Raw genomic sequence first — 69,870 nt, 5'->3', positions numbered from 1 at the left:
TGAACGTCAAGGCAGTGCAGGGAAAACAGGTTCCTCTGGAATGGACTGACACATCTGGGGGACTCTTGGAATGGTGGTACGACCCTGGAGTTCCTCTCGCCTTTCCTGTGGAGAGCGCCTCCTCTTGAGATGCGACGGGAACGCCGGGAATTCTTTCCCTACGAAACAGGGAAAGGATCCCTCATCTCGAGCTAGGAGGCGGAAACGGGGCTCCCCTGGATGTGTGCGGGACCCCACGTGCTTCCTCTCGAGTGGAGACGGGTATGTCGGGGAACTTCTTGAGTTGCAGCAAGGGTGTGAAGGACCCTTTGGAAGTTCCAGTGGTTAGACGTGATTGGGCTCGAGAAGCCTCAGCGGAAATGGGCCTCATCTCGCCTGGAGGGCAAAACATCCTGGATTTTCTCGAGTTGCGGCAGGTGCTCTCGACTTACGACGGGGACCTCAGGGACCCGCTCTGGTGGCCTCAGGAAAGGCCAGTCCCCATGCGAGTTCCTCGCGGGCCTCTCGGGATTCATCTCCCGTCGATGCCAGGGCCTAAGACCTTGTGTGGAGTCGGGGCCGGAAACTGAGGATTCCTCTCCAGTGCTGACATGGATCTTGGGGTACTTCTGGAGTCTCCGCCGGGGAGTCAGTCCTCGTCTCGAATGCGGGCATGCACTTGCCCTTTCCTCCAGAGCGGTAGCAGCAGTTTCACGCAGTTCGCCGCGTGGATCAAAGGATCTATGGTTTTCCCTCGAGTCTTTCCCACGAGACTTTCCCACGAGGCTTTCCCACAGGGCTGTCCCACGTGCACACGTGGTGGGAGTCGATCCTCGGCTTGAACGTCAAGGCAGTGCAGGGAAAACAGGTTCCTCTGGAATGGACTGACACATCTGGGGGACTCTTGGAATGGTGGCATGACCCTGGAGTTCCTCTCGCCTTTCCTGTGGAGAGCGCCTCCTCTTGAGATGCGACGGGAACGCCGGGAATTCTTTCCCTACGAAACAGGGAAAGGATCCCTCATCTCGAGCTAGGAGGCGGAAACGGGGCTCCCCTGGATGTGTGCGGCACACCACGTGCTTCCTCTCGAGTGCAGACGGGTATGTCGGGGAACTTCTTGAGTTGCAGCAAGGGTGTGAAGGACCCTTTGGAAGTTCCAGTGGTTAGATGTGATTAGCCTGGAGAAGCCTCAGCGGAAATGGGCCTCATCTCGCCTGGAGGGCAAAACCTCCTGGATTTTCTCGAGTTGCGGCAGGTGCTCTCGACTTACAATGGGGACCTTAGGGACCCGCTCTGGTGGCCTCAGGAAAGGCCAGTCCCCATGCGAGTTCCTCGGGGGCGTCTCGGGATTCCTCTCCCGTCGATGCCGGGGCCTAAGACCTTGTGTGGAGTCGGGGCCGGAACCTGAGGATTCCTCTCCAGTGCTGACATGGATCTTGGGGTACTTCTGGAGTCTCCCCAGGGGAGTCAGTCCTCGTCTCGAATGCGGGCATGCACTTGCGCTTTCCTCCAGAGCGGTAGCAGCAGTGTCACGCAGTCCGCCGCGTGGATCAAAGGATCTATGGTTTTCCCTCGAGTCTTTCCCACGAGGCTTTCCCACGAGGCTTTCCCACAGGGATGTCCCACGTGCACACGTGGTGGGAGTCGATCCTCGGCTTGAACGTCAAGGCAGTGCAGGGAAAACAGGTTCCTCTGGAATGGACTGACACATCTGTGGGACTCTTGGAATGGTGTCTCGACCCTGGAGTTCCTCTCGCCTTTCCTGTGGAGAGCGCCTCCTCTTGAGATGCGACGGGAACGCCGGGAATTCTTTCCCTACGAAACAGGGAAGGATCCCTCATCTCGAGCTAGGAGGCGGAAACGGGGCTCACCTGGATGTGTGAGGGACCCACGTGCTTCCTCTCGAGTGGAGACGGGTATGTCGGGGAACTTCTTGAGTTGCAGCAATGGTGTGAAGGACCCTTTGGAAGTTCCAGTGGTTAGATGTGATTGGCCTCGAGAAGCCTCAGCGGAAATGGGCCTCATCTCGCCTGGAGGGCAAAACCTCCTGGATTTTCTCGAGTTGCGGCAGGTGCTCTCGACTTTCGAAGGGGACCTCAGGGACCCGCTCTGGTGGCCTCAGGAAAGGCCAGTCCCCATGCGAGTTCCTAGGGGGCGTCTCGGGATTCCTCTCCCGTCGATGCCGGGGCCTAAGCCCTTGTGTGGAGTCGGGGCCGGAACCTGAGGATTCCTCTCCAGTGCTGACATGGATCTTGGGGTACTTCTGGAGTCTCCCCAGGGGAGTCAGTCCTTGTCTCGAATGCGGGCATGCACTTGCGCTTTCCTCCAGAGCGGTAGCAGCAGTGTCACGCAGTCCGCCGCGTGCATCAAAGGATGTATGGTTTTCCCTCGAGTCTTTCCCACGAGGCTTTCCCACGAGGCTTTCCCACAGGGCTGTCCCACGTGCACACGTGGTGGGAGTCGATCCTCGGCTCGAACGTCAAGGCAGTGCAGGGAAAACAGGTTCCTCTGGAATGGGCTGACACATCTGTGGGACTCTTGGAATGGTGGCACGACCCTGGAGTTCCTCTCGTCTTTCCTGTGGAGAGCGCCTCCTCTTGAGATGCGACGGGAACGCCGGGAATTCTTTCCCAACGAAACAGGGAAAGGATCCCTCATCTCAAGCTAGGAGGCGGAAACGGGGCTCCCCTGGATGTGTGCGGGACACCACGTGCTTCCTCTCGAGTGCAGACGGGTATGTCGGGGAACTTCTTGAGTTGCAGCAAGGGTGTGAAGGACCCTTTGGAAGTTCCAGTGGTTAGATGTGATTAGCCTCGAGAAGCCTCAGCGGAAATGGGCCTCATCTCGCCTGGAGGGCAAAACCTCCTGGATTTTCTCGAGTTGCGGCAGGTGCTCTCGACTTACGATGGGGACCTCAGGGACCCGCTCTGGTGGCCTCAGGAAAGGCCAGTCCCCATGCGAGTTCCTCGGGGGCGTCTCGGGATTCCTCTCCCGTCGATGCCGGGGCCTAAGACCTTGTGTGGAGTCGGGGCCGGAACCTGAGGATTACTCTCCAGTGCTGACATGGATCTTGGGGTACTTCTGGAGTCTCCCCAGGGGAGTCAGTCCTCGTCTCGAATGCGGGCATGCACTTGCGCTTTCCTCCAGAGCGGTAGCAGCAGTGTCACGCAGTCCGCCGCGTGGATCAAAGGATCTATGGTTTTCCCTCGAGTCTTTCCCACGAGGCTTTCCCACGAGGCTTTCCCACAGGGCTGTCCCACGTGCACACGTGGTGGGAGTCGATCCTCGGCTTGAACGTCAAGGCAGTGCAGGGAAAACAGGTTCCTCTGGAATGGACTGACACATCTGTGGGACTCTTGGAATGGTGTCTCGACCCTGGAGTTCCTCTCGCCTTTCCTGTGGAGAGCGCCTCCTCTTGAGATGCGACTGGAACGCCGGGAATTCTTTCCCTACGAAACAGGGAAGGATCCCTCATCTCGAGCTAGGAGGCGGAAACGGGGCTCACCTGGATGTGTGAGGGACCCACGTGCTTCCTCTCGAGTGGAGACGGGTATGTCGGGGAACTTCTTGAGTTGCAGCAAGGGTGTGAAGGACCCTTTGGAAGTTCCAGTGGTTAGATGTGATTGGCCTCGAGAAGCCTCAGCGGAAATGGGCCTCATCTCGCCTGGAGGGCAAAACCTCCTGGATTTTCTCGAGTTGCGTCAGGTGCTCTCGACTTACGACGGGGACCTCAGGGACCCGCTCAGGTGGCCTCAGGAAAGGCCAGTCCCCATGCGAGTTCCTCGGGGGCGTCTCGGGATTCCTCTCCCGTCGATGCCGGGGCCTAAGACCTTGTGTGGAGTCGGGGCCGGAACCTGAGGATTCCTCTCCAGTGCTGACATGGATCTTGGGGTACTTCTGGAGTCTCCCCAGGGGAGTCAGTCCTCGTCTCGAATGCGGGCATGCACTTGCGCTTTCCTCCAGAGCGGTAGCAGCAGTGTCACGCAGTCCGCCGCGTGGATCAAAGGATCTATGGTTTTCCCTCGAGTCTTTCCCACGAGGCTTTCCCACGAGGCTTTCCCACAGGGCTGTCCCACGTGCACACGTGGTGGGAGTCGATCCTCGGCTTGAACGTCAAGGCAGTGCAGGGAAAACAGGTTCCTCTGGAATGGACTGACACATCTGGGGGACTCTTGGAATGGTGGCACGACTCTGGAGTTCCTCTCGCCTTTCCTGTGGAGAGCGCCTCCTCTTGGGATGCGACGGGAACGCCGGGAATTCTTTCCCTACGAAACAGGGAAAGGATCCCTCATCTCGAGCTAGGAGGCGGAAACGGGGCTCCCCTGGATGTGTGCGGGACCCCACGTGCTTCCTCTCGAGTGGAGACGGGTATGTCGGGGAACTTCTTGAGTTGCAGCAATGGTGTGAAGGACCCTTTGGAAGTTCCAGTGGTTAGATGTGATTGGCCTCGAGAAGCCTCAGCGGAAATGGGCCTCATCTGGCCTGGAGGGCAAAACCTCCTGGATTTTCTCGAGTTGCGGCAGGTGCTCTCGACTTACGACGGGGACCTCAGGGAACCGCTCTGGTGGCCTCAGGAAAGGCCAGTCCCCATGCGAGTTCCTCGGGAGCGTCTCGGGATTCCTCTCCCGTCGATGCCGGGGCCTAAGACCTTGTGTGGAGTCGGGGCCGGAACCTGAGGATTCCTCTCCAGTGCTGACATGGATCTTGGGGTACTTCTGAAGTCTACCCAGGGGAGTCAGTCCTCGTCTCGAATGCGGGGATGCACTTGCGCTTTCCTCCAGAGCGGTAGCAGCAGTGTCACGCAGTCCGCCGCGTGGATCAAAGGATCTATGGTTTTCCCTCGAGTCTTTCCCACGAGGCTTTCGCACGAGGCTTTCCCACAGGGCTGTCCCACGTGCACACGTGTTGGGAGTCGATCCTCGGCTTGAACGTCAAGGCAGTGCAGGGAAAACAGGTTCCTCTGGAATGGACTGACACATCTGGGGGACTCTTGGAATGGTGCCACGACCCTGGAGTTCCTCTCGCCTTTCCTGTGGAGAGCGCCTCCTCTTGAGATGCGACGGGAACGCCGGGAATTCTTTCCCTACGAAACAGGGAAAGGATCCCTCATCTCGAGCTAGGAGGCGGAAACGGGGCTCCCCTGGATGTGTGCGGGACACCACGAGCTTCCTCTCGAGTGCAGACGGGTATTTCGGGGAACTTCTTGAGTTGCAGCAAGGGTGTGAAGGACCCTTTGGAATTTCCAGTGGTTAGATGTGATTGGCCTCGAGAAGCCTCAGCGGAAATTGGCCTCATCTGGCCTGGAGGGCAAAACCTCCTGGATTTTCTCGAGTTGCGGCTGGTGCTCTCGACTTACGATGGGGACCTCAGGGACCCGCTCTGGTGGCCTCAGGAAAGGCCAGTCCCCATGCGAGTTCCTCGGGGGCGTCTCGGGATTCCTCTCCCGTCGATGCCGGGGCCTAAGACCTTGTGTGGAGTCGGGGCCGGAACCTGAGGATTCCTCTCCAGTGCTGACATGGATCTTGGGGTACTTCTGAAGTCTCCCCAGGGGAGTCAGTCCTCGTCTCGAATGCGGGGATGCACTTGCGCTTTCCTCCAGAGCGGTAGCAGCAGTGTCACGCAGTCCGCCGCGTGGATCAAAGGATCTATGGTTTTCCCTCGAGTCTTTCCCACGAGGCTTTCCCACGAGGCTTTCCCTCAGGGCTGTCCCACGTGCACACGTGGTGGGAGTCGATCCTCGGCTTGAACGTCAAGGCAGTGCAGGGAAAACAGGTTCCTCTGGAATGGACTGACACATCTGGGGGACTCTTGGAATGGTGGTACGACCCTGGAGTTCCTCTCGCCTTTCCTGTGGAGAGCGCCTCCTCTTGAGATGCGACGGGAACGCCGGGAATTCTTTCCCTACGAAACAGGGAAAGGATCCCTCATCTCGAGCTAGGAGGCGGAAACGGGGCTCCCCTGGATGTGTGCGGGACCCCACGTGCTTCCTCTCGAGTGGAGACGGGTATGTCGGGGAACTTCTTGAGTTGCAGCAAGGGTGTGAAGGACCCTTTGGAAGTTCCAGTGGTTAGACGTGATTGGGCTCGAGAAGCCTCAGCGGAAATGGGCCTCATCTCGCCTGGAGGGCAAAACCTCCTGGATTTTCTCGAGTTGCGGCAGGTGCTCTCGACTTACGACGGGGACCTCAGGGACCCGCTCTGGTGGCCTCAGGAAAGGCCAGTCCCCATGCGAGTTCCTCGCGGGCCTCTCGGGATTCATCTCCCGTCGATGCCAGGGCCTAAGACCTTGTGTGGAGTCGGGGCCGGAAACTGAGGATTCCTCTCCAGTGCTGACATGGATCTTGGGGTACTTCTGGAGTCTCCGCCGGGGAGTCAGTCCTCGTCTCGAATGCGGGCATGCACTTGTGCTTTCCTCCAGAGCGGTAGCAGCAGTATCACGCAGTTCGCCGCGTGGATCAAAGGATCTATGGTTTTCCCTCGAGTCTTTCCCACGAGACTTTCCCACGAGGCTTTCCCACAGGGCTGTCCCACGTGCACACGTGGTGGGAGTCGATCCTCGGCTTGAACGTCAAGGCAGTGCAGGGAAAACAGGTTCCTCTGGAATGGACTGACACATCTGGGGGACTCTTGGAATGGTGGCATGACCCTGTAGTTCCTCTCGCCTTTCCTGTGGAGAGCGCCTCCTCTTGAGATGCGACGGGAACGCCGGGAATTCTTTCCCTACGAAACAGGGAAAGGATCCCTCATCTCGAGCTAGGAGGTGGAAACGGGGCTCCCCTGGATGTGTGCGGCACACCACGTGCTTCCTCTCGAGTGCAGACGGGTATGTCGGGGAACTTCTTGAGTTGCAGCAAGGGTGTGAAGGACCCTTTGGAAGTTCCAGTGGTTAGATGTGATTAGCCTCGAGAAGCCTCAGCGGAAATGGGCCTCATCTCGCCTGGAGGGCAAAACCTCCTGGATTTTCTCCAGTTGCGGCAGGTGCTCTCGACTTACGATGGGGACCTCAGGGACCCGCTCTGGTGGCCTCAGGAAAGGCCAGTCCCCATGCGAGTTCCTCGGGGGCGTCTCGGGATTCCTCTCCCGTCGATGCCGGGGCCTAAGACCTTGTGTGGAGTCGGGGCCGGAACCTGAGGATTACTCTCCAGTGCTGACATGGATCTTGGGGTACTTCTGGAGTCTCCCCAGGGGAGTCAGTCCTCGTCTCGAATGCGGGCATGCACTTGCGCTTTCCTCCAGAGCGGTAGCAGCAGTGTCACGCAGTCCGCCGCGTGGATCAAAGGATCTATGGTTTTCCCTCGAGTCTTTCCCACGAGGCTTTCCCACGAGGCTTTCCCACAGGGCTGTCCCACGTGCACACGTGGTGGGAGTCGATCCTCGGCTTGAACGTCAAGGCAGTGCAGGGAAAACAGGTTCCTCTGGAATGGACTGACACATCTGTGGGACTCTTGGAATGGTGTCACGACCCTGGAGTTCCTCTCGCCTTTCCTGTGGAGAGCGCCTCCTCTTGAGATGCGACTGGAACGCCGGGAATTCTTTCCCTACGAAACAGGGAAGGATCCCTCATCTCGAGCTAGGAGGCGGAAACGGGGCTCACCTGGATGTGTGAGGGACCCACGTGCTTCCTCTCGAGTGGAGACGGGTATGTCGGGGAACTTCTTGAGTTGCAGCAAGGGTGTGAAGGACCCTTTGGAAGTTCCAGTGGTTAGATGTGATTGGCCTCGAGAAGCCTCAGCGGAAATGGGCCTCATCTCGCCTGGAGGGCAAAACCTCCTGGATTTTCTCGAGTTGCGTCAGGTGCTCTCGACTTACGACGGGGACCTCAGGGACCCGCTCAGGTGGCCTCAGGAAAGGCCAGTCCCCATGCGAGTTCCTCGGGGGCGTCTCGGGATTCCTCTCCCGTCGATGCCGGGGCCTAAGACCTTGTGTGGAGTCGGGGCCGGAACCTGAGGATTCCTCTCCAGTGCTGACATGGATCTTGGGGTACTTCTGGAGTCTCCCCAGGGGAGTCAGTCCTCGTCTCGAATGCGGGCATGCACTTGCGCTTTCCTCCAGAGCGGTAGCAGCAGTGTCACGCAGTCCGCCGCGTGGGTCAAAGGATCTATGGTTTTCCCTCGAGTCTTTCCCACGAGGCTTTCCCACGAGGCTTTCCCACAGGGCTGTCCCACGTGCACACGTGGTGGGAGTCGATCCTCGGCTTGAACGTCAAGGCAGTGCAGGGAAAACAGGTTCCTCTGGAATGGACTGACACATCTGGGGGACTCTTGGAATGGTGGCAGGACCCTGGAGTTCCTCTCGCCTTTCCTGTGGAGAGCGCCTCCTCTTGAGATGCGACGGGAACGCCGGGAATTCTTTCCCTACGAAACAGGGAAAGGATCCCTCATCTCGAGCTAGGAGGCGGAAACGGAGCTCCCCTGGATGTGTGCGGGACCCCCCGTGCTTCCTCTCGAGTGGAGACGGGTATGTCGGGGAACTTCTTGAGTTGCAGCAACGGTGTGAAGGACCCTTTGGAAGTTCCAGTGGTTAGACGTGATTGGGCTCGAGAAGCCTCAGCGGAAATGGGCCTCATCTCGCCTGGAGGGCAAAACCTCCTGGATTTTCTCGAGTTGCGGCAGGTGCTCTCGACTTACGACGGGGACCTCAGGGACCCGCTCTGGTGGCCTCAGGAAAGGCCAGTCCCCATGCGAGTTCCTCGCGGGCCTCTCGGGATTCATCTCCCGTCGATGCCGGGGCCTAAGACCTTGTGTGGAGTCGGGGCCGGAAACTGAGGATTCCTCTCCAGTGCTGACATGGATCTTGGGGTACTTCTGGAGTCTCCGCCGGGGAGTCAGTCCTCGTCTCGAATGCGGGCATGCACTTGCGCTTTCCTCCAGAGCGGTAGCAGCAGTTTCACGCAGTTCGCCGCGTGGATCAAACGATCTATGGTTTTCCCTCGAGTCTTTCCCACGAGACTTTCCCACGAGGCTTTCCCACAGGGCTGTCCCACGTGCACACGTGGTGGGAGTCGATCCTCGGCTTGAACGTCAAGGCAGTGCAGGGAAAACAGGTTCCTCTGGAATGGACTGACACATCTGGGGGACTCTTGGAATGGTGGCACGACCCTGGAGTTCCTCTCGCCTTTCCTGTGGAGAGCGCCTCCTCTTGAGATGCGACGAGAACGCCGGGAATTCTTTCCCTACGAAACAGGGAAAGGATCCCTCATCTCGAGCTAGGAGGCGGAAACGGGGCTCCCCTGGATGTGTGCGGGACACCACGTGCTTCCTCTCGAGTGGAGACGGGTATGTCGGGGAACTTCTTGAGTTGCAGCAATGGTGTGAAGGACCCTTTGGAAGTTCCAGTGGTTAGATGTGATTGGCCTCGAGAAGCCTCAGCGGAAATGGGCCTCATCTCGCCTGGAGGGCAAAACCTCCTGGATTTTCTCGAGATGCGGCAGGTGCTCTCGACTTTCGAAGGGGACCTCTGAGACCCGCTCTGGTGGCCTCAGGAAAGGCCAGTCCCCATGCGAGTTCCTAGGGGGCGTCTCGGGATTCCTCTCCCGTCGATGCCGGGGCCTAAGCCCTTGTGTGGAGTCGGGGCCGGAACCTGAGGATTCCTCTCCAGTGCTGACATGGATCTTGGGGTAATTCTGGAGTCTCCCAAGGGGAGTCAGTCCTCGTCTCGAATGCGGGCATGCACTTGCGCTTACCTCCAGAGCGGTAGCAGCAGTGTCACGCAGTCCGCCGCGTGCTTCAAAGGATGTATGGTTTTCCCTCGAGTCTTTCCCACGAGGCTTTCCCACGAGGCTTTCCCACAGGGCTGTCCCACGTGCACACGTGGTGGGAGTCGATCCTCGGCTTGAACGTCAAGGCAGTGCAGGGAAAACAGGTTCCTCTGGAATGGGCTGACACATCTGGGGGACTCTTGGAATGGTGGCACGACCCTGGAGTTCCTCTCGCCTTTCCTGTGGAGAGCGCCTCTTCTTGAGATGCGACGGGAACGCCGGGAATTCTTTCCCTACGAAACAGGGAAAGGATCCCTCATCTCGAGCTAGGAGGCGGAAACGGGGCTCCCCTGGATGTGTGCGGGACCCCACGTGCTTCCTCTCGAGTGCAGACGGGTATGTCGGGGAACTTCTTGAGTTGCAGCAAGGGTGTGAAGGACCCTTTGGAAGTTCCAGTGGTTAGATGTGATTAGCCTCGAGAAGCCTCAGCGGAAATGGGCCTCATCTGGCCTGGAGGGCAAAACCTCCTGGATTTTCTCGAGTTGCGGCAGGTGCTCTCGACTTACGATGGGGACCTCAGGGACCCGCTCTGGTGGCCTCAGGAAAGGCCAGTCCCCATGCGAGTTCCTCGGGGGCGTCTCGGGATTCCTCTCCCGTCGATGCCGGGGCCTAAGACCTTGTGTGGAGTCGGGGCCGGAACCTGAGTATTACTCTCCAGTGCTGACATGGATCTTGGGGTACTTCTGGAGTTTCCCCAGGGGAGTCAGTCCTCGTCTCGAATGCGGGCATGCCCTTGCGCTTTCCTCCAGAGCGGTAGCAGCAGTGTCACGCAGTCCGCCGCGTGGATCAGAGGATCTATGGTTTTCCCTCGAGTCTTTCCCACGAGGCTTTCCCACGAGGCTTTCCCACAGGGCTGTCCCACGTGCACACGTGGTGGGAGTCGATCCTCGGCTTGAACGTCAAGGCAGTGCAGGGAAAACAGGTTCCTCTGGAATGGACTGACACATCTGTGGGACTCTTGGAATGGTGTCTCGACCCTGGAGTTCCTCTCGCCTTTCCTGTGGAGAGCGCCTCCTCTTGAGATGCGACTGGAACGCCGGGAATTCTTTCCCTACGAAACAGGGAAGGATCCCTCATCTCGAGCTAGGAGGCGGAAACGGGGCTCACCTGGATGTGTGAGGGACCCACGTGCTTCCTCTCGAGTGGAGACGGGTATGTCGGGGAACTTCTTGAGTTGCAGCAAGGGTGTGAAGGACCCTTTGGAAGTTCCAGTGGTTAGATGTGATTGGCCTCGAGAAGCCTCAGCGGAAATGGGCCTCATCTCGCCTGGAGGGCAAAACCTCCTGGATTTTCTCGAGTTGCGGCAGGTGCTCTCGACTTACGACGGGGACCTCAGGGACCCGCTCTGGTGGCCTCAGGAAAGGCCAGTCCCCATGCGAGTTCCTCGGGGGCGTCTCGGGATTCCTCTCCCGTCGATGCCGGGGCCTAAGACCTTGTGTGGAGTCGGGGCCGGAACCTGAGGATTCCTCTCCAGTGCTGACATGGATCTTGTGGTACTTCTGGAGTCTCCCCAGGGGAGTCAGTCCTCGTCTCGATTGCGGGGATGCACTTGAACTTTCCTCCAGAGCGGTAGCAGCAGTGTCACGCAGTCCGCCGCGTGGATCAAAGGATCTATGGTTTTCCCTCGAGTCTTTCCCACGAGGCTTTCCCACGAGGCTTTCCCACAGGGCTGTCCCACGTGCACACGTGGTGGGAGTCGATCCTCGGCTTGAACGTCAAGGCAGTGCAGGGAAAACAGGTTCCTCTGGAATGGACTGACACATCTGGGGGACTCTTGGAATGGTGGCACGACCCTGGAGTTCCTCTCGCCTTTCCTGTGGAGAGCGCCTCCTCTTGAGATGCGACGGGAACGCCGGGAATTCTTTCCCTACGAAACAGGGAAAGGATCCCTCATCTCGAGCTAGGAGGCGGAAACGGGGCTCCCCTGGATGTGTGCGGGACCCCACGTGCTTCCATTCGAGTGGAGACGGGTATGTCGGGGAACTTCTTGAGTTGCAGCAAGGGTGTGAAGGACCCTTTGGAATTTCCAGTGGTTAGACGTGATTGGGCTCGAGAAGCCTCAGCGGAAATGGGCCTCATCTCGCCTGGAGGGCAAAACCTCCTGGATTTTCTCGAGTTGCGGCAGGTGCTCTCGACTTACGACGGGGACCTCAGGGACCCGCTCTGGTGGCCTCAGGAAAGGCCAGTCCCCATGCGAGTTCCTCGGGGGCGTCTCGGGATTCCTCTCCCATCGATGCCGGGGCCTAAGACCTTGTGTGGAGTTGGGGCCGGAACCTGAGGATTCCTCTCCAGTGCTGACATGGATCTTGGGGTACTTCTGGAGTCTCCCCAGGGGAGTCAGTCCTCATCTCGAATGCGGGCATGCACTTGCGCTTTCCTCCAGAGCGGTAGCAGCAGTGTCACGCAGTCCGCCGCGTGGATCAAAGGATCTATGGTTTTCCCTCGAGTCTTTCCCACGAGGCTTTCCCACGAGGCTTTCCCACAGGGCTGTCCCACGTTAACACGTGGTGGGAGTCGATCCTCGGCTTGAACGTCAAGGCAGTGCAGGGAAAACAGGTTCCTCTGGAATGGACTGACACATCTTGGGGACTCTTGGAATGGTGGCACGACCCTGGAGTTCCTCTCGCCTTTCCTGTGGAGAACGCCTCCTCTTGAGATGCGACGAGAATGCCGGGAAATCTTTCCCTACGAAACAGGGAAAGGATCCCTCATCTCGAGCTAGTAGGCGGAAACGGGGCTCCCCTGGATGTGTGCGGGACCCCACGTGTTCCTCTCGAGTGGAGACGGTTATGTCGGGGAACTTCTTGAGTTGCAGCAAGGGTGTGAAGGACCCTTTGGAAGTTCCAGTGGTTAGATGTGATTGGCCTCGAGAAGCCTCAGCGGAAATGGGCCTCATCTCGCCTGGAGGGGAAAACCTCCTGGATTTTCTCGAGTTGCGGCAGGTGCTCTCGACTTACGACGGGGACCTCAGGGACCCGCTCTGGTGGCCTCAGGAAAGGCCAGTCCCCATGCGAGTTCCTCGGGGGCCTCTGGGGATTCCTCTCCTGTCGATGCCGGGGCCTAAGACCTTCTGTGGAGTCGGGGCCGGAACCTGAGGATTCCTCTCCAGTGCTGACATGGATCTTGGGGTACTTCTGGAGTCTCCCCAGGGCAGTCAGTCCTAGTCTCGAATGCGGGCATGCACTTGCGTTTTCCTCCAGAGCGGTAGCAGCAGTGTCACGCAGTCCGCCTCGTGGATCAAAGGATCTATGGTTTTCCCTCGAGTCTTTCCCACGAGGCTTTCCCACGAGGCTTTCCCACAGGGCTGTCCCACGTGCACACGTGGTGGGAGTCGATCCTCGGCTTGAACGTCAAGGCAGTGCAGGGAAAACAGGTTCCTCTGGAATGGACTGACACATCTGGGGGACTCTTGGAATGGTGGCACGACCCTGGAGTTCCTCTCGCCTTTCCTGTGGAGAGCGCCTCCTCTTGAGATGCGACGGGAACGCCGGGAATTCTTTCCCTACGAAACAGGGAAAGGATCCCTCATCTCGAGCTAGGAGGCGGAAACGGGGCTCCCCTGGATGTGTGCGGGACACCACGTGCTTCCTCTCGAGTGGAGACGGGTATGTCGGGGAACTTCTTGAGTTGCAGCAAGGGTGTGAAGGACCCTTTGGAAGTTCCAGTGGTTAGATGTGATTGGCCTCGAGAAGCCTCAGCGGAAATGGGCCTCATCTCGCCTGGAGGGCAAAACCTCCTGGATTTTCTCGAGTTGCGGCAGGTGCTCTCGACTTACGACGGGGACCTCAGGGACCCGCTCTGGTGGCCTCATGAAAGGCCAGTCCCCATGCGAGTTCCTCGGGGGCCTCTCGGGATTCCTCTCCCGTCGATGCCGGGGCCTAAGACCTTGTGTGGAGTCGGGGCCGGAACCTGAGGATTCCTCTCCAGTGCTGACATGGATCTTGGGGTACTTCTGGAGTCTCCCAAGGGGAGTCAGTCCTCGTCTCGAATGCGGGCATGCACTTGCGCTTTCCTCCAGAGCGGTAGCAGCAGTGTCACGCAGCCCGCCCCGTGGATCAAAGGATCTATGGTTTTCCCTCGAGTCTTTCCCACGAGGCTTTCCCACGAGGCTTTCCCACAGGGCTGTCCCACGTGCACACGTGGTGGGAGTCGATCCTCGGCTTGAACATCAAGGCAGTGCAGGGAAAACAGGTTCCTCTGTAATGGACTGACACATCTGGGGGTCTCTTGGAATGGTGGCACGACCCTGGAGTTCCTCTCGCCTTTCCTGTGGAGAGCGCCTCCTCTTGAGATGCGACGAAAACGCCGGGAATTCTTTCCCTAGGAAACAGGGAAAGGATCCCTCATCTCGAGCTTGGAGGCGGAAACGGGGCTCCCCTGGATGTGTGAGGGACCCCACGTGCTTCCATTCGAGTGGAGACGGGTATGTCGGGGAACTTCTTGAGTTGCAGCAAGGGTGTGAAGGACCCTTTGGAAGTTCCAGTGTTTAGACGTGATGAGCCTCGAGAAGCCTCAGCGGAAATGAGCCTCATCTCGCCTGGAGGGCAAAACCTCCTGGATTTTCTCGAGTTGCAGCAGGTGCTCTCGACTTACGACGGGGACCTCAGGGACCCGCTCTGGTGGCCTCAGGAAAAGCCAGTTCCCATGCGAGTTCCTCGGGGGCCTCTCGGGATCCCTCTCCCGTCGATGCCGGGGCCTAAGTCCTTCTGTGGAGTCGGGGCCGGAACCTGAGGATTCCTCTCCAGTGCTGACATGGATCTTGGGGTAATTCTGGAGTCTCCCAAGGGGAGTCAGTCCTCGTCTCGAATGCGGGCATGCACTTGCGCTTTCCTCCAGAGCGGTAGCAGCAGTGTCACGCAGTCCGCCGCGTGGATCAAAGGATCTATGGTTTTCCCTCGAGTCTTTCCCACGAGGCTTTCCCACGAGGCTTTCCCACAGGGCTGTCCCACGTGCACACGTGGTGGGAGTCGATCCTCGGCTTGAACGTTAAGGCAGTGCAGGGAAAATAGGTTCCTCTGTAATGGACTGACACATCTGGGGGTCTCTTGGAATGGTGGCACGACCCTGGAGTTCCTCTCGCCTTTCCTGTGAAGAGCGCCTCCTCTTGAGATGCGACGGGAACGCCGGGAATTCTTTCCCTACGAAACAGGGAAAGGATCCCTCATCTCGAGCTAGGAGGCGGAAACGGGGCTACCCTGGATGTGTGCGGGACCCCACGTGCTTCCTCTCGAGTGGAGACGGGTATGTCGGGGAACTTCTTGAGTTGCAGCAATGGTGTGAAGGACCCTTTGGATGTTCCAGTGGTTAGACGTGATTAGCCTCGAGAAGCCTCAGCGGAAATGGGCCTCATCTCGCCTGGAGGGGAAACCTCCTGGATTTTCTCGAGTTGCGGCAGGTGCTCTCGACTTACTACGGGGACCTCAGGGACCCGCTCTGGTGGCCTCAGGAAAGGCCAGTCCCCATGCGAGTTCCTCGGGGGCCTCTGGGGATTCCTCTCCCGTCGATGCCGGGGCCGAAGTCCTTGTGTGGAGTCGGGGCCGGAACCTGAGGATTCCTCTCCAGTGCTGACATGGATCTTGGGGTACTTCTGGAGTCTCCCCAGGGGAGTCAGTCCTCGTCTCGAATGCGGGCATGCACTTGCGCTTTCCTCCAGAGCGGTAGCAGCAGTGTCACGCAGTCCGCCGCGTGGATCAAAGGATCTATGGTTTTCCCTCGAGTCTTTCCCACGAGGCTTTCCCACGAGGCTTTCCCACAGGGCTGTCCCACGTGCACACGTGGTGGGAGTCGATCCTCGGCTTGAACGTCAAGGCAGTGCAGGGAAAACAGGTTCCTCTGGAATGGACTGACACATCTGGCTGACTCTTGGAATGGTGGCACGACCCTGGAGTTCCTCTCGCCTTTCCTGTGGAGAGCGCCTCCTCTTGAGAAGCGACGGGAACGCCGGGAATTCTTTCCCTACGAAACAGGGAAAGGATCCCTCATCTCGAGCTAGGAGGCGGAAACGGGGCTCCCCTGGATGTGTGCGGGACCCCACGTGCTTCCTCTCGAGTGGAGACGGGTATGTCGGGGAACTTCTTGAGTTGCAGCAATGGTGTGAAGGACCCTTTGGAAGTTCCAGTGGTTAGATGTGATTGGCCTCGAGAAGCCTCACCGGAAATGGGCCTCATCTCGCCTGGAGGGCAAAACCTCCTGGATTTATTCGAGTTGCGGCAGTTGCTCTCGACTTACGACGGGGACCTCAGGGACCCGCTCTGCTGGCCTCAGGAAAGGCCAGTCCCCATGCGAGTTCCTCGGAGGCCTCTCGGGATTCCTCTCCCGTCGATGCCGGGGCCTAAGACTTTGTGTGGACTCGGGACCGGAACCTGAGGATTCCTCTCCAGTGCTGACATGGATCTTGGGGTACTTCTGGAGTCTCCCCAGGGGAGTCAGTCCTCGTCTCGAATGCGGGCATGCACTTGCGCTTTCCTCCAGAGCGGTGGCAGCAGTGTCACGCAGTCCGGCGCGTGGATCAAAGGATCTATGGTTTTCCCTCGAGTCTTTCCCACGAGGCTTTCCCACGAGGCTTTCCCACAGGGCTGTCCCACGTGCACACGGGGTGGGAGTCTATCCTCGGCTCGAACGTCAAGGCAGTGCAGGGAAAACAGGTTCCTCTGGAATGGACTGACACATCTGGGGGACTCTTGGAATGGTGGCACGACCCTGGAGTTCCTCTCGCCTTTCCTGTGGAGAGCGCCTCCTCTTGAGATGCGACGTGAACGCCGGGAATTCTTTCCCTACGAAACAGGGAAAGGATCCCTCATCTCGAGCTCGGAGGCGGAAACGGGGATCCCCTGGATGTGTGCGGGACACCACGTGCTTCCTCTCGAGTGGAGATGGGTATGTCGGGGAACTTCTTGAGTTGCAGCAAGAGTGTGAAGGACCCTTTGGAAGTTCCAGTGGTTAGATGTGATTGGCCTCGAGAAGCCTCAGCGGAAATGGGCCTCATCGCGCCTGGAGGGCAAAACCTCCTGGATTTTCTCGAGTTGCGGCAGGTGCTCTCGACTTACGACGGGGACCTCAGGGACCCGCTCTGGTGGCCTCAGGAAAGGCCAGTCCCCATGCGAGTTCCTCGGGGGCCTCTCGGGATTCCTCTCCCGTCGATGCCGGGGCCTAAGACCTTGTGTGGAGTCGGGACCGGAACCTGAGGTTTCCTCTCCAGTGATGACATGGATCTTGGGGTACTTCTGGAGTCTCCCCAGGGGAGTCAGTCCTCGTCTCGAATGCGGGCATGCACTTGCGCTTTCCTCCAGAGCGGTAGCAGCAGTGTCACGCAGTCCGCCGCGTGGATCAAAGGATCTATGGTTTTCCCTCGAGTCTTTCCCACGAGGCTTTCCCACGAGGCTTTCCCACAGGGCTGTCCCACGTGCACACATGGTGGGAGTCGATCCTCGGCTTGAACGTCAAGGCAGTGCAGGGAAAACAGGTTCCTCTGAAATGGACTGACACATCTGGGGGACTCTTGGAATGGTGACACGACCCTGGAGTTCCTCTCGCCTTTCCTGTGGAGAGCGCCTCCTCTTGAGATGCGACGGGAACGCCGGGAATTCTTTCCCTACGAAACAGGGAAAGGATCCCTCATCTCGAGCTAGGAAGCGGAAACGGGGCTCCCCTGGATGTGTGCGGGACCCCACGTGCTTCCTCTCGAGTAGAGACGGGTATGTCGGGGAACTTCTTGAGTTGCACCAAGGGTGTGAAGGACCCTTTGGAAGTTCCAGTGGTTAGATGTGATTGGCCTCGAGAAGCCTCAGCGGAAATGGGCCTCATCGCGCCTGGAGGGCAAAACCTCCTGGATTTTCTCGAGTTGTGGCAGGTGCTCTCGACTTACGACGGGGATCTCAGGGAACCGCTCTGGTGGCCTCAGGAAAGGCCAGTCCCCATGCGAGTTCCTCTGGGGCGTCTCGGGATTCCTCTCCCGTCAATGCCGGGGCCTAAGACCTTGAGTGGAGTCGGGGCCGGAACCTGAGGATTCCTCTCCAGTGCTGACATGGATCTTGGGGTACTTCTGGAGTCTCCCCAGGGGAGTCAGTCCTCGTCTCGAATGCGGGCATGCACTTGCGCTTTCCTCCAGAGCGGTAGCAGCAGTGTCACGCAGTCCGCCGCGTGGATCAAAGGATCTATGGTTTTCCCTCGAGTCGTTCCCACGAGGCTTTCCCACGAGGCTTTCCCACAGGGCTGTCCCACGTGCACACGTGGTGGGAGTCGATCCTCGGCTTGAACGTCAAGGCAGTGCAGGGAAAACAGGTTCCTCTGGAATGGACTGACACATCTGGGGGACTCTTGGAATGGTGGCACGACCCTGGAGTTCCTCTCGCCTTTCCTGTGGAGAGCGCCTCCTCTTGAGATGCGACGGGAACGCCGGGAATTCTTTCCCTACGAAACAGGGAAAGGATCCCTCATCTCGAGCTAGGAGGCGGAAACGGGGCTCCCCTGGATGTGTGCGGGACCCCACGTGCTTCCTCTCGAGTGGAGACGGGTATGTCGGGGAACTTCTTGAGTTGCAGCAAGGGTGTGAAGGACCCTTTGGAAGTTCCAGTGGTTAGATGTGATTGGCCTCGAGAAGCCTCAGCGGAAATGGGCCTCATCTCACCTGGAGGGCAAAACCTCCTGGATTTTCTCGAGTTGCGGCAGGTGCTCTCGACTTACGACGGGGACCTCAGGGACCCGCTCTGGTGGCCTCAGGAAAGGCCAGTCCCCATGCGAGTTCCTCGGGGGCCTCTGGGGATTCCTCTCCCGTCGATGCCGGGGCCTAAGACCTTGTGTGGAGTCGGGGCCGGAACCTGAGGATTCCTCTCCAGTGCTGACATGGATCTTGGGGTACTTCTGGAGTCTCACCAGGGGAGTCAGTCCTCGTCTCGAATGCGGGCATGCACTTGCGCTTTCCTCCAGAGCGGTAGCAGCAGTGTCACGCAGCCCGCCCCGTGGATCAAAGGATCTATGGTTTTCCCTCGAGTCTTTCCCACGAGGCTTTCCCACGAGGCTTTCCCACAGGGCTGTCCCACGTGCACACGTGGTGGGAGTCGATCCTCGGCTTGAACATCAAGGCAGTGCAGGGAAAACAGGTTCCTCTGTAATGGACTGACACATCTGGGGGTCTCTTGGAATGGTGGCACGACCCTGGAGTTCCTCTCGCCTTTCCTGTGGAGAGCGCCTCCTCTTGAGATGCGACGAAAACGCCGGGAATTCTTTCCCTAGGAAACAGGGAAAGGATCCCTCATCTCGAGCTAGGAGGCGGAAACGGGGCTCCCCTGGATGTGTGAGGGACCCCACGTGCTTCCATTCGAGTGGAGACGGGTATGTCGGGGAACTTCTTGAGTTGCAGCAAGGGTGTGAAGGACCCTTTGGAAGTTCCAGTGTTTAGACGTGATGAGCCTCGAGAAGCCTCAGCGGAAATGAGCCTCATCTCGCCTGGAGGGCAAAACCTCCTGGATTTTCTCGAGTTGCAGCAGGTGCTCTCGACTTACGACGGGGACCTCAGGGACCCGCTCTGGTGGCCTCAGGAAAAGCCAGTTCCCATGCGAGTTCCTCGGGGGCCTCTCGGGATCCCTCTCCCGTCGATGCCGGGGCCTAAGTCCTTCTGTGGAGTCGGGGCCGGAACCTGAGGATTCCTCTCCAGTGCTGACATGGATCTTGGGGTAATTCTGGAGTCTCCCAAGGGGAGTCAGTCCTCGTCTCGAATGCGGGCATGCACTTGCGCTTTCCTCCAGAGCGGTAGCAGCAGTGTCACGCAGCCCGCCGCGTGGATCAAAGGATCTATGGTTTTCCCTCGAGTCTTTCCCACGAGGCTTTCCCACGAGGCTTTCCCACAGGGCTGTCCCACGTGCACACGTGGTGGGAGTCGATCCACGGCTTGAACGTCAAGGCAGTGCAGGGAAAATAGGTTCCTCTGTAATGGACTGACACATCTGGGGGTCTCTTGGAATGGTGGCACGACCCTGGAGTTCCTCTCGCCTTTCCTGTGAAGAGCGCCTCCTCTTGAGATGCGACGGGAACGCCGGGAATTCTTTCCCTACGAAACAGGGAAAGGATCCCTCATCTCGAGCTAGGAGGCGGAAACGGGGCTCCCCTGGATGTGTGCGGGACCCCACGTGCTTCCTCTCGAGTGGAGACGGGTATGTCGGGGAACTTCTTGAGTTGCAGCAATGGTGTGAAGGACCCTTTGGATGTTCCAGTGGTTAGACGTGATTAGCCTCGAGAAGCCTCAGCGGAAATGGGCCTCATCTCGCCTGGAGGGGAAACCTCCTGGATTTTCTCGAGTTGCGGCAGGTGCTCTCGACTTACTACGGGGACCTCAGGGACCCGCTCTGGTGGCCTCAGGAAAGGCCAGTCCCCATGCGAGTTCCTCGGGGGCCTCTGGGGATTCCTCTCCCGTCGATGCCGGGGCCGAAGTCCTTGTGTGGAGTCGGGGCCGGAACCTGAGGATTCCTCTCCAGTGCTGACATGGATCTTGGGGTACTTCTGGAGTCTCCCCAGGGGAGTCAGTCCTCGTCTCGAATGCGGGCATGCACTTGCGCTTTCCTCCAGAGCGGTAGCAGCAGTGTCACGCAGTCCGCCGCGTGGATCAAAGGATCTATGGTTTTCCCTCGAGTCTTTCCCACGAGGCTTTCCCACGAGGCTTTCCCACAGGGCTGTCCCACGTGCACACGTGGTGGGAGTCGATCCTCGGCTTGAACGTCAAGGCAGTGCAGGGAAAACAGGTTCCTCTGGAATGGACTGACACATCTGGCTGACTCTTGGAATGGTGGCACGACCCTGGAGTTCCTCTCGCCTTTCCTGTGGAGAGCGCCTCCTCTTGAGAAGCGACGGGAACGCCGGGAATTCTTTCCCTACGAAACAGGGAAAGGATCCCTCATCTCGAGCTAGGAGGCGGAAACGGGGCTCCCCTGGATGTGTGCGGGACCCCACGTGCTTCCTCTCGAGTGGAGACGGGTATGTCGGGGAACTTCTTGAGTTGCAGCAATGGTGTGAAGGACCCTTTGGAAGTTCCAGTGGTTAGATGTGATTGGCCTCGAGAAGCCTCACCGGAAATGGGCCTCATCTCGCCTGGAGGGCAAAACCTCCTGGATTTATTCGAGTTGCGGCAGTTGCTCTCGACTTACGACGGGGACCTCAGGGACCCGCTCTGGTGGCCTCAGGAAAGGCCAGTCCCCATGCGAGTTCCTCGGAGGCCTCTCGGGATTCCTCTCCCCTCGATGCCGGGGCCTAAGACTTTGTGTGGAGTCGGGACCGGAACCTGAGGATTCCTCTCCAGTGCTGACATGGATCTTGGGGTACTTCTGGAGTCTCCCCAGGGGAGTCAGTCCTCGTCTCGAATGCGGGCATGCACTTGCGCTTTCCTCCAGAGCGGTGGCAGCAGTGTCACGCAGTCCGGCGCGTGGATCAAAGGATCTATGGTTTTCCCTCGAGTCTTTCCCACGAGGCTTTCCCACGAGGCTTTCCCACAGGGCTGTCCCACGTGCACACGGGGTGGGAGTCTATCCTCGGCTCGAACGTCAAGGCAGTGCAGGGAAAACAGGTTCCTCTGGAATGGACTGACACATCTGGGGGACTCTTGGAATGGTGGCACGACCCTGGAGTTCCTCTCGCCTTTCCTGTGGAGAGCGCCTCCTCTTGAGATGCGACGTGAACGCCGGGAATTCTTTCCCTACGAAACAGGGAAAGGATCCCTCATCTCGAACTAGGAGGCGGAAACGGGGCTCCCCTGGATGTGTGCGGGACACCACGTGCTTCCTCTCGAGTGGAGATGGGTATGTCGGGGAACTTCTTGAGTTGCAGCAAGAGTGTGAAGGACCCTTTGGAAGTTCCAGTGGTTAGATGTGATTGGCCTCGAGAAGCCTCAGCGGAAATGGGCCTCATCGCGCCTGGAGGGCAAAACCTCCTGGATTTTCTCGAGTTGCGGCAGGTGCTCTCGACTTACGACGGGGACCTCAGGGACCCGCTCTGGTGGCCTCAGGAAAGGCCAGTCCCCATGCGAGTTCCTCGGGGGCCTCTCGGGATTCCTCTCCCGTCGATGCCGGGGCCTAAGACCTTGTGTGGAGTCGGGACCGGAACCTGAGGTTTCCTCTCCAGTGATGACATGGATCTTGGGGTACTTCTGGAGTCTCCCCAGGGGAGTCAGTCCTCGTCTCGAATGCGGGCATGCACTTGCGCTTTCCTCCAGAGCGGTAGCAGCAGTGTCACGCAGTCCGCCGCGTGGATCAAAGGATCTATGGTTTTCCCTCGAGTCTTTCCCACGAGGCTTTCCCACGAGGCTTTCCCACAGGGCTGTCCCACGTGCACACATGGTGGGAGTCGATCCTCGGCTTGAACGTCAAGGCAGTGCAGGGAAAACAGGTTCCTCTGAAATGGACTGACACATCTGGGGGACTCTTGGAATGGTGACACGACCCTGGAGTTCCTCTCGCCTTTCCTGTGGAGAGCGCCTCCTCTTGAGATGCGACGGGAACGCCGGGAATTCTTTCCCTACGAAACAGGGAAAGGATCCCTCATCTCGAGCTAGGAAGCGGAAACGGGGCTCCCCTGGATGTGTGCGGGACCCCACGTGCTTCCTCTCGAGTAGAGACGGGTATGTCGGGGAACTTCTTGAGTTGCACCAAGGGTGTGAAGGACCCTTTGGAAGTTCCAGTGGTTAGATGTGATTGGCCTCGAGAAGCCTCAGCGGAAATGGGCCTCATCGCGCCTGGAGGGCAAAACCTCCTGGATTTTCTCGAGTTGTGGCAGGTGCTCTCGACTTACGACGGGGATCTCAGGGAACCGCTCTGGTGGCCTCAGGAAAGGCCAGTCCCCATGCGAGTTCCTCTGGGGCGTCTCGGGATTCCTCTCCCGTCAATGCCGGGGCCTAAGACCTTGAGTGGAGTCGGGGCCGGAACCTGAGGATTCCTCTCCAGTGCTGACATGGATCTTGGGGTACTTCTGGAGTCTCCCCAGGGGAGTCAGTCCTCGTCTCGAATGCGGGCATGCACTTGCGCTTTCCTCCAGAGCGGTAGCAGCAGTGTCACGCAGTCCGCCGCGTGGATCAAAGGATCTATGGTTTTCCCTCGAGTCGTTCCCACGAGGCTTTCCCACGAGGCTTTCCCACAGGGCTGTCCCACGTGCACACGTGGTGGGAGTCGATCCTCGGCTTGAACGTCAAGGCAGTGCAGGGAAAACAGGTTCCTCTGGAATGGACTGACACATCTGGGGGACTCTTGGAATGGTGGCACGACCCTGGAGTTCCTCTCGCCTTTCCTGTGGAGAGCGCCTCCTCTTGAGATGCGACGGGAACGCCGGGAATTCTGTCCCTACGAAACAGGGAAATGATCCCTCATCTCGAGCTAGGAGGCGGAAACGGGGCTCCCCTGGATGTGTGCGGGACCCCACGTGCTTCCTCTCGAGTGGAGACGGGTATGTCGGGGAACTTCTTGAGTTGCAGCAAGGGTGTGAAGGACCCTTTGGAAGTTCCAGTGGTTAGATGTGATTGGCCTCGAGAAGCCTCAGCGGAAATGGGCCTCATCTCGCCTGGAGGGCAAAACCTCCTGGATTTTCTCGAGTTGCGGCAGGTGCTCTCGACTTACGACGGGGACCTCAGGGACCCGCTCTGGTGGCCTCAGGAAAGGCCAGTCCCCATGCGAGTTCCTCGGGGGCCTCTGGGGATTCCTCTCCCGTCGATGCCGGGGCCTAAGACCTTGTGTGGAGTCGGGGCCGGAACCTGAGGATTCCTCTCCAGTGCTGACATGGATCTTGGGGTACTTCTGGAGTCTCACCAGGGGAGTCAGTCCTCGTCTCGAATGCGGGCATGCACTTGCGCTTTCCTCCAGAGCGGTAGCAGCAGTGTCACGCAGCCCGCCCCGTGGATCAAAGGATCTATGGTTTTCCCTCGAGTCTTTCCCACGAGGCTTTCCCACGAGGCTTTCCCACAGGGCTGTCCCACGTGCACACGTGGTGGGAGTCGATCCTCGGCTTGAACATCAAGGCAGTGCAGGGAAAACAGGTTCCTCTGTAATGGACTGACACATCTGGGGGTCTCTTGGAATGGTGGCACGACCCTGGAGTTCCTCTCGCCTTTCCTGTGGAGAGCGCCTCCTCTTGAGATGCGACGAAAACGCCGGGAATTCTTTCCCTAGGAAACAGGGAAAGGATCCCTCATCTCGAGCTTGGAGGCGGAAACGGGGCTCCCCTGGATGTGTGAGGGACCCCACGTGCTTCCATTCGAGTGGAGACGGGTATGTCGGGGAACTTCTTGAGTTGCAGCAAGGGTGTGAAGGACCCTTTGGAAGTTCCAGTGTTTAGACGTGATGAGCCTCGAGAAGCCTCAGCGGAAATGAGCCTCATCTCGCCTGGAGGGCAAAACCTCCTGGATTTTCTCGAGTTGCAGCAGGTGCTCTCGACTTACGACGGGGACCTCAGGGACCCGCTCTGGTGGCCTCAGGAAAAGCCAGTTCCCATGCGAGTTCCTCGGGGGCCTCTCGGGATCCCTCTCCCGTCGATGCCGGGGCCTAAGTCCTTCTGTGGAGTCGGGGCCGGAACCTGAGGATTCCTCTCCAGTGCTGACATGGATCTTGGGGTAATTCTGGAGTCTCCCAAGGGGAGTCAGTCCTCGTCTCGAATGCGGGCATGCACTTGCGCTTTCCTCCAGAGCGGTAGCAGCAGTGTCACGCAGCCCGCCGCGTGGATCAAAGGATCTATGGTTTTCCCTTGAGTCTTTCCCACGAGGCTTTCCCACGAGGCTTTCCCACAGGGCTGTCCCACGTGCACACGTGGTGGGAGTCGATCCACGGCTTGAACGTCAAGGCAGTGCAGGGAAAATAGGTTCCTCTGTAATGGACTGACACATCTGGGGGTCTCTTGGAATGGTGGCACGACCCTGGAGTTCCTCTCGCCTTTCCTGTGAAGAGCGCCTCCTCTTGAGATGCGACGGGAACGCCGGGAATTCTTTCCCTACGAAACAGGGAAAGGATCCCTCATCTCAAGCTAGGAGGCGGAAACGGGGCTCCCCTGGATGTGTGCGGGACCCCACGTGCTTCCTCTCGAGTGGAGACGGGTATGTCGGGGAACTTCTTGAGTTGCAGCAATGGTGTGAAGGACCCTTTGGATGTTCCAGTGGTTAGACGTGATTAGCCTCGAGAAGCCTCAGCGGAAATGGGCCTCATCTCGCCTGGAGGGGAAAACCTCCTGGATTTTCTCAAGTTGCGGCAGGTGCTCTCGACTTACGAAGGGGACCTCAGGGACCCGCTCTGGTGGCCTCAGGAAAGGCCAGTCCCCATGCGAGGTCCTCGGGGGCCTCTCGGGATTCCTCTCCCGTCGATGCCGGGGCCGAAGTCCTTGTGTGGAGTCGGGGCCGGAACCTGAGGATTCCTCTCCAGTGCTGACATGGATCTTGGGGTACTTCTGGAGTCTCCCCAGGGGAGTCAGTCTTCGTCTCGAATGCGGGCATGCACTTGCGCTTTCCTCCAGAGCGGTAGCAGCAGTGTCACGCAGTCCGCCTCGTGGATCAAAGGATCTATGGTTTTCCCTCGAGTCTTTTCCACGAGGATTTCCCACGAGGCTTTCCCACAGGGCTGTCCCACGTGCACACGTGGTGGGAGTCGATCCTTGGCTTGAACGTCAAGGCAGTGCAGGGAAAACAGGTTCCTCTGGAATGGACTGACACATCTGGGGGACTCTTGGAATGGTGGCACGACCCTGGAGTTCCTCTCGCCTGTCCTGTGGAGAGCGCCTCCTCTTGAGATGCGACGGGAACGCCGGGAATTCTTTCCCTACCAAACAGGGAAAGGATCCCTCATCTCGAGCTAGGAGGCGGAACCGTGCTCCCCTGGATGTGGGCGGGACCCCACGTGCTTCCTCTCGAGTGGAGACGGGTATGTCTGGGAACTTCTTGAGTTGCAGCAAGGGTGTGAAGGACCCTATGTAAGTTCCAGTGGTTAGATGTTTTAGCCTTCAGAAGCCTCAGCGGAAATGGGCCTCATCTCGCCTGGAGGGCAAAACCTCCTGGATTTTCTCGAGTTGCGGCAGGTGCTCTCGACTTACGACGGGGACCTCAGGGACCCGCTCTGGTGGCCTCAGGAAAGGCCAGTCCCCATGCGAGTTCCTCGGGGGCCTCTGGGGATTCCTCTCCCGTCGATGCCGGGGCCTAAGACCTTGTGTGGAGTCGGGGCCGGAACCTGAGGATTCCTCTCCAGTGCTGACATGGATCTTGGGGTACTTCTGGAGTTTCCCCAGGGGAGTCAGTCCTCGTCTCGAATGCGGGCATGCACTTGCGCTTTCCTCCAGAGCGGTAGCAGCAGTATCACGCAGTCCGCCGCGTGGATCAAAGGATCTATGGTTTTCCCTCGAGTCTTTCCCACGAGGCTTTCCCACGAGGCTTTCCATCAGGGCTGTCCCACGTGCACACGTGGTGGGAGTCGATCCTCGGCTTGAACGTCAAGGCAGTGCAGGGAAATCAGGTTCCTCTGGAATGGACTGACACATCTGGGGGACTCTTGGAATGGTGGCACGACCCTGGAGTTCCTCTCGCCTTTCCTGTGGAGAGCGCCTCCTCTTGAGATGCGACGGGAACGCCGGGAATTCTCTCCCTACGAAACAGGGAAAGGATCCCTCATCTCGAGCTAGGAGGTGGAAACGGGGCTCCCCTGGATGTGTGCGGGACACCACGTGCTTCCTCTCGAGTGCAGACGGGTATGTCGGGGAACTTCTTGAGTTGCAGCAATGGTGTGAAGGACCCTTTGGAAGTTCCAGTGGTTAGATGTGATTGGCCTCGAGAAGCCTCAGCGGAAATGGGCCTCATCTCGCCTGGAGGGCAAAACCTCCTGGATTTATTCGAGTTGCGGCAGGTGCTCTCGACTTACGACGGGGACCTCAGGGACCCGCTCTGGTGGCCTCAGGAAAGGCCAGTCCCCATGCGAGTTCCTCGGGGGCCTCTGGGGATTCCTCTCCCGTCGATGCCGGGGCCTAAGACCTTGTGTGGAGTCGGGGCCGGAACTTGAGGATTCCTCTCCAGTGCTGACATGGATCTTGGGGTACTTCTGGAGTCTCCCCAGGGGAGTCAGTCCTTGTCTCGAATGCGGGCATGCACTTGCGCTTTCCTCCAGAGCGGTAGCAGCAGTGTCACTCAGTCCGCAGCGTGGATCAAAGGATCTATGGTTTTCCCTCGAGTCTTTCCCACGAGGCTTTCCGACGAGGCTTTCCCACAGGGCTGTCCCACGTGCACACGTGGTGGGAGTCGATCCTCGGCTTGAACGTCAAGGCAGTGCAGGGAAAACAGGTTCTTCTGGAATGGACTGACACATCTGGGGGACTCTTGGAATGGTGTCACGATCCTGGAGTTCCTCTCGCCTTTCCTGTGGAGAGCGCCTCCTCTTGAGATGCGACGGGAACGCCGGGAATTCTTTCCCTACGAAACAGTGAAAGGATCCCTCATCTCGAGCAAGGAGGCGGAAACGGGGCTCCCCTGGATGTGTGCGGGACCCACGTGCTTCCTCTCGAGTGGAGACGGGTATGTCGGGGAAATTCTGGAGTTGCAGCAAGGGTGTGAAAGACCCTTTGGAAGTTCCAGTGGTTAGACGTGATTAGCCTCCAGAAGCCTCAGCGGAACTGGGCCTCATCTCGCCTGGAGGGCAAAACCTCCTGGATTTTCTCGAGTTGCGGCAGGTACTCTCGACTTACGACGGGGACCTCAGGGACCCGCTCTGGTGGCCTCAGGAAAGGCCAGTCCCCATGCGAGTTCCTCGGGGGCCTCTGGGTATTCCTCTCCCGTCGATGCCGGGGCCTAAGACCTTGTGTGGAGTCGGGGCCGGAACCTGAGGATTCCTCTCCAGTGCTGACATGGATCTTGGGGTACTTCTGGAGTCTCCCCAGGGGAGTCAGTTCTCGTCTCGAATGCGGGCATGCACTTGCGCTTTCCTCCAGAGCGGTAGCAGCAGTGTCACGCAGTCCGCCGCGTGGATCAAAGGATCTATGGTTTTCCCTCGAGTCTTTCCCACGAGGCTTTCCCACGAGGCTTTCCCACAGGGCTGTCCGACGTGCACACGTGGTGGGAGTCGATCCTCGGCTTGAACGTCAAGGCAGTGCAGGGAAAACAGGTTCCTCTGGAATGGACTGACACATCTGGGGGACACTTGGAATGGTGGCACGACCCTGGAGTTCCTCTCGCCTTTCCTGTGGAGAGCGCCTCCTCTTGAGATGCGACGGGAACGCCGGGAATTCTTTCCCTACGAAACAGGGAAAGGATCCCTCATCTCGTGCTAGGAGTCGAAAACGGAGCTCCCCTGGATGTGGGCGGGACCCCACGTGCTTCCTCTCGAGTGGAGACGGGTATGTCGGGGAACTTCTTGAGTTGCAGCAAGGGTGTGAAGGACCCTTTGTAAGTTCCAGTGGTTAGACGTGATTAGCCTCCACAAGCCTCAGCGGAAATGGGCCTCATCTCGCCTGGAGGGCAAAACCTCCTGGATTTTCTCGAGTTGCGGCAGGTGCTCTCGACTTACGACGGGGACCTCAGGGACCCGCTCTGGTGGCCTCAGGAAAGGCCAGTCCCCATGCGAGTTCCTCGGGGGCCTCTCGGGATTCCTCTCCCGTCGATGCCGGGGCCTAAGACCTTGTGTGGAGTCGGGGCCGGAACCTGAGGATTCCTCTCCAGTGCTGACATGGATCTTGGGGTACTTCTGGAGTCTCCCCAGGGGAGTCAGTCCTCGTCTCGAATGCGGGCATGCACTTGCGCTTTCCTCCAGAGCGGTAGCAGCAGTGTCACGCAGTCCGCCGCGTGGATCAAAGGATCTATGCTTTTCCCTCGAGTCTTTCCCACGAGGCTTTCCCACGAGGCTTTCCCACAGGGCTGTCCCACGTGCACACGTGGTGGGAGTCGATCCTCGGCTTGAACGTCAAGGCAGTGCAGGGAAAACAGGTTCCTCTGGAATGGACTGACACATCTGTGGGACTCTTGGAATGGTGTCTCGACCCTGGAGTTCCTCTCGCCTTTCCTGTGGAGAACGCCTCCTCTTGAGATGCGACTGGAACGCCGGGAATTCTTTCCCGACGAAAGAGGGAAGGAACCCTCATCTCGAGCTAGGAGGCGGAAACGGGGCTCACCTGGATGTGTGAGGGACCCACGTGCTTCCTCTCGAGTGGAGACGGGTATGTCGGGGAACTTCTTGAGTTGCAGCAAGGGTGTGAAGGACCCTTTGGAAGTTCCAGTGGTTAGATGTGATTGGCCTCGAGAAGCCTCAGCGGAAATGGGCCTCATCTCGCCTGGAGGGCAAAACCTCCTTTATTTTCTCGAGTTGCGGCAGGTGCTCTCGACTTACGACGGGGACCTCAGGGACCCGCTCTGGTGGCCTCAGGAAAGGCCAGTCCCCATGCGAGTTCCTCGGGGGCCTCTCGGGATTCCTCTCCCGTCGATGCCGGGCCTAAGACCTTGTGTGGAGTCGGGGCCGGAACCTGAGGATTCCTCTCCAGTGCTGACATGGATCTTGGGGTACTTCTGGAGTCTCCCCAGGGGAATCAGTCCTCGTCTCGAATGCGGGCATGCACTTGCGCTTTCCTCCAGAGCGGTAGCAGCAGTGTCACGCCGTCCACCGCGTGGATCAGAGGATCTATGGTTTTCCCTCGAGTCTTTCCCACGAGGCTTTCCCACGAGGCTTTCCCACAGGGCTGTCCCACGTGCACACGTGGTGGGAGTCGATCCTCGGCTTGAACGTCAAGGCAGTGCAGGGAAAACAGGTTCCTCTGGAATGGACTGACACATCTGGGGGACTCTTGGAATGGTGGCACGACCCTGGAGTTCCTCTCGCCTTTCCTGTGGAGAACGCCTCCTCTTGAGATGCGACGAGAACACCGGGAAATCTTTCCCTACGAAACAGGGAAAGGATCCCTCATCTCGAGCTAGTAGGCGGAAACGGGGCTCCCCTGGATGTGTGCGGGACCCCACGTGTTCCTCTCGAGTGGAGACGGTTATGTCGGGGAACTTCTTGAGTTGCAGCAAGGGTGTGAAGGACCCTTTGGAAGTTCCAGTGGTTAGATGTGATTGGCCTCGAGAAGCCTCAGCGGAAATGGGCCTCATCTCGCCTGGAGGGGAAAACCTCCTGGATTTTCTCGAGTTGCGGCAGGTGCTCTCGTCTTACGACGGGGACCTCAGGGACCCGCTCTGGTGGCCTCAGGAAAGGCCAGTCCCCATGCGAGTTCCTCGGGGGCCTCTGGGGATTCCTCTCCCGTCGATGCCGGGGCCTAAGACCTTCTGTGGAGTCGGGGCCGGAACCTGAGGATTCCTCTCCAGTGGTGACATGGATCTTGGGGTACTTCTGGAGTCTCCCCAGGGCAGTCAGTCCTAGTCTCGAATGCGGGCATGCACTTGCGTTTTCCTCCAGAGCGGTAGCAGCAGTGTCACGCAGTCCGCCTCGTGGATCAAAGGATCTATGGTTTTCCCTCGAGTCTTTCCCACGAGGCTTTCCCACGAGGCTTTCCCACAGGGCTGTCCCACGTGCACACATGGTGGGAGTCGATCCTCGGCTTGAACGTCAAGGCAGTGCAGGGAAAACAGGTTCCTCTGGAATGGACTGACACATCTGGGGGACTCTTGGAATGGTGACACGACCCTGGAGTTCCTCTCGCCTTTCCTGTGGAGAGCGCCTCCTCTTGAGATGCGACGGGAACGCCGGGAATTCTTTCCCTACGAAACAGGGAAAGGATCCCTCATCTCGAGCTAGGAGGCGGAAACGGGGCTCCCCTGGATGTGTGCGGGACACCACGTGCTTCCTCTCGAGTGGAGACGGGTATGTCGGGGAACTTCTTGAGTTGCAGCAAGGGTGTGAAGGACCCTTTGGAAGTTCCAGTGGTTAGATGTGATTGGCCTAGAGAAGCCTCAGCGGAAATGGGCCTCATCTCGCCTGGAGGGCAAAACCTCCTGGATTTTCTCGAGTTGCGGCAGGTGCTCTCGACTTACGACGGGGACCTCAGGGACCCGCTCTGGTGGCCTCATGAAAGGCCAGTCCCCATGCGAGTTCCTCGGGGGCCTCTCGGGATTCCTCTCCCGTCGATGCCGGGGCCTAAGACCTTGTGTGGAGTCGGGGCCGGAACCTGAGGATTCCTCTCCAGTGCTGACATGGATCTTGGGGTACTTCTGGAGTCTCCCCAGGGGAGTCAGTCCTCGTCTCGAATGCGGGCATGCACTTGCGCTTTCCTCCAGAGCGGTAGCAGCAGTGTCACGCAGCCCGCCCCGTGGATCAAAGGATCTATGGTTTTCCCTCGTGTCTTTCCCACGAGGCTTTCCCACGAGGCTTTCCCACAGGGCTGTCCCACGTGCACACGTGGTGGGAGTCGATCCTCGGCTTGAACATCAAGGCAGTGCAGGGAAAACAGGTTCCTCTGTAATGGACTGACACATCTGGGGGCCTCTTGGAATGGTGGCACGACCCTGGAGTTCCTCTCGCCTTTCCTGTGGAGAGCGCCTCCTCTTGAGATGCGACGAAAACGCCGGGAATTCTTTCCCTACGAAACAGGGAAAGGATCCCTCATCTCGAGCTAGGAGGCGGAAACGGGGCTCCCCTGGATGTGTGAGGGACCCCACGTGCTTCCATTCGAGTGGAGACGGGTATGTCGGGGAACTTCTTGAGTTGCAGCAAGGGTGTGAAGGACCCTTTGGAAGTTCCAGTGTTTAGACGTGATGAGCCTCGAGAAGCCTCAGCGGAAATGAGCCTCATCTCGCCTGGAGGGCAAAACCTCCTGGATTTTCTCGAGTTGCAGCAGGTGCTCTCGACTTACGACGGGGACCTCAGGGACCCGCTCTGGTGGCCTCAGGAAAAGCCAGTTCCCATGCGAGTTCCTCGGGGGCCTCTCGGGATCCCTCTCCCGTCGATGCCGGGGCCTAAGTCCTTCTGTGGAGTCGGGGCCGGAACCTGAGGATTCCTCTCCAGTGCTGACATGGATCTTGGGGTAATTCTGGAGTCTCCCAAGGGGAGTCAGTCCTCGTCTCGAATGCGGGCATGCACTTGCGCTTTCCTCCAGAGCGGTAGCAGCAGTGTCACGCAGCCCGCCGCGTGGATCAAAGGATCTATGGTTTTCCCTCGAGTCTTTCCCACGAGGCTTTCCCACGAGGCTTTCCCACAGGGCTGTCCCACGTGCACACGTGGGGGGAGTCGATCCTCGGCTTGAACGTCAAGGCAGTGCAGGGAAAATAGGTTCCTCTGTAATGGACTGACACATCTGGGGGTCTCTTGGAATGGTGGCACGACCCTGGAGTTCCTCTCGCCTTTCCTGTGAAGAGCGCCTCCTCTTGAGATGCGACGGGAACGCCGGGAATTCTTTCCCTAGGAAACAGGGAAAGGATCCCTCATCTCGAGCTAGGAGGCGGAAACGGGGCTCCCCTGGATGTGTGCGGGACCCCACGTGCTTCCTCTCGAGTGGAGACGGGTATGTCGGGGAACTTCTTGAGTTGCAGCAATGGTGTGAAGGACCCTTTGGAAGTTCCAGTGGTTAGATGTGATTGGCCTCGAGAAGCCACAGCGGAAATGGGCCTCATCGCGCCTGGAGGGCAAAACCTCCTGGATTTTCTCGAGTTGCGGCAGGCGCTCTCGACTTACGACGGGGACCTCAGGGACCCGCTCTGGTGGCCTCAGGAAAGGCCAGTCCCCATGCGAGTTCCTCGGGGGCCTCTGGGGATTCCTCTCCCGTCGATGCCGGGGCCTAAGACCTTGTGTGGAGTCGGGGCCGGAACCTGAGGATTCCTCTCCAGTGCTGACATGGATCTTGGGGTACTTCTGGAGTTTCCCCAGGGGAGTCAGTCCTCGTCTCGAATGCGGGCATGCACTTGCGCTTTCCTCCAGAGCGGTAGCAGCAGTATCACGCAGTCCGCCGCGTGGATCAAAGGATCTATGGTTTTCCCTCGAGTCTTTCCCACGAGGCTTTCCCACGAGGCTTTCCCACAGGGCTGTCCCACGTGCACACGTGGTGGGAGTCGATCCTCGGCTTGAACGTCAAGGCAGTGCAGGGAAATCAGGTTCCTCTGGAATGGACTGACACATCTGGGGGACTCTTGGAATGGTGGCACGACCCTGGAGTTCCTCTCGCCTTTCCTGTGGAGAGCGCCTCCTCTTGAGATGCGACGGGAACGCCGGGAATTCTTTCCCTACGAAACAGGGAAACGATCCCTCATCTCGAGCTAGGAGGCGGAAACGGGGCTCCCCTGGATGTGTGCGGGACACCACGTGCTTCCTCTCGAGTGCAGACGGGTATGTCGGGGAACTTCTTGAGTTGCAGCAATGGTGTGAAGGACCCTTTGGAAGTTCCAGTGGTTAGATGTGATTGGCCTCGAGAAGCCACAGCGGAAATGGGCCTCATCGCGCCTGGAGGGCAAAACCTCCTGGATTTTCTCGAGTTGCGGCAGGTGCTCTCGACTTACGACGGGGACCTCAGGGACCCGCTCTGGTGGCCTCAGGAAAGGCCAGTCCCCATGCGAGTTCCTCGGGGGCCTCTCGGGATTCCTCTCCCGTCGATGCCGGGGCCTAAGACCTTGTGTGGAGTCGGGGCCGGAACATGAGGATTCCTCTCCAGTGCTGACATGGATCTTGGGGTACTTCTGGAGTCTCCCCAGGGGAGTCAGTCCTCGTCTCGAATGCGGGCATGCACTTGCGCTTTCCTCCAGAGCGGTAGCAGCAGTGTCACGCAGTCCGCCGCGTGGATCAAAGGATCTATGGTTTTCCCTCGAGTCTTTCCCACGAGGCTTTCCCACGAGGCTTTCCCACAGGGCTGTCCCACGTGCACACGTGGTGGGAGTCGATCCTCGGCTTGAACGTCAAGGCAGTGCAGGGAAAACAGGTTCCTCTGGAATGGACTGACACATCTGGCTGACTCTTGGAATGGTGGCACGACCCTGGAGTTCCTCTCGCCTTTCCTGTGGAGAGCGCCTCCTCTTGAGAAGCGACGGGAACGCCGGGAATTCTTTCCCTACGAAACAGGGAAAGGATCCCTCATCTCGAGCTAGGAGGCGGAAACGGGGCTCCCCTGGATGTGTGCGGGACCCCACGTGCTTCCTCTCGAGTGGAGACGGGTATGTCGGGGAACTTCATGAGTTGCAGCAATGGTGTGAAGGACCCTTTGGAAGTTCCAGTGGTTAGATGTGATTGGCCTCGAGAAGCCTCACCGGAAATGGGCCTCATCTCGCCTGGAGGGCAAAACCTCCTGGATTTTCTCGAGTTGCGGCAGGTGCTCTCGACTTACGACGGGGACTTCAGGGACCCGCTCTGGTGGCCTCAGGAAAGGCCAGTCCCCATGCGAGTTCCTCTGGGGCGTCTCGGGATTCCTCTCCCGTCAATGCCGGGGCCTAAGACCTTGAGTGGAGTCGGGGCCGGAACCTGAGGATTCCTCTCCAGTGCTGACATGGATCTTGGGGTACTTCTGGAGTCTCCCCAGGGGAGTCAGTCCTCGTCTCGAATGCGGGCATGCACTTGCGCTTTCCTCCAGAGCGGTAGCAGCAGTGTCACGCAGTCCGCCGCGTGGATCAAAGGATCTATGGTTTTCCCTCGAGTCGTTCCCACGAGGCTTTCCCACGAGGCTTTCCCACAGGGCTGTCCCACGTGCACACGTGGTGGGAGTCGATCCTCGGCTTGAACGTCAAGGCAGTGCAGGGAAAACAGGTTCCTCTGGAATGGACTGACACATCTGGGGGACTCTTGGAATGGTGGCACGACCCTGGAGTTCCTCTCGCCTTTCCTGTGGAGAGCGCCTCCTCTTGAGATGCGACGGGAACGCCGGGAATTCTTTCCCTACGAAACAGGGAAAGGATCCCTCATCTCGAGCTAGGAGGCGGAAACGGGGCTCCCCTGGATGTGTGCGGGACCCCACGTGCTTCCTCTCGAGTGGAGACGGGTATGTCGGGGAACTTCTTGAGTTGCAGCAAGGGTGTGAAGGACCCTTTGGAAGTTCCAGTGGTTAGATGTGATTGGCCTCGAGAAGCCTCAGCGGAAATGGGCCTCATCTCGCCTGGAGGGCAAAACCTCCTGGATTTTCTCGAGTTGCGGCAGGTGCTCTCGACTTACGACGGGGACCTCAGGGACCCGCTCTGGTGGCCTCAGGAAAGGCCAGTCCCCATGCGAGTTCCTCGGGGGCCTCTGGGGATTCCTCTCCCGTCGATGCCGGGGCCTAAGACCTTGTGTGGAGTCGGGGCCGGAACCTGAGGATTCCTCTCCAGTGCTGACATGGATCTTGGGGTACTTCTGGAGTCTCACCAGGGGAGTCAGTCCTCGTCTCGAATGCGGGCATGCACTTGCGCTTTCCTCCAGAGCGGTAGCAGCAGTGTCACGCAGCCCGCCCCGTGGATCAAAGGATCTATGGTTTTCCCTCGAGTCTTTCCCACGAGGCTTTCCCACGAGGCTTTCCCACAGGGCTGTCCCACGTGCACACGTGGTGGGAGTCGATCCTCGGCTTGAACATCAAGGCAGTGCAGGGAAAACAGGTTCCTCTGTAATGGACTGACACATCTGGGGGTCTCTTGGAATGGTGGCACGACCCTGGAGTTCCTCTCGCCTTTCCTGTGGAGAGCGCCTCCTCTTGAGATGCGACGAAAACGCCGGGAATTCTTTCCCTAGGAAACAGGGAAAGGATCCCTCATCTCGAGCTTGGAGGCGGAAACGGGGCTCCCCTGGATGTGTGAGGGACCCCACGTGCTTCCATTCGAGTGGAGACGGGTATGTCGGGGAACTTCTTGAGTTGCAGCAAGGGTGTGAAGGACCCTTTGGAAGTTCCAGTGTTTAGACGTGATGAGCCTCGAGAAGCCTCAGCGGAAATGAGCCTCATCTCGCCTGGAGGGCAAAACCTCCTGGATTTTCTCGAGTTGCAGCAGGTGCTCTCGACTTACGACGGGGACCTCAGGGACCCGCTCTGGTGGCCTCAGGAAAAGCCAGTTCCCATGCGAGTTCCTCGGGGGCCTCTCGGGATCCCTCTCCCGTCGATGCCGGGGCCTAAGTCCTTCTGTGGAGTCGGGGCCGGAACCTGAGGATTCCTCTCCAGTGCTGACATGGATCTTGGGGTAATTCTGGAGTCTCCCAAGGGGAGTCAGTCCTCGTCTCGAATGCGGGCATGCACTTGCGCTTTCCTCCAGAGCGGTAGCAGCAGTGTCACGCAGCCCGCCGCGTGGATCAAAGGATCTATGGTTTTCCCTCGAGTCTTTCCCACGAGGCTTTCCCACGAGGCTTTCCCACAGGGCTGTCCCACGTGCACACGTGGTGGGAGTCGATCCACGGCTTGAACGTCAAGGCAGTGCAGGGAAAATAGGTTCCTCTGTAATGGACTGACACATCTGGGGGTCTCTTGGAATGGTGGCACGACCCTGGAGTTCCTCTCGCCTTTCCTGTGAAGAGCGCCTCCTCTTGAGATGCGACGGGAACGCCGGGAATTCTTTCCCTACGAAACAGGGAAAGGATCCCTCATCTCGAGCTAGGAGGCGGAAACGGGGCTCCCCTGGATGTGTGCGGGACCCCACGTGCTTCCTCTCGAGTGGAGACGGGTATGTCGGGGAACTTCTTGAGTTGCAGCAATGGTGTGAAGGACCCTTTGGATGTTCCAGTGGTTAGACGTGATTAGCCTCGAGAAGCCTCAGCGGAAATGGGCCTCATCTCGCCTGGAGGGGAAACCTCCTGGATTTTCTCGAGTTGCGGCAGGTGCTCTCGACTTACTACGGGGACCTCAGGGACCCGCTCTGGTGGCCTCAGGAAAGGCCAGTCCCCATGCGAGTTCCTCGGGGGCCTCTGGGGATTCCTCTCCCGTCGATGCCGGGGCCGAAGTCCTTGTGTGGAGTCGGGGCCGGAACCTGAGGATTCCTCTCCAGTGCTGACATGGATCTTGGGGTACTTCTGGAGTCTCCCCAGGGGAGTCAGTCCTCGTCTCGAATGCGGGCATGCACTTGCGCTTTCCTCCAGAGCGGTAGCAGCAGTGTCACGCAGTCCGCCGCGTGGATCAAAGGATCTATGGTTTTCCCTCGAGTCTTTCCCACGAGGCTTTCCCACGAGGCTTTCCCACAGGGCTGTCCCACGTGCACACGTGGTGGGAGTCGATCCTCGGCTTGAACGTCAAGGCAGTGCAGGGAAAACAGGTTCCTCTGGAATGGACTGACACATCTGGCTGACTCTTGGAATGGTGGCACGACCCTGGAGTTCCTCTCGCCTTTCCTGTGGAGAGCGCCTCCTCTTGAGAAGCGACGGGAACGCCGGGAATTCTTTCCCTACGAAACAGGGAAAGGATCCCTCATCTCGAGCTAGGAGGCGGAAACGGGGCTCCCCTGGATGTGTGCGGGACCCCACGTGCTTCCTCTCGAGTGGAGACGGGTATGTCGGGGAACTTCTTGAGTTGCAGCAATGGTGTGAAGGACCCTTTGGAAGTTCCAGTGGTTAGATGTGATTGGCCTCGAGAAGCCTCACCGGAAATGGGCCTCATCTCGCCTGGAGGGCAAAACCTCCTGGATTTATTCGAGTTGCGGCAGGTGCTCTCGACTTACGACGGGGACCTCAGGGACCCGCTCCGGTGGCCTCAGGAAAGGCCAGTCCCCATGCGAGTTCCTCGGAGGCCTCTCGGGATTCCTCTCCCCTCGATGCCGGGGCCTAAGACTTTGTGTGGAGTCGGGACCGGAACCTGAGGATTCCTCTCCAGTGCTGACATGGATCTTGGGGTACTTCTGGAGTCTCCCCAGGGGAGTCAGTCCTCGTCTCGAATGCGGGCATGCACTTGCGCTTTCCTCCAGAGCGGTGGCAGCAGTGTCACGCAGTCCGGCGCGTGGATCAAAGGATCTATGGTTTTCCCTCGAGTCTTTCCCACGAGGCTTTCCCACGAGGCTTTCCCACAGGGCTGTCCCACGTGCACACGGGGTGGGAGTCTATCCTCGGCTCGAACGTCAAGGCAGTGCAGGGAAAACAGGTTCCTCTGGAATGGACTGACACATCTGGGGGACTCTTGGAATGGTGGCACGACCCTGGAGTTCCTTTCGCCTTTCCTGTGGAGAGCGCCTCCTCTTGAGATGCGACGTGAACGCCGGGAATTCTTTCCCTACGAAACAGGGAAAGGATCCCTCATCTCGAACTAGGAGGCGGAAACGGGGCTCCCCTGGATGTGTGCGGGACACCACGTGCTTCCTCTCGAGTGGAGATGGGTATGTCGGGGAACTTCTTGAGTTGCAGCAAGAGTGTGAAGGACCCTTTGGAAGTTCCAGTGGTTAGATGTGATTGGCCTCGAGAAGCCTCAGCGGAAATGGGCCTCATCGCGCCTGGAGGGCAAAACCTCCTGGATTTTCTCGAGTTGCGGCAGGTGCTCTCGACTTACGACGGGGACCTCAGGGACCCGCTCTGGTGGCCTCAGGAAAGGCCAGTCCCCATGCGAGTTCCTCGGGGGCCTCTCGGGATTCCTCTCCCGTCGATGCCGGGGCCTAAGACCTTGTATGGAGTCGGGACCGGAACCTGAGGTTTCCTCTCCAGTGATGACATGGATCTTGGGGTACTTCTGGAGTCTCCCCAGGGGAGTCAGTCCTCGTCTCGAATGCGGGCATGCACTTGCGCTTTCCTCCAGAGCGGTAGCAGCAGTGTCACGCAGTCCGCCGCGTGGATCAAAGGATCTATGGTTTTCCCTCGAGTCTTTCCCACGAGGCTTTCCCACGAGGCTTTCCCACAGGGCTGTCCCACGTGCACACATGGTGGGAGTCGATCCTCGGCTTGAACGTCAAGGCAGTGCAGGGAAAACAGGTTCCTCTGAAATGGACTGACACATCTGGGGGGCTCTTGGAATGGTGACACGACCCTGGAGTTCCTCTCGCCTTTCCTGTGGAGAGCGCCTCCTCTTGAGATGCGACGGGAACGCCGGGAATTCTTTCCCTACGAAACAGGGAAAGGATCCCTCATCTCGAGCTAGGAAGCGGAAACGGGGCTCCCCTGGATGTGTGCGGGACCCCACGTGCTTCCTCTCGAGTAGAGACGGGTATGTCGGGGAACTTCTTGAGTTGCACCAAGGGTGTGAAGGACCCTTTGGAAGTTCCAGTGGTTAGATGTGATTGGCCTCGAGAAGCCTCAGCGGAAATGGGCCTCATCGCGCCTGGAGGGCAAAACCTCCTGGATTTTCTCGAGTTGTGGCAGGTGCTCTCGACTTACGACGGGGATCTCAGGGAACCGCTCTGGTGGCCTCAGGAAAGGCCAGTCCCCATGCGAGTTCCTCTGGGGCGTCTCGGGATTCCTCTCCCGTCAATGCCGGGGCCTAAGACCTTGAGTGGAGTCGGGGCCGGAACCTGAGGATTCCTCTCCAGTGCTGACATGGATCTTGGGGTACTTCTGGAGTCTCCCCAGGGGAGTCAGTCCTCGTCTCGAATGCGGGCATGCACTTGCGCTTTCCTCCAGAGCGGTAGCAGCAGTGTCACGCAGTCCGCCGCGTGGATCAAAGGATCTGTGGTTTTCCCTCGAGTCGTTCCCACGAGGCTTTCCCACGAGGCTTTCCCACAGGGCTGTCCCACGTGCACACGTGGTGGGAGTCGATCCTCGGCTTGAACGTCAAGGCAGTGCAGGGAAAACAGGTTCCTCTGGAATGGACTGACACATCTGGGGGACTCTTGGAATGGTGGCACGACCCTGGAGTTCCTCTCGCCTTTCCTGTGGAGAGCGCCTCCTCTTGAGATGCGACGGGAACGCCGGGAATTCTGTCCCTACGAAACAGGGAAATGATCCCTCATCTCGAGCTAGGAGGCGGAAACGGGGCTCCCCTGGATGTGTGCGGGACCCCACGTGCTTCCTCTCGAGTGGAGACGGGTATGTCGGGGAACTTCTTGAGTTGCAGCAAGGGTGTGAAGGACCCTTTGGAAGTTCCAGTGGTTAGATGTGATTGGCCTCGAGAAGCCTCAGCGGAAATGGGCCTCATCTCGCCTGGAGGGCAAAACCTCCTGGATTTTCTCGAGTTGCGGCAGGTGCTCTCGACTTACGACGGGGACCTCAGGGACCCGCTCTGGTGGCCTCAGGAAAGGCCAGTCCCCATGCGAGTTCCTCGGGGGCCTCTGGGGATTCCTCTCCCGTCGATGCCGGGGCCTAAGACCTTGTGTGGAGTCGGGGCCGGAACCTGAGGATTCCTCTCCAGTGCTGACATGGATCTTGGGGTACTTCTGGAGTCTCACCAGGGGAGTCAGTCCTCGTCTCGAATGCGGGCATGCACTTGCGCTTTCCTCCAGAGCGGTAGCAGCAGTGTCACGCAGCCCGCCCCGTGGATCAAAGGATCTATGGTTTTCCCTCGAGTCTTTCCCACGAGGCTTTCCCACGAGGCTTTCCCACAGGGCTGTCCCACGTGCACACGTGGTGGGAGTCGATCCTCGGCTTGAACATCAAGGCAGTGCAGGGAAAACAGGTTCCTCTGTAATGGACTGACACATCTGGGGGTCTCTTGGAATGGTGGCACGACCCTGGAGTTCCTCTCGCCTTTCCTGTGGAGAGCGCCTCCTCTTGAGATGCGACGAAAACGCCGGGAATTCTTTCCCTAGGAAACAGGGAAAGGATCCCTCATCTCGAGCTTGGAGGCGGAAACGGGGCTCCCCTGGATGTGTGAGGGACCCCACGTGCTTCCATTCGAGTGGAGACGGGTATGTCGGGGAACTTCTTGAGTTGCAGCAAGGGTGTGAAGGACCCTTTGGAAGTTCCAGTGTTTAGACGTGATGAGCCTCGAGAAGCCTCAGCGGAAATGAGCCTCATCTCGCCTGGAGGGCAAAACCTCCTGGATTTTCTCGAGTTGCAGCAGGTGCTCTCGACTTACGACGGGGACCTCAGGGACCCGCTCTGGTGGCCTCAGGAAAAGCCAGTTCCCATGCGAGTTCCTCGGGGGCCTCTCGGGATCCCTCTCCCGTCGATGCCGGGGCCTAAGTCGTTCTGTGGAGTCGGGGCCGGAACCTGAGGATTCCTCTCCAGTGCTGACATGGATCTTGGGGTAATTCTGGAGTCTCCCAAGGGGAGTCAGTCCTCGTCTCGAATGCGGGCATGCACTTGCGCTTTCCTCCAGAGCGGTAGCAGCAGTGTCACGCAGCCCGCCGCGTGGATCAAAGGATCTATGGTTTTCCCTTGAGTCTTTCCCACGAGGCTTTCCCACGAGGCTTTCCCACAGGGCTGTCCCACGTGCACACGTGGTGGGAGTCGATCCACGGCTTGAACGTCAAGGCAGTGCAGGGAAAATAGGTTCCTCTGTAATGGACTGACACATCTGGGGGTCTCTTGGAATGGTGGCACGACCCTGGAGTTCCTCTCGCCTTTCCTGTGAAGAGCGCCTCCTCTTGAGATGCGACGGGAACGCCGGGAATTCTTTCCCTACGAAACAGGGAAAGGATCCCTCATCTCAAGCTAGGAGGCGGAAACGGGGCTCCCCTGGATGTGTGCGGGACCCCACGTGCTTCCTCTCGAGTGGAGACGGGTATGTCGGGGAACTTCTTGAGTTGCAGCAATGGTGTGAAGGACCCTTTGGATGTTCCAGTGGTTAGACGTGATTAGCCTCGAGAAGCCTCAGCGGAAATGGGCCTCATCTCGCCTGGAGGGGAAAACCTCCTGGATTTTCTCAAGTTGCGGCAGGTGCTCTCGACTTACGAAGGGGACCTCAGGGACCCGCTCTGGTGGCCTCAGGAAAGGCCAGTCCCCATGCGAGGTCCTCGGGGGCCTCTCGGGATTCCTCTCCCGTCGATGCCGGGGCCGAAGTCCTTGTGTGGAGTCGGGGCCGGAACCTGAGGATTCCTCTCCAGTGCTGACATGGATCTTGGGGTACTTCTGGAGTCTCCCCAGGGGAGTCAGTCTTCGTCTCGAATGCGGGCATGCACTTGCGCTTTCCTCCAGAGCGGTAGCAGCAGTGTCACGCAGTCCGCCTCGTGGATCAAAGGATCTATGGTTTTCCCTCGAGTCTTTTCCACGAGGATTTCCCACGAGGCTTTCCCACAGGGCTGTCCCACGTGCACACGTGGTGGGAGTCGATCCTTGGCTTGAACGTCAAGGCAGTGCAGGGAAAACAGGTTCCTCTGGAATGGACTGACACATCTGGGGGACTCTTGGAATGGTGGCACGACCCTGGAGTTCCTCTCGCCTGTCCTGTGGAGAGCGCCTCCTCTTGAGATGCGACGGGAACGCCGGGAATTCTTTCCCTACCAAACAGGGAAAGGATCCCTCATCTCGAGCTAGGAGGCGGAACCGTGCTCCCCTGGATGTGGGCGGGACCCCACGTGCTTCCTCTCGAGTGGAGACGGGTATGTCTGGGAACTTCTTGAGTTGCAGCAAGGGTGTGAAGGACCCTATGTAAGTTCCAGTGGTTAGATGTTTTAGCCTTCAGAAGCCTCAGCGGAAATGGGCCTCATCTCGCCTGGAGGGCAAAACCTCCTGGATTTTCTCGAGTTGCGGCAGGTGCTCTCGACTTACGACGGGGACCTCAGGGACCCGCTCTGGTGGCCTCAGGAAAGGCCAGTCCCCATGCGAGTTCCTCGGGGGCCTCTGGGGATTCCTCTCCCGTCGATGCCGGGGCCTAAGACCTTGTGTGGAGTCGGGGCCGGAACCTGAGGATTCCTCTCCAGTGCTGACATGGATCTTGGGGTACTTCTGGAGTTTCCCCAGGGGAGTCAGTCCTCGTCTCGAATGCGGGCATGCACTTGCGCTTTCCTCCAGAGCGGTAGCAGCAGTATCACGCAGTCCGCCGCGTGGATCAAAGGATCTATGGTTTTCCCTCGAGTCTTTCCCACGAGGCTTTCCCACGAGGCTTTCCATCAGGGCTGTCCCACGTGCACACGTGGTGGGAGTCGATCCTCGGCTTGAACGTCAAGGCAGTGCAGGGAAATCAGGTTCCTCTGGAATGGACTGACACATCTGGGGGACTCTTGGAATGGTGGCACGACCCTGGAGTTCCTCTCGCCTTTCCTGTGGAGAGCGCCTCCTCTTGAGATGCGACGGGAACGCCGGGAATTCTCTCCCTACGAAACAGGGAAAGGATCCCTCATCTCGAGCTAGGAGGCGGAAACGGGGCTCCCCTGGATGTGTGCGGGACACCACGTGCTTCCTCTCGAGTGCAGACGGGTATGTCGGGGAACTTCTTGAGTTGCAGCAATGGTGTGAAGGACCCTTTGGAAGTTCCAGTGGTTAGATGTGATTGGCCTCGAGAAGCCTCAGCGGAAATGGGCCTCATCTCGCCTGGAGGGCAAAACCTCCTGGATTTATTCGAGTTGCGGCAGGTGCTCTCGACTTACGACGGGGACCTCAGGGACCCGCTCTGGTGGCCTCAGGAAAGGCCAGTCCCCATGCGAGTTCCTCGGGGGCCTCTGGGGATTCCTCTCCCGTCGATGCCGGGGCCTAAGACCTTGTGTGGAGTCGGGGCCGGAACCTGAGGATTCCTCTCCAGTGCTGACATGGATCTTGGGGTACTTCTGGAGTCTCCCCAGGGGAGTCAGTCCTTGTCTCGAATGCGGGCATGCACTTGCGCTTTCCTCCAGAGCGGTAGCAGCAGTGTCACTCAGTCCGCAGCGTGGATCAAAGGATCTATGGTTTTCCCTCGAGTCTTTCCCACGAGGCTTTCCGACGAGGCTTTCCCACAGGGCTGTCCCACGTGCACACGTGGTGGGAGTCGATCCTCGGCTTGAACGTCAAGGCAGTGCAGGGAAAACAGGTTCTTCTGGAATGGACTGACACATCTGGGGGACTCTTGGAATGGTGTCACGACCCTGGAGTTCCTCTCGCCTTTCCTGTGGAGAGCGCCTCCTCTTGAGATGCGACGGGAACGCCGGGAATTCTTTCCCTACGAAACAGTGAAAGGATCCCTCATCTCGAGCTAGGAGGCGGAAACGGGGCTCCCCTGGATGTGTGCGGGACCCACGTGCTTCCTCTCGAGTGGAGACGGGTATGTCGGGGAAATTCTTGAGTTGCAGCAAGGGTGTGAAGGACCCTTTGGAAGTTCCAGTGGTTAGACGTGATTAGCCTCCAGAAGCCTCAGCGGAAATGGGCCTCATCTCGCCTGGAGGGCAAAACCTCCTGGATTTTCTCGAGTTGCGGCAGGTACTCTCGACTTACGACGGGGACCTCAGGGACCCGCTCTGGTGGCCTCAGGAAAGGCCAGTCCCCATGCGAGTTCCTCGGGGGCCTCTGGGTATTCCTCTCCCGTCGATGCCGGGGCCTAAGACCTTGTGTGGAGTCGGGGCCGGAACCTGAGGATTCCTCTCCAGTGCTGACATGGATCTTGGGGTACTTCTGGAGTCTCCCCAGGGGAGTCAGTTCTCGTCTCGAATGCGGGCATGCACTTGCGCTTTCCTCCAGAGCGGTAGCAGCAGTGTCACGCAGTCCGCCGCGTGGATCAAAGGATCTATGGTTTTCCCTCGAGTCTTTCCCACGAGGCTTTCCGACGAGGCTTTCCCACAGGGCTGTCCGACGTGCACACGTGGTGGGAGTCGATCCTCGGCTTGAACGTCAAGGCAGTGCAGGGAAAACAGGTTCCTCTGGAATGGACTGACACATCTGGGGGACACTTGGAATGGTGGCACGACCCTGGAGTTCCTCTCGCCTTTCCTGTGGAGAGCGCCTCCTCTTGAGATGCGACGGGAACGCCAGGAATTCTTTCCCTACGAAACAGGGAAAGGATCCCTCATCTCGTGCTAGGAGTCGAAAACGGAGCTCCCCTGGATGTGGGCGGGACCCCACGTGCTTCCTCTCGAGTGGAGACGGGTATGTCGGGGAACTTCTTGAGTTGCAGCAAGGGTGTGAAGGACCCTTTGTAAGTTCCAGTGGTTAGACGTGATTAGCCTCCACAAGCCTCAGCGGAAATGGGCCTCATCTCGCCTGGAGGGCAAAACCTCCTGGATTTTCTCGAGTTGCGGCAGGTGCTCTCGACTTACGACGGGGACCTCAGGGACCCGCTCTGGTGGCCTCAGGAAAGGCCAGTCCCCATGCGAGTTCCTCGGGGGCCTCTCGGGATTCCTCTCCCGTCGATGCCGGGGCCTAAGACCTTGTGTGGAGTCGGGGCCGGAACCTGAGGATTCCTCTCCAGTGCTGACATGGATCTTGGGGTACTTCTGGAGTCTCCCCAGGGGAGTCAGTCCTCGTCTCGAATGCGGGCATGCACTTGCGCTTTCCTCCAGAGCGGTAGCAGCAGTGTCACGCAGTCCGCCGCGTGGATCAAAGGATCTATGCTTTTCCCTCGAGTCTTTCCCACGAGGCTTTCCCACGAGGCTTTCCCACAGGGCTGTCCCACGTGCACACGTGGTGGGAGTCGATCCTCGGCTTGAACGTCAAGGCAGTGCAGGGAAAACAGGTTCCTCTGGAATGGACTGACACATCTGTGGGACTCTTGGAATGGTGTCTCGACCCTGGAGTTCCTCTCGCCTTTCCTGTGGAGAACGCCTCCTCTTGAGATGCGACTGGAACGCCGGGAATTCTTTCCCGACGAAAGAGGGAAGGAACCCTCATCTCGAGCTAGGAGGCGGAAACGGGGCTCACCTGGATGTGTGAGGGACCCACGTGCTTCCTCTCGAGTGGAGACGGGTATGTCGGGGAACTTCTTGAGTTGCAGCAAGGGTGTGAAGGACCCTTGGAAGTTCCAGTGGTTAGATGTGATTGGCCTCGAGAAGCCTCAGCGGAAATGGGCCTCATCTCGCCTGGAGGGCAAAACCTCCTTTATTTTCTCGAGTTGCGGCAGGTGCTCTCGACTTACGACGGGGACCTCAGGGACCCGCTCTGGTGGCCTCAGGAAAGGCCAGTCCCCATGCGAGTTCCTCGGGGGCCTCTCGGGATTCCTCTCCCGTCGATGCCGGGCCTAAGACCTTGTGTGGAGTCGGGGCCGGAACCTGAGGATTCCTCTCCAGTGCTGACATGGATCTTGGGGTACTTCTGGAGTCTCCCCAGGGGAGTCAGTCCTCGTCTCGAATGCGGGCATGCACTTGCGCTTTCCTCCAGAGCGGTAGCAGCAGTGTCACGCCGTCCACCGCGTGGATCAGAGGATCTATGGTTTTCCCTCGAGTCTTTCCCACGAGGCTTTCCCACGAGGCTTTCCCACAGGGCTGTCCCACGTGCACACGTGGTGGGAGTCGATCCTCGGCTTGAACGTCAAGGCAGTGCAGGGAAAACAGGTTCCTCTGGAATGGACTGACACATCTGGGGGACTCTTGGAATGGTGGCACGACCCTGGAGTTCCTCTCGCCTTTCCTGTGGAGAACGCCTCCTCTTGAGATGCGACGAGAACACCGGGAAATCTTTCCCTACGAAACAGGGAAAGGATCCCTCATCTCGAGCTAGTAGGCGGAAACGGGGCTCCCCTGGATGTGTGCGGGACCCCACGTGTTCCTCTCGAGTGGAGACGGTTATGTCGGGGAACTTCTTGAGTTGCAGCAAGGGTGTGAAGGACCCTTTGGAAGTTCCAGTGGTTAGATGTGATTGGCCTCGAGAAGCCTCAGCGGAAATGGGCCTCATCTCGCCTGGAGGGGAAAACCTCCTGGATTTTCTCGAGTTGCGGCAGGTGCTCTCGTCTTACGACGGGGACCTCAGGGACCCGCTCTGGTGGCCTCAGGAAAGGCCAGTCCCCATGCGAGTTCCTCGGGGGCCTCTGGGGATTCCTCTCCCGTCGATGCCGGGGCCTAAGACCTTCTGTGGAGTCGGGGCCGGAACCTGAGGATTCCTCTCCAGTGGTGACATGGATCTTGGGGTACTTCTGGAGTCTCCCCAGGGCAGTCAGTCCTAGTCTCGAATGCGGGCATGCACTTGCGTTTTCCTCCAGAGCGGTAGCAGCAGTGTCACGCAGTCCGCCTCGTGGATCAAAGGATCTATGGTTTTCCCTCGAGTCTTTCCCACGAGGCTTTCCCACGAGGCTTTCCCACAGGGCTGTCCCACGTGCACACATGGTGGGAGTCGATCCTCGGCTTGAACGTCAAGGCAGTGCAGGGAAAACAGGTTCCTCTGGAATGGACTGACACATCTGGGGGACTCTTGGAATGGTGGCACGACCCTGGAGTTCCTCTCGCCTTTCCTGTGGAGAGCGCCTCCTCTTGAGATGCGACGGGAACGCCGGGAATTCTTTCCCTACGAAACAGGGAAAGGATCCCTCATCTCGAGCTAGGAGGCGGAAACGGGGCTCCCCTGGATGTGTGCGGGACACCACGTGCTTCCTCTCGAGTGGAGACGGGTATGTCGGGGAACTTCTTGAGTTGCAGCAAGGGTGTGAAGGACCCTTTGGAAGTTCCAGTGGTTAGATGTGATTGGCCTAGAGAAGCCTCAGCGGAAATGGGCCTCATCTCGCCTGGAGGGCAAAACCTCCTGGATTTTCTCGAGTTGCGGCAGGTGCTCTCGACTTACGACGGGGACCTCAGGGACCCGCTCTGGTGGCCTCATGAAAGGCCAGTCCCCATGCGAGTTCCTCGGGGGCCTCTCGGGATTCCTCTCCCGTCGATGCCGGGGCCTAAGACCTTGTGTGGAGTCGGGGCCGGAACCTGAGGATTCCTCTCCAGTGCTGACATGGATCTTGGGGTACTTCTGGAGTCTCCCCAGGGGAGTCAGTCCTCGTCTCGAATGCGGGCATGCACTTGCGCTTTCCTCCAGAGCGGTAGCAGCAGTGTCACGCAGCCCGCCCCGTGGATCAAAGGATCTATGGTTTTCCCTCGTGTCTTTCCCACGAGGCTTTCCCACGAGGCTTTCCCACAGGGCTGTCCCACGTGCACACGTGGTGGGAGTCGATCCTCGGCTTGAACATCAAGGCAGTGCAGGGAAAACAGGTTCCTCTGTAATGGACTGACACATCTGGGGGCCTCTTGGAATGGTGGCACGACCCTGGAGTTCCTCTCGCCTTTCCTGTGGAGAGCGCCTCCTCTTGAGATGCGACGAAAACGCCGGGAATTCTTTCCCTACGAAACAGGGAAAGGATCCCTCATCTCGAGCTAGGAGGCGGAAACGGGGCTCCCCTGGATGTGTGAGGGACCCCACGTGCTTCCATTCGAGTGGAGACGGGTATGTCGGGGAACTTCTTGAGTTGCAGCAAGGGTGTGAAGGACCCTTTGGAAGTTCCAGTGTTTAGACGTGATGAGCCTCGAGAAGCCTCAGCGGAAATGAGCCTCATCTCGCCTGGAGGGCAAAACCTCCTGGATTTTCTCGAGTTGCAGCAGGTGCTCTCGACTTACGACGGGGACCTCAGGGACCCGCTCTGGTGGCCTCAGGAAAAGCCAGTTCCCATGCGAGTTCCTCGGGGGCCTCTCGGGATCCCTCTCCCGTCGATGCCGGGGCCTAAGTCCTTCTGTGGAGTCGGGGCCGGAACCTGAGGATTCCTCTCCAGTGCTGACATGGATCTTGGGGTAATTCTGGAGTCTCCCAAGGGGAGTCAGTCCTCGTCTCGAATGCGGGCATGCACTTGCGCTTTCCTCCAGAGCGGTAGCAGCAGTGTCACGCAGCCCGCCGCGTGGATCAAAGGATCTATGGTTTTCCCTCGAGTCTTTCCCACGAGGCTTTCCCACGAGGCTTTCCCACAGGGCTGTCCCACGTGCACACGTGGTGGGAGTCGATCCTCGGCTTGAACGTCAAGGCAGTGCAGGGAAAATAGGTTCCTCTGTAATGGACTGACACATCTGGGGGTCTCTTGGAATGGTGGCACGACCCTGGAGTTCCTCTCGCCTTTCCTGTGAAGAGCGCCTCCTCTTGAGATGCGACGGGAACGCCGGGAATTCTTTCCCTAGGAAACAGGGAAAGGATCCCTCATCTCGAGCTAGGAGGCGGAAACGGGGCTCCCCTGGATGTGTGCGGGACCCCACGTGCTTCCTCTCGAGTGGAGACGGGTATGTCGGGGAACTTCTTGAGTTGCAGCAATGGTGTGAAGGACCCTTTGGAAGTTCCAGTGGTTAGATGTGATTGGCCTCGAGAAGCCACAGCGGAAATGGGCCTCATCGCGCCTGGAGGGCAAAACCTCCTGGATTTTCTCGAGTTGCGGCAGGCGCTCTCGACTTACGACGGGGACCTCAGGGACCCGCTCTGGTGGCCTCAGGAAAGGCCAGTCCCCATGCGAGTTCCTCGGGGGCCTCTGGGGATTCCTCTCCCGTCGATGCCGGGGCCTAAGACCTTGTGTGGAGTCGGGGCCGGAACCTGAGGATTCCTCTCCAGTGCTGACATGGATCTTGGGGTACTTCTGGAGTTTCCCCAGGGGAGTCAGTCCTCGTCTCGAATGCGGGCATGCACTTGCGCTTTCCTCCAGAGCGGTAGCAGCAGTATCACGCAGTCCGCCGCGTGGATCAAAGGATCTATGGTTTTCCCTCGAGTCTTTCCCACGAGGCTTTCCCACGAGGCTTTCCCACAGGGCTGTCCCACGTGCACACGTGGTGGGAGTCGATCCTCGGCTTGAACGTCAAGGCAGTGCAGGGAAATCAGGTTCCTCTGGAATGGACTGACACATCTGGGGGACTCTTGGAATGGTGGCACGACCCTGGAGTTCCTCTCGCCTTTCCTGTGGAGAGCGCCTCCTCTTGAGATGCGACGGGAACGCCGGGAATTCTTTCCCTACGAAACAGGGAAACGATCCCTCATCTCGAGCTAGGAGGCGGAAACGGGGCTCCCCTGGATGTGTGCGGGACACCACGTGCTTCCTCTCGAGTGCAGACGGGTATGTCGGGGAACTTCTTGAGTTGCAGCAATGGTGTGAAGGACCCTTTGGAAGTTCCAGTGGTTAGATGTGATTGGCCTCGAGAAGCCACAGCGGAAATGGGCCTCATCGCGCCTGGAGGGCAAAACCTCCTGGATTTTCTCGAGTTGCGGCAGGTGCTCTCGACTTACGACGGGGACCTCAGGGACCCGCTCTGGTGGCCTCAGGAAAGGCCAGTCCCCATGCGAGTTCCTCGGGGGCCTCTGGGGATTCCTCTCCCGTCGATGCCGGGGCCTAAGACCTTGTGTGGAGTCGGGGCCGGAACCTGAGGATTCCTCTCCAGTGCTGACATGGATCTTGGGGTACTTCTGGAGTCTCCCCAGGGGAGTCAGTCCTCGTCTCGAATGCGGGCATGCACTTGCGCTTTCCTCCAGAGCGGTAGCAGCAGTGTCACGCAATCCGCCGCGTGGATCAAAGGATCTATGGTTTTCCCTCGAGTCTTTCCCACGAGGCTTTCCCACGAGGCTTTCCCACAGGGCTGTCCCACGTGCACACGTGGTGGGAGTCGATCCTCGGCTTGAACGTCAAGGCAGTGCAGGGAAAACAGGTTCCTCTGGAATGGACTGACACATCTGGCTGACTCTTGGAATGGTGGCACGACCCTGGAGTTCCTCTCGCCTTTCCTGTGGAGAGCGCCTCCTCTTGAGAAGCGACGGGAACGCCGGGAATTCTTTCCCTACGAAACAGGGAAAGGATCCCTCATCTCGAGCTAGGAGGCGGAAACGGGGCTCCCCTGGATGTGTGCGGGACCCCACGTGCTTCCTCTCGAGTGGAGACGGGTATGTCGGGGAACTTCATGAGTTGCAGCAATGGTGTGAAGGACCCTTTGGAAGTTCCAGTGGTTAGATGTGATTGGCCTCGAGAAGCCTCACCGGAAATGGGCCTCATCTCGCCTGGAGGGCAAAACCTCCTGGATTTTCTCGAGTTGCCCCAGGTGCTCTCGACTTACGACGGGGACTTCAGGGACCCGCTCTGGTGGCCTCAGGAAAGTCCAGTCCCCATGCGAGTTCCTCTGGGGCGTCTCGGGATTCCTCTCCCGTCAATGCCGGGGCCTAAGACCTTGAGTGGAGTCGGGGCCGGTACCTGAGGATTCCTCTCCAGTGCTGACATGGATCTTGGGGTACTTCTGGAGTCTCCCCAGGGGAGTCAGTCCTCGTCTCGAATGCGGGCATGCACTTGCGCTTTCCTCCAGAGCGGTAGCAGCAGTGTCACGCAGTCCGCCGCGTGGATCAAAGGATCTATGGTTTTCCTCGAGTCGTTCCCACGAGGCTTTCCCACGAGGCTTTCCCACAGGGCTGTCCCACGTGCACACGTGGTGGGAGTCGATCCTCGGCTTGAACGTCAAGGCAGTGCAGGGAAAACAGGTTCCTCTGGAATGGACTGACACATCTGGGGGACTCTTGGAATGGTGGCACGACCCTGGAGTTCCTCTCGCCTTTCCTGTGGAGAGCGCCTCCTCTTGAGATGCGACGGGAACGCCGGGAATTCTTTCCCTACGAAACAGGGAAAGGATCCCTCATCTCGAGCTAGGAGGCGGAAACGGGGCTCCCCTGGATGTGTGCGGGACACCACGTGCTTCCTCTCGAGTGGAGACGGGTATGTCGGGGAACTTCTTGAGTTGCAGCAAGGGTGTGAAGGACCCTTTGGAAGTTCCAGTGGTTAGATGTGATTGGCCTAGAGAAGCCTCAGCGGAAATGGGCCTCATCTCGCCTGGAGGGCAAAACCTCCTGGATTTTCTCGAGTTGCGGCAGGTGCTCTCGACTTACGACGGGGACCTCAGGGACCCGCTCTGGTGGCCTCAGGAAAGGCCAGTCCCCATGCGAGTTCCTCGGGGGCCTCTGGGGATTCCTCTCCCGTCGATGCCGGGGCCTAAGACCTTGTGTGGATTCGGGGCCGGAACCTGAGGATTCCTCTCCAGTGCTGACATGGATCTTGGGGTACTTCTGGAGTCTCACCAGGGGAGTCAGTCCTCGTCTCGAATGCGGGCATGCACTTGCGCTTTCCTCCAGAGCGGTAGCAGCAGTGTCACGCAGCCCGCCCCGTGGATCAAAGGATCTATGGTTTTCCCTCGAGTCTTTCCCACGAGGCTTTCCCACGAGGCTTTCCCACAGGTCTGTCCCACGTGCACACGTGGTGGGAGTCGATCCTCGGCTTGAACATCAAGGCAGTGCAGGGAAAACAGGTTCCTCTGTAATGGACTGACACATCTGGGGGTCTCTTGGAATGGTGGCACGACCCTGGAGTTCCTCTCGCCTTTCCTGTGGAGAGCGCCTCCTCTTGAGATGCGACGAAAACGCCGGGAATTCTTTCCCTACGAAACAGGGAAAGGATCCCTCATCTCGAGCTAGGAGGCGGAAACGGGGCTCCCCTGGATGTGTGAGGGACCCCACGTGCTTCCATTCGAGTGGAGACGGGTATGTCGGGGAACTTCTTGAGTTGCAGCAAGGGTGTGAAGGACCCTTTGGAAGTTCCAGTGTTTAGACGTGATGAGCCTCGAGAAGCCTCAGCGGAAATGAGCCTCATCTCGCCTGGAGGGCAAAACCTCCTGGATTTTCTCGAGTTGCAGCAGGTGCTCTCGACTTACGACGGGGACCTCAGGGACCCGCTCTGGTGGCCTCAGGAAAAGCCAGTTCCCCTGCGAGTTCCTCGGGGGCCTCTCGGGATCCCTCTCCCGTCGATGCAGGGGCCTAAGTCCTTCTGTGGAGTCGGGGCCGGAACCTGAGGATTCCTCTCCAGTGCTGACATGGATCTTGGGGTAATTCTGGAGTCTCCCAAGGGGAGTCAGTCCTCGTCTCGAATGCGGGCATGCACTTGCGCTTTCCTCCAGAGCGGTAGCAGCAGTGTCACGCAGCCCGCCGCGTGGATCAAAGGATCTATGGTTTTCCCTCGAGTCTTTCCCACGAGGCTTTCCCACGAGGCTTTCCCACAGGGCTGTCCCACGTGCACACGTGGTGGGAGTCGATCCTCGGCTTGAACGTCAAGGCAGTGCAGGGAAAATAGGTTCCTCTGTAATGGACTGACACATCTGGGGGTCTCTTGGAATGGTGGCACGACCCTGGAGTTCCTCTCGCCTTTCCTGTGAAGAGCGCCTCCTCTTGAGATGCGACGGGAACGCCGGGAATTCTTTCCCTAGGAAACAGGGAAAGGATCCCTCATCTCGAGCTAGGAGGCGGAAACGGGGCTCCCCTGGATGTGTGCGGGACCCCACGTGCTTCCTCTCGAGTGGAGACGGGTATGTCGGGGAACTTCTTGAGTTGCAGCAATGGTGTGAAGGACCCTTTGGATGTTCCAGTGGTTAGACGTGATTAGCCTCGAGAAGCCTCAGCGGAAATGGGCCTCATCTCGCCTGGAGGGGAAAACCTCCTGGATTTTCTCGAGTTGCGGCAGGTGCTCTCGACTTACGACGGGGACCTCAGGGACCCGCTCTGGTGGCCTCAGGAAAGGCCAGTCCCCATGCGAGTTCCTCGGGGGCCTCTCGGGATTCCTCTCCCGTCGATGCCGGGGCCTAAGACCTTCTGTGGAGTCGGGGCCGGAACCTGAGGATTCCTCTCCAGTGCTGACATGGATCTTGGGGTACTTCTGGAGTCTCCCCAGGGGAGTCAGTCCTCGTCTCGAATGCGGGCATGCACTTGCGCTTTCCTCCAGAGCGGTAGCAGCAGTGTCACGCAGTCCGCCGCGTGGATCAAAGGATCTATGGTTTTCCCTCGAGTCTTTCCCACGAGGCTTTCCCACGAGGCTTTCCCACAGGGCTGTCCCACGTGCACACGTGGTGGGAGTCGATCCTCGGCTTGAACGTCAAGGCAGTGCAGGGAAAACAGGTTCCTCTGGAATGGACTGACACATCTGGCTGACTCTTGGAATGGTGGCACGACCCTGGAGTTCCTCTCGCCTTTCCTGTGGAGAGCGCCTCCTCTTGAGAAGCGACGGGAACGCCGGGAATTCTTTCCCTATGAAACAGGGAAAGGATCCCTCATATCGAGCTAGGAGGCGGAAACGGGGCTCCCCTGGATGTGTGCGGGACCCCACGTGCTTCCTCTCGAGTGGAGACGGGTATGTCGGGGAACTTCATGAGTTGCAGCAATGGTGTGAAGGACCCTTTGGAAGTTCCAGTGGTTAGATGTGATTGGCCTCGAGAAGCCTCACCGGAAATGGGCCTCATCTCGCCTGGAGGGCAAAACCTCCTGGATTTATTCGAGTTGCGGCAGGTGCTCTCGACTTACGACGGGGACCTCAGGGACCCGCTCTGGTGGCCTCAGGAAAGGCCAGTCCCCATGCGAGTTCCTCGGAGGCCTCTCGGGATTCCTCTCCCCTCGATGCCGGGGCCTAAGACTTTGTGTGGAGTCGGGACCGGAACCTGAGGATTCCTCTCCAGTGCTGACATGGATCTTGGGGTACTTCTGGAGTCTCCCCAGGGGAGTCAGTCCTCGTCTCGAATGCGGGCATGCACTTGCGCTTTCCTCCAGAGCGGTGGCAGCAGTGTCACGCAGTCTGGCGCGTGGATCAACGGATCTATGGTTTTCCCTCGAGTCTTTTCCACTAGGCTTTCCCACGAGGCTTTCCCACAGGGCTTTCCCAGGTGCACACGTGGTGGGACTGGATCCTCGGCTTGAACGTCAAGGCAGTGCAGGGAAAACAGGTTCCTCTGGAATGGACTGACACATCTGGGGGACTCTTGGAATGGTGTCACGACCCTGGAGTTCCTCTCTCCTTTCCTGTGGAGAGCGCCTCCTCTTAAGATGCGAAGGGAACGCCGGCAATTCTTTCCCTACGAAACAGTGAAAGGATCCCTCATCTCGAGCTAGGAGGCGGAAACGGGGCTCCCCTGGATGTGTGCTGGACCCACGTGCTTCCTCTCGAGTGGAGACGGGTATGTCGGGGAACTTCTTGAGTTGCAGCAAGGGTGTGAAGGACCCTTTGGAAGTTCCAGTGGTTTGACTTGATTAGCCTCCAGAAGCCTCAGCGGAAATGGGCCTCATCTGGCCTGGAGGGCAAAACCTCCTGGATTTTCTCGAGTTGCGGCAGGTGCTCTCGACTTACGACGGGGACCTCAGGGACCCGCTCTGGTGGCCTCAGGAAAGGCCAGTCCCCATGCGAGATCCTCGGGGGCCTCTGGGGATTCCTCTCCCGTCGATGCCGGGGCCTAAGACCTTGTGTGGAGTCGGGACCGGAACCTGAGGATTCCTCTCCAGTGCTGACATGGATCTTGGGGTTCTTCTGGAGTCTCCCCAGGGGAGTCAGTCCTCGTCTCGAATGCGGGCATGCACTTGCGCTTTCCTCCAGAGCGGTGGCAGCAGTGTCACGCAGTCTGGCGCGTGGATCAACGGATCTATGGTTTTCCCTCGAGTCTTTTCCACTAGGCTTTCCCACGAGGCTTTCCCACAGGGATTTCCCAGGTGCACACGTGGTGGGACTGGATCCTCGGCTTGAACGTCAAGGCAGTGCAGGGAAAACAGGTTCCTCTGGAATGGACTGACACATCTGGGGGACTCTTGGAATGGTGTCACGACCCTGGAGTTCCTCTCTCCTTTCCTGTGGAGAGCGCCTCCTCTTAAGATGCGAAGGGAACGCCGGGAATTCTTTCCCTACGAAACAGTGAAAGGATCCCTCATCTCGAGCTAGGAGGCGGAAACGGGGCTCCCCTGGATGTGTGCTGGACCCACGTGCTTCCTCTCGAGTGGAGACGGGTATGTCGGGGAACTTCTTGAGTTGCAGCAAGGGTGTGAAGGACCCTTTGGAAGTTCCAGTGGTTAGACTTGATTAGCCTCCAGAAGCCTCCGCGGAAATGGGCCTCATCTGGCCTGGAGGGCAAAACCTCCTGGATTTTCTCGAGTTGCGGCAGGTGCTCTCGACTTACGACGGGGACCTCAGGGACCCGCTCTGGTGGCCTCAGGAAAGGCCAGTCCCCATGCGAGATCCTCGGGGGCCTCTCGGGATTCCTCTCCCGTCGATGCCGGGGACTAAGACCTTGTGTGGAGTCGGGGCCGGAACCTGAGGATTCCTCTCCAGTGCTGACATGGATCTTGGGGTACTAATGGAGTCTCCCCAGGGGAGTCAGTCTTCGTCTCGAATGGGAGCATGCACTTGCGCTTTCCTCCAGAGCGGTAGCAGCAGTGTCACGCTGTCCGCCTCATGGATCAAAGGATCTATGGTTTTCCCTCGAGTCTTTTCCACGAGGCTTTCCCACGAGGCTTTCCCACAGGTCTGTCCCACGTGCACACGTGGGGGGAGTCGATCCTTGGCTTGAACGTCAAGGCAGTGCAGGGAAAACAGTTTCCTCTGGAATGGACTGACACATCTGGGGGACTCTTGGAATAGTGGCACGACCCTGGAGTTCCTCTCGCCTTTCCTGTGGAGAGCGCCTCCTCTTGAGATGCGACGGGAACGCCGGGAATTCTTTCCCTACGAAACAGGGAAAGGATCCCCCATCTCGAGCTAGGAGTCGGAAACGGAGCTCCCATGGATGTGTGCGGGACACAACGTGCTTCCTCTCGAGTGGAGACGGGTATGTTGGGGAACTTCTTGAGTTGCAGCAAGGGTGTGAAGGACCCTTTGGAAGTTCCAGTGGTTAGATGTGATTAGCCTCGAGAAGTCTCAGCGGAAATGGGCCTCATCTCGCCGGAGGGCAAAACCTCCTGGATTTTCTCGAGTTGCGACAGGTGCTCTCGACTTACGAAGGGGACCTCAGGGACCCGCTCTGGTGGCCTCAGGAAAGGCCAGTCCCGATGCGAGTTCCTCGGGGGCCTCTCGGGATTCCTCTCCCGTCGATGCCGGGGCCTAAGACCTTGTGTGGAGTCGGGGCCGGAACCTGAGGATTCCTCTCCAGTGCTGACATGGATCTTGGGGTACTTCTGGAGTCTCCCCAGGGGAGTCAGTCCTCGTCTCGAATGCGGGCATGCACTTGCGCTTTCCTCCAGAGCGGTAGCAGCAGTGTCACGCAGTCCGCCGCGTGGATCAAAGGATCTATGGTTTTCCCTCGAGTCTTTCCCACGAGGCTTTCCCACGAGGCTTTCCCACAGGGCTGTCCCACGTGCACACGTGGTGGGAGTCGATCCTCGGCTTGAACGTCAAGGCAGTGCAGGGAAAACAGGCTCCTCTGGAATGGACTGACACATCTGGCTGACTCTTGGAATGGTGGCACGACCCTGGAGTTCCTCTCGCCTTTCCTGTGGAGAGCGCCTCCTCTTGAGATGCGACGGGAACGCCGGGAATTCTTTCCCTACGAAACAGGGAAAGGATCCCTCATCTCGAGCTAGGAGGCGGAAACGGGGCTCCCCTGGATGTGTGCGGGAACCACGTGCTTCCTCTCGAGTGGAGACGGGTATGTCGGGGAACTTCTTGAGTTGCTGCAAGGGTGTGAAGGACCCTTTGGAAGTTCCAGTGGTTAGAAGTGATTGGCCTCGAGAAGCCTCAGCGGAAATGGGCCTCATCTCGCCTGGAGGGCAAAACCTCCTGGATTTTCTCGAGTTGCGGCAGGTGCTCTCGACTTACGAAGGGGACCTCAGGGACCCGCTCTGGTGGCCTCAGGAAAGGCCAGTCCCGATGCGAGTTCCTCGGGGGCCTCTCGGGATTCCTCTCCCGTCGATGCCGGGGCCTAAGACCTTGTGTGGAGTTGGGGCCGGCACCTGAGGATTCCTCTCCAGTGCTGACATGGATCTTGGGGTAATTCTGGAGTCTCCCCAGGGGAGTCAGTCCTCGTCTCGAATGCGGGCATGCACTTGCGCTTTCCTCCAGAGCGGTAGCAGCAGTGTCACGCAGTCCGCCGCGTGGATCAAAGGATCTATGGTTTTCCCTCGAGTTTTTCCCACGAGGCTTTCCCACGAGGCTTTCCCACAGGGCTGTCCCACGTGCACACGTGTTGGGAGTCGATCCTCGGCTTGAACGTCAAGGCAGTGCAGGGAAAACAGGTTCCTCTGGAATGGACTGACACATCTGGCTGACTCTTGGAATGGTGTCACGACCCTGGAGTTCCTCTCGCCTTTCCTGTGGAGAGCGCCTCCTCTTGAGATGCGACGGGAACGCCGGGAATTCTTTCCCTACGAAACAGGGAAGGATCCCTCATCTCGAGTTAGGAGGCGGAAACGGGGCTCCCCTGGATGTGTGAGGGACCCAACGTGCTTCCTCTCGAGTGGAGATGGGTATGTCGGGGAACTTCTTGAGTTGCAGCAATGGTGTGAAAGACCCTTTGGAAGTTCCAGTGGTTAGATGTGATTGGCCTCGAGAAGCCTCAGCGGAAATGGGCCTCATCTCGCCTGGAGGGCAAAACCTCCTGGATTTTCTCGAGTTGCAGCAGGTGCTCTCGACTTACGACGGGGACCTCAGGGACCCGCTCTGGTGGCCTCAGGAAAGGCCAGTCCCCATGCGAGTTCCTCGGGGGCCTCTCGGGATTCCTCTCCCGTCGATGCCAGGGCCTAAGACCTTGTGTGGAGTCGGGGCCGGAACCTGAGGATTCCTCTCCAGTGCTGACATGGATCTTGGGGTACTTCTGGAGTCTCCCCAGGGGAGTGAGTCCTCGTCTCGAATGCGGGCATGCACTTGCGCTTTCCTCCAGAGCGGTAGCATCAGTGTCATGCAGTCCGCCGCGTGGATCAAAGGATCTATGGTTTTCCCTCGAGTCTTTCCCACGAGGCTTTCCCACGAGGCTTTCCCACAGGGCTGTCCCACGTGCACACGTGGTGGGAGTCGATTCTCGGCTTCAACGTCAAGGCAGTGCAGGGAAAACAGGTTCCTCTGGAATGGACTGACACATCTGGGGGACTCTTGGAATGGTGGCACGACCCTGGAGTTCCTCTCGCCTTTCCTGTGGAGAGCGCCTCCTCTTGAGATGCGACGGGAACGCCGGGAATTCTTTCCCTACGAAACAGGGAAAGGATCCCTCATCTCGAGCTAGGAGGCGAAAAGGGGCTCCCCTGGATGTGTGCGGGACACCAGGTGCTTCCTCTCGAGTGAAGACGGGTATGTCGGGGAACTTCTTGAGTTGCAGCAAGGGTGTGAAGGACCCTTTGGAAGTTCCAGTGGTTAGATGTGATTGGCCTCGAGAAGCCTCAGCGGAAATGGGCCTCATCTCGCCTGGAGGGCAAAACCTCCTGGATTTTCTCGAGTTGCGGCAGGTGCTCTCGACTTACGACGGGGACCTCAGGGACCCGCTCTGGTGGCCTCATGAAAGGCCAGTCCCCATGCGAGTTCCTCGGGGGCCTCTCGGGATTCCTCTCCCGTCTATGCCGGGGCCTAAAACCTTGTTTGGAGTCGGGGCCGGAACCTGAGGATTCCTCTCCAGTGCTGACATGGATCTTGGGGTACTTCTGGAGTCTCCCCAGGGGAGTCAGTCTTCGTCTCGAATGCGGGCATGCACTTGCGCTTTCCTCCAGAGCGGTAGCAGCAGTGTCACGCAGTCCGCCGCGTGGATCAAAGGATCTATGGTTTTCCCTCGAGTCTTTCCCACGAGGCTTTCCCACGAGGCTTTCCCACAGGGCTGTCCCACGTGCACACGTGGTGGGAGTCGATCCTCGGCTTGAACGTCAAGGCAGTGCAGGGAAAACAGGTTCCTCTGGAATGGACTGACACATCTGGCTGACTCTTGGAATGGTGTCACGACCCTGGAGTTCCTCTCGCCTTTCCTGTGGAGAGCGCCTCCTCTTGAGATGCGACGGGAACGCCGGGAATTCTTTCCCTTCGAAACAGGGAAGGATCCCTCATCTCGAGCTAGGAGGCGGAAACGGGGCTCCCCTGGATGTGTGCGGGACCCACGTGCTTCCTCTCGAGTGGAGACGGGTATGTCGGGGAACTTCTTGAGTTGCAGCAAGGGTGTGAAGGACCCTTTGGAAGTTCCAGTTGTTAGACGTGATTAGCCTCGAGAAGCCTCAGCGGAAATGGGCCTCATCTCGCCTGGAGGGCAAAACCTCCTGGATTTTCTCGAGTTGCGGCAGGTGCTCTCGACTTACGACGGGGACCTCAGGGACCCGCTCTGGTGGCCTCAGGAAAGGCCAGTCCCCATGCGAGTTCCTCGGGGGCCTCTCGGGATTCCTCTCCCGTCGATGCTGGGGACTAAGACCTTGTGTGGAGTCGGGGCCGGAACCTGAGGATTCCTCTCCAGTGCTGACATGGATCTTGGGGTACTTCTGGAGTCTCCCCAGGGGAGTCAGTCCTCGTCTCGAATGCGGGCATGCACTTGCGCTTTCCTCCAGAGCGGTAGCAGCAGTGTCACGCAGTTCGCCGCGTTGATCAAAGGATCTATGGTTTTCCCTCGAGTCTTTCCCACGAGGCTTTCCCACGAGGCTTTCCCACAGGGCTGTCCCACGTGCACACGTGTTGGGAGTCGATCCTCGGCAGAACGTAAAGGCAGTGCAGGGAAAACAGGTTCCTCTGGAATGGACTGACACATCTGGGGGACTCTTGGAATGGTGGCATGACCCTGGAGTTCCTCTCGCCTTTCCTGTGGAGAGCGCCTCCTCTTGAGATGCGACGGGAACGCCGGGAATTCTTTCCCTTCGAAACAGGGAAAGGATCCCTCATCTCGAGCTAGGAGGCGGAAACGGGGCTCCCCTGGATGTGTGCGGGACACCACGTGCTTCCTCTCGAGTGCAGACGGGTATGTCGGGGAACTTCTTGAGTTGCTGCAAGGGTGTGAAGGACCCTTTGGAAGTTCCAGTGGTTAGAAGTGATTGGCCTCGAGAAGCCTCAGCGGAAATGGGCCTCATCTCGCCTGGAGGGCAAAACCTCCTGGATTTTCTCGAGTTGCAGCAGGTGCTCTCGACTTACGACGGGGACCTCAGGGACCCGCTCTGGTGGCCTCAGGAAAAGCCAGTTCCCCTGCGAGTTCCTCGGGGGCCTCTCGGGATCCCTCTCCCGTCGATGCAGGGGCCTAAGTCCTTCTGTGGAGTCGGGGCCGGAACCTGAGGATTCCTCTCCAGTGCTGACATGGATCTTGGGGTAATTCTGGAGTCTCCCAAGGGGAGTCAGTCCTCGTCTCGAATGCGGGCATGCACTTGCGCTTTCCTCCAGAGCGGTAGCAGCAGTGTCACGCAGCCCGCCGCGTGGATCAAAGGATCTATGGTTTTCCCTCGAGTCTTTCCCACGAGGCTTTCCCACGAGGCTTTCCCACAGGGCTGTCCCACGTGCACACGTGGTGGGAGTCGATCCTCGGCTTGAACGTCAAGGCAGTGCAGGGAAAACAGGTTTTTCTGGAATGGACTGACACATCTGGGGGACTCTTGGAATGGTGTCACGACCCTGGAGTTCCTCTCGCCTTTCCTGTGGAGAGCGCCTCCTCTTGAGATGCGACGGGAACGCCGGGAATTCTTTCCCTACGAAACAGGGAAAGGATCCCTCATCTCGAGCTAGGAGGCGGAAACGGGGCTCCCCTGGATGTGTGCGGGACCCACGTGCTTCCTCTCGAGTGGAGACGGGTATGTCGGGGAAATTCTTGAGTTGCAGCAAGGGTGTGAAGGACCCTTTGGAAGTTCCAGTGGTTAGACGTGATTAGCCTCCAGAAGCCTCAGCGGAAATGGGCATCATCTCGCCTGGAGGGCAAAACCTCCTGGATTTTCTCGAGTTGCGGCAGGTGCTCTCGACTTACGACGGGGACCTCAGGGACCCGCTCTGGTGGCCTCAGGAAAGGCCAGTCCCCATGCGAGTTCCTCGGGGGCCTCTGGGGATTCCTCTCCCGTCGATGCCGGGGCCTAAGACCTTGTGTGGAGTCGGGGCCGGAAACTGAGGATTCCTCTCCAGTGCTGACATGGATCTTGGGGTACTTCTGGAGTCTCCCCAGGGGAGTCAGTCCTCGTCTCGAATGCGGGCATGCACTTGCGCTTTCCTCCAGAGCGGTAGCAGCAGTGTCACGCAGTCCGCCGCGTGGATCAAAGGATCTATGGTTTTCCCTCGAGTCTTTCCCACGAGGCTTTCCCACGAGGCTTTCCCACAGGGCTGTCCCACGTGCACACGTGGTGGGAGTCGATCCTCGGCTTGAACGTCAAGGCAGTGCAGGGAAAACAGGTTCCTCTGGAATGGACTGACACATCTGGCTGACTCTTGGAATGGTGGCACGACCCTGGAGTTCCTCTCGCCTTTCCTGTGGAGAGCGCCTCCTCTTGAGAAGCGACGGGAACGCCGGGAATTCTTTCCCTACGAAACAGGGAAAGGATCCCTCATCTCGAGCTAGGAGGCGGAAACGGGGCTCCCCTGGATGTGTGCGGTACCCCACGTGCTTCCTCTCGAGTGGAGACGGGTATGTCGGGGAACTTCATGAGTTGCAGCAATGGTGTGAAGGACCCTTTGGAAGTTCCAGTGGTTAGATGTGATTGGCCTCGAGAAGCCTCACCGGAAATGGGCCTCATCTCGCCTGGAGGGCAAAACCTCCTGGATTTATTCGAGTTGCGGCAGGTGCTCTCGACATACGACGGGGACCTCAGGGACCCGCTCTGTTGGCCTCAGGAAAGGCCAGTCCCCATGCGAGTTCCTCGGGGGCCTCTCGGGATTCCTCTCCCGTCGATGCTGGGGCCTAAGACCTTGTGTGGAGTCGGGGCCGGAACCTGAGGATTCCTCTCCAGTGCTGACATGGATCTTGGGGTACTTCTGGAGTCTCCCCAGGGGAGTCAGTCCTCGTCTCGAATGCGGGCATGCACTTGCGCTTTCCTCCAGAGCGGTAGCAGCAGTGTCACGCAGTCCGCCGCGTTGATCAAAGGATCTATGGTTTTCCCTCGAGTCTTTCCCACGAGGCTTTCCCACGAGGCTTTCCCACAGGGCTGTCCCACGTGCACACGTGTTGGGAGTCGATCCTCGGCTTGAACGTCAAGGCAGTGCAGGGAAAACAGGTTCCTCTGGAATGGACTGACACATCTGGGGGACTCTTGGAATGGTGGCATGACCCTGGAGTTCCTCTCGCCTTTCCTTTGGAGAGCGCCTCCTCTTGAGATGCGACGGGAACGCCGGGAATTCTTTCCCTACGAAACAGGGAAAGGATCCCTCATCTCGAGCTAGGAGGCGGAAACGGGGCTCCCCTGGATGTGTGCGGGACACCACGTGCTTCCTCTCGAGTGCAGACGGGTATGTCGGGGAACTTCTTGAGTTGCTGCAAGGGTGTGAAGGACCCTTTGGAAGTTCCAGTGGTTAGAAGTGATTGGCCTCGAGAAGCCTCAGCGGAAATGGGCCTCATCTCGCCTGGAGGGCAAAACCTCCTGGATTTTCTCGAGTTGCGGCAGGTGCTCTCGACTTACGAAGGGGACCTCAGGGACCCGCTCTGGTGGCCTCAGGAAAGGCCAGTCCCGATGCGAGTTCCTCGGGGGCCTCTCGGGATTCCTCTCCCGTCGATGCCGGGGCCTAAGACCTTGTGTGGAGTTGGGGCCGGCACCTGAGGATTCCTCTCCAGTGCTGACATGGATCTTGGGGTACTTCTGGAGTCTCCCCAGGGGAGTCAGTCCTCGTCTCGAATGCGGGCATGCACTTGCGCTTTCCTCCAGAGCGGTAGCAGCAGTGTCACGCAGTCCGCCGCGTGGATCAAAGGATCTATGGTTTTCCCTCGAGTTTTTCCCACGAGGCTTTCCCACGAGGCTTTCCCACAGGGCTGTCCCACGTGCACACGTGTTGGGAGTCGATCCTCGGCTTGAACGTCAAGGCAGTGCAGGGAAAACAGGTTCCTCTGGAATGGACTGACACATCTGGCTGACTCTTGGAATGGTGTCACGACCCTGGAGTTCCTCTCGCCTTTCCTGTGGAGAGCGCCTCCTCTTGAGATGCGACGGGAACGCCGGGAATTCTTTCCCTACGAAACAGGGAAGGATCCCTCATCTCGAGTTAGGAGGCGGAAACGGGGCTCCCCTGGATGTGTGAGGGACCCAACGTGCTTCCTCTCGAGTGGAGATGGGTATGTCGGGGAACTTCTTGAGTTGCAGCAATGGTGTGAAAGACCCTTTGGAAGTTCCAGTGGTTAGATGTGATTGGCCTCGAGAAGCCTCAGCGGAAATGGGCCTCATCTCGCTTGGAGGGCAAAACCTCCTGGATTTTCTCGAGTTGCAGCAGGTGCTCTCGACTTACGACGGGGACCTCAGGGACCCGCTCTGGTGGCCTCAGGAAAGGCCAGTCCCCATGCGAGTTCCTCGGGGGCCTCTCGGGATTCCTCTCCCGTCGATGCCAGGGAATAAGACCTTGTGTGGAGTCGGGGCCGGAACCTGAGGATTCCTCTCCAGTGCTGACATGGATCTTGGGGTACTTCTGGAGTCTCCCCAGGGGAGTGAGTCCTCGTCTCGAATGCGGGCATGCACTTGCGCTTTCCTCCAGAGCGGTAGCATCAGTGTCACGCATTCCGCCGCGTGGATCAAAGGATCTATGGTTTTCCCTCGAGTCTTTCCCACGAGGCTTTCCCACGAGGCTTTCCCACAGGGCTGTCCCACGTGCACACGTGGTGGGAGTCGATTCTCGGCTTGAACGTCAAGGCAGTGCAGGGAAAACAGGTTCCTCTGGAATGGACTGACACATCTGGGGGACTCTTGGAATGGTGGCACGACCCTGGAGTTCCTCTCGCCTTTCCTGTGGAGAGCGCCTCCTCTTGAGATGCGACGGGAACGCCGGGAATTCTTTCCCTACGAAACAGGGAAAGGATCCCTCATCTCGAGCTAGGAGGCGAAAAGGGGCTCCCCTGGATGTGTGCGGGACACCAGGTGCTTCCTCTCGAGTGAAGACGGGTATGTCGGGGAACTTCTTGAGTTGCAGCAAGGGTGTGAAGGACCCTTTGGAAGTTCCAGTGGATAGATGTGATTGGCCTCGAGAAGCCTCAGCGGAAATGGGCCTCATCTCGCCTGGAGGGCAAAACCTCCTGGATTTTCTCGAGTTGCGGCAGGTGCTCTCGACTTACGACGGGGACCTCAGGGACCCGCTCTGGTGGCCTCATGAAAGGCCAGTCCCCATGCGAGTTCCTCGGGGGCCTCTCGGGATTCCTCTCCCGTCTATGCCGGGGCCTAAAACCTTGTTTGGAGTCGGGGCCGGAACCTGAGGATTCCTCTCCAGTGCTGACATGGATCTTGGGGTACTTCTGGAGTCTCCCCAGGGGAGTCAGTCTTCGTCTCGAATGCGGGCATGCACTTGCGCTTTCCTCCAGAGCGGTAGCAGCAGTGTCACGCAGTCCGCCGCGTGGATCAAAGGATCTATGGTTTTCCCTCGAGTCTTTCCCACGAGGCTTTCCCACGAGGCTTTCCCACAGGGCTGTCCCACGTGCACACGTGGTGGGAGTCGATCCTCGGCTTGAACGTCAAGGCAGTGCAGGGAAAACAGGTTCCTCTGGAATGGACTGACACATCTGGCTGACTCTTGGAATGGTGTCACGACCCTGGAGTTCCTCTCGCCTTTCCTGTGGAGAGCGCCTCCTCTTGAGATGCGACGGGAACGCCGGGAATTCTTTCCCTTCGAAACAGGGAAGGATCCCTCATCTCGAGCTAGGAGGCGGAAACGGGGCTCCCCTGGATGTGTGCGGGACCCACGTGCTTCCTCTCGAGTGGAGACGGGTATGTCGGGGAACTTCTTGAGTTGCAGCAAGGGTGTGAAGGACCCTTTGGAAGTTCCAGTTGTTAGACGTGATTAGCCTCGAGAAGCCTCAGCGGAAATGGGCCTCATCTCGCCTGGAGGGCAAAACCTCCTGGATTTTCTCGAGTTGCGGCAGGTGCTCTCGACTTACGACGGGGACCTCAGGGACCCGCTCTGGTGGCCTCAGGAAAGGCCAGTCCCCATGCGAGTTCCTCGGGGGCCTCTAGGGATTCCTCTCCAGTCGATGCCAGGGCCTAAGACCTTGTGTGGAGTCGGGGCCGGAACCTGAGGATTCCTCTCCAGTGCTGAAATGGATCTTGGGGTACTTCTGGAGTCTCCCCAGGGGAGTCAGTCCTCGTCTCGAATGCGGGCATGCACTTGCGCTTTCCTCCAGAGCGGTAGCATCAGTGTCACGCAGTCCGCCGAGTGGATCAAAGGATCTATGGTTTTCCCTCGAGTCTTTCCCACGAGGCTTTCCCACGAGGCTTTCCCACAGGGCTGTCCCACGTGCACACGTGGTGGGAGTCGATCCTCGGCTTGAACGTCAAGGCAGTGCAGGGAAAACAGGTTCCTCTGGAATGGACTGACACATCTGGGGGACTCTTGGAATGGTGGCATGACCCTGGAGTTCCTCTCGCCTTTCCTGTGGAGAGCGCCTCCTCTTGAGATGCGACGGGAACGCCGGGAATTCTTTCCCTACGAAACAGGGAAAGGATCCCTCATCTCGAGCTAGGAGGCGGAAACGGGGCTCCCCTGGATGTGTGCGGGACACCACGTGCTTCCTCTCGAGTGCAGACGGGTATGTCGGGGAACTTCTTGAGTTGCAGCAATGGTGTGAAGGACCCTTTGGAAGTTCCAGTTGTTAGACGTGATTAGCCTCGAGAAGCCTCAGCGGAAATGGGCCTCATCTCGCCTGGAGGGCAAAACCTCCTGGATTTTCTCGAGTTGCGGCAGGTGCTCTCGACTTACGAAGGGGACCTCAGGGACCCGCTCTGGTGGCCTCAGGAAAGGCCAGTCCTGATCCGAGTTCCTCGGGGGCCTCTCGGGATTCCTCTCCCGTCGATGCCGGGGCCTTAGACCTTGTGTGGAGTCGGGGCCGGAACCTGAGGATTCCTCTCCAGTGCTGACATGGATCTTGGGGTACTTCTGGAGTCTCCCCAGGGGAGTCAGTCCTCGTCTCGAATGCGGGCATGCACTTGCGCTTTCCTCCAGAGCGGTAGCAGCACTGTCACGCAGTCCGCCGCGTTGATCAAAGGATCTATGGTTTTCCCTCGAGTCTTTCCCACGAGGCTTTCCCACGAGGCTTTCCCACAGGGCTGTCCCACGTGCACACGTGGTGGGAGTCGAACCTCGGCTTGAACGTCAAGGCAGTGCAGGGAAAACAGGTTCCTCTGGAATGGACTGACACATCTGGGGGACTCTTGGAATGGTGGCACGACCCTGGAGTTCCTCTCGCCTTTCCTGTGGAGAGCGACTCCTCTTGAGATGCGACGGGAACGCCGGGAATTCTTTCCCTACGAAACAGGGAAAGGATCCCTCATCTCGAGCTAGGAGGCGGAAACGGGGCTCCCCTGGATGTGTGCGGGACACCACGTGCTTCCTCTCGAGTGCAGACGGGTATGTCGGGGAACTTCTTGAGTTGCTGCAAGGGTGTGAAGGACCCTTTGGAAGTTCCAGTGGTTAGATGTGATTGGCCTCGAGAAGCCTCAGCGGAAATGGGCCTCATCTCGCCTGGAGGGCAAAACCTCCTGGATTTTCTCGAGGTGCGACAGGTGCTCTCGACTTACGAAGGGGACCTCAGGGACCCGCTCTGGTGGCCTCAGGAAAGGCCAGTCCCGATGCGAGTTCCTCGGGGGCCTCTCGGGATTCCTCTCCCGTCGATGCCGGGGCCTAAGACCTTGTGTGGAGTCGGGGCCGGAACCTGAGGATTCCTCTCCAGTGCTGACATGGATCTTGGGGTACTTCTGGAGTCTCCCCAGGGGAGTCAGTCCTCGTCTCGAATGCGGGCATGCACTTGCGCTTTCCTCCAGAGCGGTAGCAGCAGTGTCACGCAGTCCGCCGCGTGGATCAAAGGATCTATGGTTTTCCCTCGAGTCTTTCCCACGAGGCTTTCCCACGAGGCTTTCCCACAGGGCTGTCCCACGTGCACACGTGGTGGGAGTCGATCCTCGGCTTGAACGTCAAGGCAGTGCAGGGAAAACAGGTTCCTCTGGAATGGACTGACACATCTGGGGGACTCTTGGAATGGTGGCACGACCCTGGAGTTCCTCTCGCCTTTCCTGTGGAGAGCGCCTCCTCTTGAGATGCGACGGGAACGCCGGGAATTCTTTCCCTACGAAACAGGGAAAGGATCCCTCATTTCGAGCTAGGAGGCGAAACGGGGCTCCCCTGGATGTGTGCGGGACACCAGGTGCTTCCTCTCGAGTGAAGACGGGTATGTCGGGGAACTTCTTGAGTTGCAGCAAGGGTGTGAAGGACCCTTTGGAAGTTCCAGTGGTTAGATGTGATTGGCCTCGAGAAGCCTCAGCGGAAATGGGCCTCATCTCGCCTGGAGGGCAAAACCTCCTGGATTTTCTCGAGTTGCGGCAGGTGCTCTCGACTTACGACGGGGACCTCAGGGACCCGCTCTGGTGGCCTCAGGAAAGGCCAGTCCCCATGCGAGTTCCTCGGGGGCCTCTCGGGATTCCTCTCCCGTCGATGCCGGGGCCTAAGACCTTGTGTGGAGTCGGGGCCGGACCTGAGGATTCCTCTCCAGTGCTGACATGGATCTTGAGGTACTTCTGGAGTCTCCCCAGGGGAGTCAGTCCTCGTCTCGAATGCGGGCATGCACTTGCGCTTTCCTCCAGAGCGGTAGCAGCAGTGTCACGCAGTCCGCCGCGTGGATCAAAGGATCTATGGTTTTCCCTCGAGTCTTTCCCACGAGGCTTTCCCACGAGGCTTTCCCACAGGGCTGTCCCACGTGCACACGTGGTGGAAGTCGATCCTCGGCTTGAACGTCAAGGCAGTGCAGGGAAAACAGGTTCCTCTGGAATGGACTGACACATCTGGGGGACTCTTGGAATGGTGTCACGACCCTGGAGTTCCTCTCGCCTGTCCTGTGGAGAGCGCCTCCTCTTGATATGCGACTGGAAAGCCGGGAATTCTTTCCCTACGAAACAGGGAAGGATCCCTCATCTCGAGCTAGGAGGCGGAAACGGGGCTCCCCTGGATGTGTGAGGGACACCACGTGCTTCCTCTCGAGTGGAGTCGGGTATGTCGGGGAAATTCTTGAGTTGCAGCAATGGTGTAAAGGACCCTATGGAAGTTCCAGTGGTTAGACGTGATTGGCCTCGAGAAGCCTCAGCGGAAATGGGCCTCATCTCGCCTGGAGGGCAAAACCTCCTGGATTTTCTCGAGTTGCGGCAGGTGCTCTAGACTTACGACGGGGACCTCAGGGAACCGCTCTGGTGGCCTCAGGAAAGGCCAGTCCCCACGCGAGTTCCTCGGGGGCGTCTCGGGATTCCTCTCCCGTCGATGCCGGGGCCTAAGACCTTGTGTGGAGTCGGGGCCGGAACCTGAGGATTCCTCTCCAGTGGTGACATGGATCTTGGGGTACTTCTGGAGTCTCCCCAGGGGAGTCAGTCCTCGTCTCGAATGCGGGCATGCACTTGCGCTTTCCTCCAGAGCGGTAGCAGCAGTGTCACGCAGTCCGCCGCGTGGATCAAAGGATCTATGGTTTTCCCTCGAGTCTTTCCCACGAGGCTTTCCCACGAGGCTTTCCCACAGGGCTGTCCCACGTGCACACGTGGTGGGAGTCGATCCTCGGCTTGAACGTCAAGGCAGTGCAGGGAAAACAGGTTCCTCTGGAATGGACTGACACATCTGGGGGACTCTTGGAATGGTGGCACGACCCTGGAGTTCCTCTCGCCTTTCCTGTGGAGAGCGCCTCCTCTTGAGATGCGACGGGAACGCCGGGAATTCTTTCCCTACGAAACAGGGAAAGGATCCCTCATCTCGAGCTAGGAGGCGGAAACGGGGCTCCCCTGGATGTGTGCGGGACACCACGTGCTTCCTCTCGAGTGCAGTCGGGTATGTCGGGGAACTTGTTGAGTTGCAGCAAGGGTGTGAAGGTCCCTTTGGAAGTTCCAGTGGTTAGATGTGATTAGCCTCGAGAAGCCTCAGCGGAAACGGGCCTCATCTCGCCTGGAGGGCAAAACCTCCTGGATTTTCTCGAGTTGCGGCAGGTGCTCTAGACTTACAACGGGGACATCAGGGACCCGCTCTGGTGGCCTCAGGAAAGGCCAGTCCCCATGCGAGTTCCTCGGGGGCCTCTCTGAATTCCTCTCCCGTCGATGCCTGGGCCTAAGACCTTGTGTGGAGTCGGGGCCGGAACCTGAGGATTCCTCTCCAGTGCTGACATGGATCTTGGGGTACTTCTGGAGTCTCCCCAGGGGAGTCAGTCCTCGTCTCGAATGCGGGCATGCACTTGCGCTTTCCTCCAGAGCGGTAGCAGCAGTGTCACGCAGTCCGCCGCGTGGATCAAAGGATCTATGGTTTTCCCTCGAGTCTTTCCCACGAGGCTTTCCCACGAGGCTTTCCCACAGGGCTGTCCCACGTGCACACGTGGTGGGAGTCGATCCTCGGCTTGAACGTCAAGGCAGTGCAGGGAAAACAGGTTCCTCTGGAATGGACTGACACATCTGGGGGATTCTTGGAATGGTGGCATGACCCTGGAGTTCCTCTCCCCTTTCCTGTGGAGAGCGCCTCCTCTTGAGATGCGACGGGAACGCTGGGAATTCTTTCCCTACGAAACAGGGAAAGGATCCCTCATCTCGAGCTAGGAGGTGGAAACGGGGCTCCCCTGGATGTGTGCGGGACACCACGTGCTTCCTCTCGAGTGGAGACGGGTATGTCGGGGAACTTGTTGAGTTGCAGCAAGGGTGTGAAGGACCCTTTGGAAGTTCCAGTGGTTAGATGTGATTGGCCTCGAGAAGCCTCAGCGGAAATGGGCCTCATCTCGCCTGGAGGGCA

The sequence above is a fragment of the Ovis canadensis genome, chromosome 25 (assembly GCF_042477335.2).
Source record: "Ovis canadensis isolate MfBH-ARS-UI-01 breed Bighorn chromosome 25, ARS-UI_OviCan_v2, whole genome shotgun sequence".
In the NCBI taxonomy this organism is placed as follows: domain Eukaryota; kingdom Metazoa; phylum Chordata; class Mammalia; order Artiodactyla; family Bovidae; genus Ovis; species Ovis canadensis.
The sequence above is the reverse complement of the archived record's forward strand: the minus strand, read 5'-3'. Positions refer to the sequence as shown.